Raw genomic sequence first — 72089 nt, 5'->3', positions numbered from 1 at the left:
GGATTGAGATCCGGGCTCTTCGCTGGCCATGGCAGAACACTGACATTGCTGTCTTGCAGGAAATCATGCACGGAACGAGCAGTATGGCTGGTGGCATTGTCATATCAGGATGAGCCTGCAGGAAGGGTACCACTTGAGGGAGGAGGATGTCTTCCATGTAACGCACAGCGTTGAAATTGCCTGCAATGACAACAAGCTCAGTCCGATGATGCTAAGACACACCGCCCCAGACCATGACGGACCCTCCACCTCCAAATCAATCCCACTCCAGAGTATAGGCCTCGGTGTAACGCTCATTCCTTCGACAATAAACGCGAGTCCGACCATCACCCCTGGTGAGACAAAACCGCCAGTCATCAGTGATGAGCACTTTTTGCCAGTCCTGTCTGGTCCAGCGAAGGTGGGTTTGTGCCCATAGGTGACGTTGTTGCCGGTGATGTCTGGTAAGGACCTGCCTTACTACAGGCCTACAAGCCCTCAGTCCAGCCTCTCTAAGCCTGTTGCGGACAGTCTGAGCACTGATGGAGGGATTTTGCATTCCTGGTGTAACTCGGGCAGTTGTTGTTGCCATCCTGTACCTGTCCCACAGGTGTGATATTCGGATGTACCGATCCTGTGCAGGTGTTGTTACACGTGGTCTGCCACTGCGAGGACGATCAGCTGTCCTTCCTGTCTCCCTGTAGCGCTGTTTTAGGCATCTCACAGTACGGACATTGCAATTTATTGCCCTGGCCACATCTGCAGTCCTCATGCCTCCATGCAGCATGCATAAGGCACGTTCACGCAGATGAGCAAGGACCCTGGGCATCTTTCTTTTGGTGTTTTTCAGAGTCAGTTGAAAGGTCTCTTTAGTATCCTAAGTTTTTATAGCTGTGACCTTAATTGCCTACTGTCTGTAAGCTGTTAGTGTCCTAACGACCGTTCCACAGGTGCATGTTCATTAATTTTTCATGGTTCACTGAACAAGCATGGAAAACATTGTTTAAACCCTTTACAATAAAGATCTGTAAAGTTATTTGGATTTTTACAAAACTATCTTTAAAATACAGTGTCCTGAAGTTTGTGTATATACAAATGTTTATATATATGTATATATATACATATATATGTATGTATATATATATATATATATATACACACACACAAATACACAACATTATCAGGGTGACTAAAATGATCTAATTAACAATTATGTAATAAACATAATAAACATAACATAAAACACCAAATCTACATAACTAAAAACAACACTAACAACATTACTATAAAATATAATCTTTGATAAATTTAAAATGTGATGCATCACGCAGTGACTTCTGGGAATGCCCTTTTATTGCTTTTCATCAAAATTATAAGGTGATTCATACTTTTAACTTAAAGCATAATTTTAACAATATTTTACCATAAAAGCACATGAATTCTTAAATATAATATACTTTTTCACATTATAGGCTAAGGTAACTTATAGCTAACAAATTAACAGATTTTTACTGTAACATTTTACAGTCTTTCAACAGTTTATAATTGTGAAGTGTTTAATTTACACACAAATATTATATCTTGGTAACACTTGTTAACATTTAAAAAAAAAAAAAAATAGTTAACATGAACTTACAATGAACAACATGTTGCAGCATTTATTCATCTTGGTTAATGTAATTTCTACATACACTAATGTATTTTAACATTAAAAGTTGCATGTTTACATTAGTTAATGCATTATAAACTAACAACGAACAATGCTATATTTGGGTCAATGGCTGCTATTTTTATTTTATTTATTTTTTTCAGATCTATTAAATTATTAAAAAATACATACAAATTGCAATTCACACAAAACAGTTACTGAAATGCACTCCTTTATGATGAGTTCAAATTCACATGATATTTTTTCTGGGGCTTAAAGTCAAAATCATGCGGTGTAACTGTCCAGAGGCAGTAAAAACGGTCTCATTAAAAGCTGAAATTCTTGAAAAAATAAATGTTGGCATGAATAATCTTTTATTATTATTTCTTACAAAATAGGCAGTGAAACAATTGTGTTTTAAAGGTTCAGAGGTGCCTTTAAGAGCACGCACATTGGGGGCAGAATCCAATCGCATAGGCCCTATACTCACTCCAAATTACTGAGCCCTTGAAGTGGGTACTATGAAGGAAATATGGCATTTCTGTATGAATGTACCCTTCGCTATCATTCTTGTGGAAGGGCTGTCCGAGAAAAATATTCATTTTCTCACTTTCGTTTTGAACGAGCTATCGAGTGGCATCTCCTCCCGCAACAGTGCCCTTCAAGAAAGCAAAAAATGCAGTTTTGAATTCGTCCTGGAACATAGAAGTGCCGTTACCTTAGACGAGTAACAGGACAGATAAAAAGTCCACTCCATGTATTGTGTTGTAAGTTTATCAAAAGAATACTCGATTGCTACCGCATTTCCGACATTGCGCACCTGCAGTGTAGACAGATTTATTAATTATAATGGGATTATAAACGGTCGCGTCGCTTTCAGTGATAGACATTACATTTTTGTTTTATAGAATATTGACATAGACTGTAGGAGCTGTCAGGTTCAGCCAAAGCCAGTTTGGTTTTGTTGAAACTAATAAGCAATTAGACTAATCACTTTCAGAAAAATACCATTAGGCTTCCACAATACCACCGCACCTTATATGCATATTACACAGCCTACGTAGGGCACCATCTCCCTAGGGGGCACCATCATACCCTAGGGGGCAACAAATACTCCACCAGCTGCCCTTCCTTGCATGTTATACATTATTCAAGGACCCTGTAGCATACGTGGAACACAGTCAGTCTTTTTTATCCTTACGCCTCTGTCCCTGCTAAGGTCTGTGCACGTCACTGGGGAGCACCCTTATATAGAATAGACCGATTTGTCTGGGCGACTCATATGGCTGGAGTCTTCATCTTCAGCAATTGATTTTTTATATCTGAGTTACTATAACAATGTTAAACTGGCATCGTTACAATATGGACAACTCAGTTACTGTTAATCGTAGTACAAGATGTGAAATACCTGTACAGTCATGTAATACTAACTCTTGTCCTGCCTCTGTGAACAGCACTTTAGCATGACAGTTTCTGAGCACCTGGGGAAGCACAAAATGTACATGTTATCTAGAGATACATCTGAAAGGTTTATTAAAGCATTAAAGGTGCACTCAGTAACTTTTGTCTTTGTGTCATTTTGGACCACACTGACACCTAGCGGCTTGGATGCATCATCATTTAAAATCAATAGTTTTTGGTTTCAGATGCCATTGTAGAAATGTAGTATTCACAGTCAGCCATGATTACTTTAATCAATGAGTGAAAGTGTCAAATAACAGGACGGTTACTGAGATTAAGTGAGTAGTATTCAGCTGGTCATGTGATTCTAAAATGGCAGCCCCCATGTGCGGACCCTCTCCATGTAGAATAAAACAGCTTTTATAAGGTTACTGATATGACTGGAGTCTTCATTTTAATGTGAGTGCTCATGATTTCCTACATATATTGCAAAATTACAATTCATGACTATAGGAGTTAAACTTTTTAATGAGGAAAAAATTACTGAGTGCACCTTTGAATTAATAATGAAAACATGTGTCAAATCAAAGTCATCTGGTATAACCAACATGTCAGTAACCTTTTTTTTTCTTTTTTTTTTTTTTTTTTTTTTTCGGTTGACAAAAAACATAAAACAGAGAGGACCCCTCTCTGTTTGTGAAGTTTTTAAAAAAATCTGATATTTTTATGAAAAGACAGTTTGTTCAGGTCATTTGATGTAACGCTGAGACAATTTATTGATATTTGTGACTCAAAAATTCATGACATTTGTAAAAAAAAAATATAGTTTTTACCTTAAAAAATGTGTTTGAAAATGTGTTTTTTTAAAATGAATGATTAAGTTATGTACACTCATATAATTAAGGTGTGAGGAAAGTATTTTAATACCTTTTACTTTATGGTTACACCACATGAAATTTCAATAAATGTTTTTGAAGAAAATGCTATAAATGTTTTTTCAAAAATGTATTAAAACCAAACTGGACACAGAGATTACATTTCTACAAACTTGACACGTGTTTTAAACAATAATAATAAAAAAAAAGTATATATTTTTATCACCTTGGACAACCTTATTTGTCAATGACCAATTATAAATGAACATTAACCAAGATTAATGAATGCTGTAAAAATATATTGTTCATTGTTAGTTCATGATACCTAATGCATTAACTAATGTCAACAACAGAACCTTATTGTAAAGTGTTTCTCATATCTTATTCCTAACTTGGAGTTATAAATTATTTTCTGTATGTTCAAATACTGCCTCTGTAGAGAACAAGTTTGCTGTGACAACTTTTTTTTGGAAATAAGAGGAAAACACACAGGTCAAAGGTAGGGGGGAACAAAGTATGCCCTTAAATACACACTCCTTGATTTACGTAATGCAACTCAGCATTCCAGTGTTGGTGAATGGTGCATATTTGTCTCTGTTAGGAAGCTCTGGACTTGTTGGTTAATTATTTAAAAATTAATGCAACTTACAATAGTATGAAAACTGTGGATAAAAAAAATATGAATCTAAACACTAATATATAATCAATAATCTTATTGGTTTAGATAAATTGAATGACTTGCAAACACTTTCTTTAGGTCTGATAACAAATTATTGAGTCCAAAGACATGCTCTGGATTGAACTTTTCAACATTTGCGCTTAGCGAAGGCTTAATTAAGAACCACTGATGCAAAGGTCTTTGTAAAGAATTTGTCATCAATTTGGGGTATTGATTCAGGGAAGTGTGCATGTTTCGGAGTGCATCTCAAATGAGTAAACATTTGCATTACAGCTGCTGAATACTGCAGTGCACCGTCCCTTTATATTTGGACAGGTGGAGATTTTTGGGCTATATAACAGCGAGTAAATCATTACAGGGGCAGACAGAGTCCAACGGGGACACTTGTGAACCCTCTCACTCCAACACTGTGAGCAGAGACATTCGTGACATTAGCACAATGATGGGGGACAGGTTCTTGATGGTTTTTACATTAGTTTGGCTTTGCTGTTCTGGGGGACATGGACAAAAGGACACTAGTATTCCGTGCGATGATAAACGTGTGGAAAATGTTGTGAATCTAACTCTTTCCAAACATAATGAGCTGTTAACCGAAGGCACTCTACTGGCTCTCTATGAAATCCAAGAGGCTACAAAGGTAGGGTGTAGCATGTATACATACAGTACATGGTTTATATGTAGGGCTGTCAATTTAACACGTTTATTTAGTTAGATCATTTTTTTTATATAAAACGCAATAAAAAAATACGGTTGTTAAATTGAATTGAAATTGAAAAAGATGTTATATATTTAATGTGCTAATTTAGTGTGATTCATTATTACAAAAAAAGTAACAAAAAAATTATTAAAGCAATTAATCATGCCCCTGGATCTGTACGTAAATTCTGAAATAAAAGTAAGTATTGTCCTACCATCTGAGTAATTCCAGGTTGAAGTACATGTAATTTTGTGTTTTTACGAGCTACGTCAGTAGGGGGCAGTCAGTGCGCCTCAAAAGCATCACAGCCACAGAATGAGAGCTGCTCACAGGAAGACGCATTCTTAACCGCTGAAGCACAATACCTGTAGAGCTCAACAGTCTGGTTCTGGAAGTAAAAATCCCTTAAATTTATCCCAAAGACTAATTGATTTTCAACGATAATTTTTGTAGACCTTTAAAGACAGTTCATCGATGGTATGTGCTTCCGTTGAAGCCGTCTGTCTGCGTCATCTCAACTTCATTGTTTAAAGTTTGTTTGATAGCAGAATTCATGGTAAACAACTACATTACCCATGGTACAGCAGAGAAAGATCCACCAATCAGAGAACCATGGCCAGCGAAACTCGCAAAACGTGCCTCGGAGCGACTGCGTGCTCCCATGACACTCTGTGAATGACGTAATCGAGTCAGTCTCCCATCACCCTTAAACTACTTATATATTTATACATATTGGAATATTTTGCAATAAATGTAAAATATATTGTTTATATACTTACAATCAACAACCTAAAATCAATAGTAATATAGTAATATTCCCATCGTTTTTTATTCAACGACATCATTCGCAATGCTTTATGGGATTGTAGTTTGTGCCCTCATGGAAGACGGTAAGTACAACAGCCTTGTACCTTTGTCTTTATGTCCGATTTTCAAATACTTTTTTGCCTCAAAACAAAGTTCATTATGTTGTGATTTGGTTCATGGCTCACAAATCTTTTATGAAGGGTTTTATTAAAAGTCTATGGAACTTCTGGAACACAGACGGCTGAAAACGTGTCCGTGCACTGTTGCGCTCTATAGAATGTAGGGATCTCGAGATGCAATTTTCAAAGTTTTAACTAATTTTAACCTGACACATCATCTTAAAAGCTCGCGTTTAAAGCGTTGAACACCAGTGCATCCATCTGACGCATATGTACATAAACCATAAATTAAAGATAGCGCAGACAGAATGCAAGAACACGTCCTGTGAGAAGATTGACCAACTCAGTTGCTGTGGACTGTAGACCAATGATAGACTTATGTGTAATGATATATATTAGGTACAATATATTAACTTCTGAAGCCACTTTTGTATTGTCTAATCAGTGTTTTACTCATCTGCCTCAATAACGCAGTATATTGTGTGTGTAATTTTCGTAGTTGAACTACTTCTGATCTTGACACAATATCTTAAATATGTGGTGCTAATGGAGCAAGATGCAATACAACGGCCAAATATGTCTTCATGTGTACACAGACCAACAGTTAAAAAATATATAATCTTTGTTCAAAATACCAGAATGCATTCTGTGTGAACTGTCTAAGTCTTCCAAGGACAGATAAACTTTATTGCAAAATGGATCACTATGGACTGTAGGCCAGTGATAGGCTTATGTTCAATGATATGTAAATAAAACAAACAAAATATTGATTTCTAAAGCCGCTTATAATGTCTCTTCAATGATTCGCTCATATGCGACAATTCTCAGCAACTATTGTATATGTGATTAATGTGATTACAAATTTTAAGTGATTAACAACTATTAAAACAATTAAAGTTTTACCACAAATCTTTTTGCTCTTTTACACCAGTACACCACCATTGTGCAGTACGTTTGAAGGTCTACACAACTTTAAGTTTTCACAGTATAATACTGTCATTCTCACAGGCTCAGAATGAATCAGGTGAAGTTTTGTTTGTGCGGTTCACAAGCAGAGAGACAGACTGTCCTGTAGGGGGAGACAAAGTGTGGCAACAATGTGACTACCTACAGCAAGCGGATAAGGTAAGACCTGATGAGGTAATTTAAAAAAATAATTCACCTGAAAATGAAAATTCTGTCATCATTTATTCACCTTCAAGTCTTTACAAACCCATATGGCTTTCTTTCTTCTGTGGAACACAAAGGAAGAATTTTTGGGGGGACCTTTATGCAGCTCTTTTCCATATAACAACAGTTTACAGTGACAGCATGGACCAAACATTACCGTAAAAGTAGTCCATACAACTTGTGCATTATATTCCAAGTCTTCTAAAGCCATACCATAGCTGTTTTGGGTGATCAGAACCACAACGCAAGGCAGGAGCTGACTGTACTTTATCTCGCTTATTACCAGGCTACTTTCCAAATAAATAAATGGACATGAAGTATTGATTTGAGTGTATTATGTGAGAAGAAAAATAGTGCAGAGTGATAAAAAAGACACGAAATTAGCAAGTCTGATCTAATGAAAGAAAAAAATTACTGTGGTGACATTTTTGCAAAATTATATTAAAGGAGCAATATGTCACATTGACATCAAGCGTTTAAAATGGGTGCTGCAGTCCAAATTCAAAATATTGGAGAAAGTTGTCTCCCGCGCCCCCTCCTCCCCAGATTCCAAGTTCACGCGGGTTGCCAGGTTGAGGACATGCAACAGGAACGAGCAAACTGACAATGGCAAGCGACGAGCCTTACACTGTAAGTTGATCAGCTAATGTATACGTTTGCAATGTTTTTATTGTTTGCAAATTATAAACCAGCTCATTTGGATTTTTTATAACTCTGTCAATGTTAGCTAGATGTATTGCTGGCTTCCATGGCTGCAGCGTGCTGTGTTTGCCTGATAACTTGTTTCAAATCTGGCAACCCGGGGTGTCTAGATACTATTGGGAAATGGGCAGTGGGCGGGATCACAGGCCAAAACACATACAGAAATTCCGGTCTGGAACGGACATTTCAATGTAGAATATACTGGCTGCAGCATTGTTGTCGGAGAAGCCAGTATTCCAACTTAGCATGTTTCCTAAATCTCTGATAACATATTCTGATAATTGTGTGCTTTAGTACAGTAAATATACTACACATTGAACCTTTAAGTGGTTCATAACACGTATCGCTGCATTTCCGAGATGAAATGTCCACTGTGGGGCGCTAAAAGCAAGTTAAATGTTCTCCCAAACAGATGAGGTTTTATAAGGTTAATGCTCTATCGAGTATTAAATCAACAAAACTGACCTCCCAACCCTAAACCTTAAACAGATTGTGTCATAAAAATGCGAGATAAAAAACGCAAGTGCTGAAGCCCCTAAGTCATTTTGTGGTGCTTTTATGACACGTTCAGCTCAAATGTGGACTCGCATGCTCTTTAGGTCCTTTGCATTTCAAGTGCATCCTTTAAGCTACCGTGCAATTTGATCACACTTGAAGAAGCTTATAAATGTAGTTGGTTATGTAATGCAAACATTAAAGGTATTGCCTTACAAGTCATGCGCTATAGTAAAAGTGTTTAGATGTCATAAGATAGCATTGTGTGAGGAACAGGGCGAAAAATACGTGTTAATGTACTGCCAATTTACTCGTGATTTGTGTGAAAGGGAATAAAAGCAATTGTTATTGTAGCGCCTCTAGTGGTCATTTCACCAGAAAAAAAAAAAAACGTTGTAGGTATAGTAACGTGATTCTAAGAGACCAGGTTGAAACTAGCACAGTTATGTAGAAAATTGCTTGTCTGGGATAAACAGTCAATTATACACTTTAGCGCTCATTATACAAAATATAAGTATAATATTTAGTATTAGTATTAAAGTTAGTTTTCTTGTCAGGAACTATCTGTAGCGGAACAATAGTGCTTAGTGAATTTGCTTAATAAAATAAAAGTTTTAATGAAATTTGTGTTTCTGCTATTTTTATTATATAGAAATCATTTATTAACAATATAAGCCTATCATACCTTAAAGGTGCACTCCTATAGTCAATAATTGTAATTTTGAATATATGTAGGAAATCATGAGCACTCACATTAAAAAGAAGACTTAAGTCATATAAATAACCTTATAAAAGCTGTTTTATTCTACATGGAGAGGGTCCGCACATGGGGGCTGCCATGTTAGAATCACATGACCAGCTGAATACTACTCGCTTAATCTCAGTAACCGTCCTGTTATTTGACACTTTCACTCACTGATTCAAGTAATCATGGCTGACTGTGAGTACTACATTTCTACAATGGCATCTGAAACCAAAAACTATTGATTTTAAATGATGCAGCATCCAAACCGCTAGGTGTCATTGTAAGTCCAAGATGACACAAAGACAAAAGTTACTGAGTGCACCTTTAATGCTTTAATAAACCTTTCAGATGTATCTCTAGATAACATGTACATTTTGTGCTTCCCCAGGTGCTCAGAAACTGTCATGCTAAAGTGCTGTTCACAGAGGCAGGACAAGAGTTAGTATTACATGACTGTACAGGTATTTCACATCTTGTACTATGATTAACAGTAACTGAGTTGTCCATATTGTAACGATGCCAGTTTAACATTGTTATAGTAACTCAGATATAAAAAATCAATTGCTGAAGATGAAGACTCCAGCCATATGAGTCGCCCAGACAAATCGGTCTATTCTATATAAGGGTGCTCCCCAGTGACGTGCACAGACCTTAGCAGGGACAGAGGTGGAAGGATAAAAAAGAGCACTGTTTTTTTTTTTCTTTTTTTTTTTTAAATGAGTATTAATTCTAAATACTTAACTAATTTCTTTGCTTTTTGAGTATTTAACCATTTTCTTGGATAGATATACTGTACATAATTTTGTAAATTTTTCCTTTATCACAATTAATAGACTATTCTGTTATATTTCTCACAATAAGCACCATGGTTGTTTGTTTGTTTATTTTCAGACATGAACATGAAAATGAACATGATTAATCATTCAGTACCATGGCATTACCCTGGTAACGTGGCGCACGGTGCGAAGGCGCGATGAGAAAGTGCGGGCGCAGGGCGATTGACTGTGTTCCGCGAATGCTACAGGGTCCTTGAATAATGTATAACATGCAAGGAAGGGCAGCTGGTGGAGTATTTGTTGCCCCCTAGGGTATGATGGTGCCCCCTAGGGAGATGGTGCCCTACGTAGGCTGTGTAATATGCATATAAAGTGCGGTGGTATTGTGGAAGCCTAATGGTATTTTTCTGAAAGTGATTAGTCTAATTGCTTATTAGTTTCAACAAAACCAAACTGGCTTTGGCTGAACCTGACAGCTCCTTCAGTTTATGTCAATATAATTATAATTATCTTTATTTATCACACATTATACATTTGCACATATACAGTGAAATTCTTCTTTTTCACATATCCCAGCTAGGCTAGGGTCAGGGTCAGCCATGATACGGCACCCCTGGAGCAGATAGGGTCAAGGGTCTTGCTCAAGGGCCCAACAGTGGCATCTTGGCGGGGCTGGGGCTTGAACCCCCGACTTTCTGATCAGTAACCCAGAGCCTTAACCGCTGAGCTACCACTGCCCCTATTATAGGGGCACTGTACAATATTATTGTTTAATATTCTATAAAACAAAAATTTAATGTCTATCACCGAAAGCGACGCGACCGTTTATAATCCCATTATAATTAATAAATCTGTCTACACTGCAGGTGCGCAATGTCGGAAATGCGGTAGCAATCGAGTATTCTTTTGATAAACTTACAACACAATACATGGAGTGGACTTTTTATCTGACCTATTACTCGTCTAAGGTAACGGCACTTCTATGTTCCAGGACGAATTCAAAACTTGAATTTTTTGCTTTCTTGAAGGGCACTGTTGCGGGAGGAGATGCCACTCGATAGCTCGTTCAAAACGAAAGTGAGAAAATGAATATTTTTCTCGGACAGCCCTTCCACAAGAATGATAGCGAAGGGTACATTCATACAGAAATGCCATATTTCCTTCATAGTACCCACTTCAAGGGCTCAGTAATTTGGAGTGAGTATAGGGCATAGGGAGGAACACTTGCGATTGGATTCTGCCCCCAGTGTGCGTGCTCTTAAAGGCACCTCTGCTTATTTTCCTTTAATATGCCCATGATTTACAAAGAAATCTCATAATAACACATAATTACTGTTATTGTGAGATTATTATGAGATTTTAATTTGTTATATTTAACTATTTTAATTTAATTATTACAATTTCTCCCCTATTTCTGGATGACCAAAAGGGCACCTTTAGATTTGTGAATGAAAGGGGCTGGGGGCTTGTGCTCCTGCTGCCCCCGTTCTGTGCACGTCACAGGTGCTTCCCTCTCATAAGGGCTGCCATGCTGAGGTCACATGACCAGCTGTGTAATGCAATAATCATGTTGCATGTTGCATTACTTTTTTCCCACTTTTTCTAAATGTATGACTCTATTTCTAGCACCAACAACAAAAAAATCATTGTAGTTACTGAATATTTGCTTGGTTATGTCTATTTGATGGAAGAATTTTTTTTAGATTATATGTACAATAATATCACACAAAGATCTTTGAACAAGTGTTACGCTCTTCCTCATCATTCCCCGACAGCTGAGCCATCTATTGTCTCTGAGAAGGCACATTGTCTGGGCTGCCCTGAAAACATTGATATTTATAAAGAGGAACTGAGAGAACCGCTCATTCATTCTCTGGCCAGAGCCAACAGCATGACCAATCACATGCATTTATTCATCTTTATGAGCTTGTCATCAGCAACAAAACAGGTAAGAGTTTTCAAACCAGTATCCTTGTGTAATACAAATGTGATAGTAGGTCAACTGATAGAGCATTGCACCAGCAACAACAAGGACACTGGTTCAATTCCCATGATCAAACTGATTGCACTGTAATTCACTTTGGATAAAAGCATCTGCCAAATGTGAATGTTTAAGAACCCTATCTAATCCATTTGAATGAATTGTATTAAATTAGGCCATTGGTCATTGGTTATAACTTTTGATGCCAAGTATCCCACATATTATTATATGTGCATGTAACCCCCTTCCTAAAATGTAGAGGTAGCTGTATATTTTCATGTATGTAAGTGAAAAATAATAGGGGGAATTTACCCAATTAAGCCCACCCAAATCTTAGTTTTACATGATTTCTCCAACATTTGTTCTTAATAAGCCTACTGTGCTTTAAAAATGTAAATCACATTTTACTGAATAACCACTTACATTTGTATACATTTTTATTTTTTTATTTAGACCTCAAACATTATAACCAGTTAATGAAATGTTTAATTTCTGAATCCAGCAAACTTTAATCATATTTGGACACTCCTCATAATTTTTGTCTGCCTATTCATTTTCTCCCTGCAATGAAAATAGATTCAGTATGTAGAGCTGACAATTAATTCAGTTTAATATGAGGTTCAAAGGATTATTTGTTCAGTAGGCTTATTAGGAACAATAGGGGTCAATGGAAAAATAAACCTAAATAAGTTACGGTAGAGTCAAGGTGAACACATAAAAAAAATGTCATGAATAAAAAAACACTATACTTTACAATCGGAAGGTTTAGATGTGTAACCCTTTTTTTTTTTTTCTTTTTTTTTTACGACGATGACTATGATAATGATAACATTTCTTCTTCACTGAAGTAAGAACAATACAATTATGCATTTCTTTTGGCATTTTATGCTAATTTGATTTTATTTACATGTACATTTCTAACTTTTACCATTCATTTGCATATAAAAATAAGTAAATATTTGAACAAAATAATAATAATACAAAATTCAGAACCTTCACTTCTATAAGTTGAAACATGAAGAAAATATGAGAATGTGACATAAATTGGAGGCAGATTGCTGCCATCTGGTAAACAAAATATAAACAACATGACTTGAAAACCATGTCATGCCAGTAATAGCCAGTAGATGGCTGTAGCCACCTACTGTGTAGTCTGATGGCTTGTAACCTAATTTGATATTTTATCACAAGATATGCATTTGGAAATAAATTTAGACATTATCAAACTATTTTTTGTCAAAGTTTAGCATTTTAAAATTGTTTTGAAATGTCTGTTTTTGCATTTAATGTCATTATGCTTGCAATCAAACGTGACCATGGTGTTACATAGAGAAGACACAGAATAAGCATTTTTCTACCAAGAAATTATTTCAAACATAAAAATTGAATAACTCAAAGTAAATGCATAATAATTTCATAATACTGTAATAAAATGAACATCAAGAAACAGAAATGAACTGAAAAATATTGAAAATTTAATTAAAGTGTAAAACAGAAGAATGTGTGTGTGTGTGTGTGTGTGTGTAAACATGTTTATACTACATTGTGGGGACCAAATGTCCCCACAAGGATAGTAAAATCTGAGATCACCTACATTGTGGGGCCCAGCCAGCGGTCCCCATGAGGGAAATGGCTTATTAAACATACTAAATTATGTTTTTTTGAAAATTAAAAAATGCAAAAAGGTTTCTGTGAGGGTTAGGTTTAGGGGTAGGGTTAGGGGATAGAAATTATCATTAGATCTGTATAAAATCCATAAAATGCATGGAAGTCTATGGAGAGTCCCCACAATGATATAAAAAACATGTTTGTGTGTGTGTGTGTGTGTGTTCGTTCTGCATTGTGAGTCACATGGTCCCAGATAACTGGGTGAACTGGCTCCAAATAAAAAGTAGAATAATTCTAACAAATATGTGCATTTCCTCTGCAACAACATTTTCTCTTTCTTTCTGTCTTTTTAATATCTCAAAATAAAACAGTAAGTGGGCTTATATGGTATGTGGGCTAAATAGTGTCACTTCCCCTAAGCATATTATTATAAAGACCAAATGCAAAATGATATAAAGCTAAAAGAAATAATTGAAATATAAGTGTTATCTTTGTATTAAGTTAACAGCGTATCTTCTTTATACCCCTATAAGCGTACTGTAAGGGCCTAAAGAAACCCATTTTAACTACTGTTTATTTGTTATAGTGCTTTTTACAATGAATATCATTCCAAAGCAGCTTTATAGAAAATATTCCTTGACAACCCCCAGTGAGCACGCTAAAGGAGACAGTTGCAAGAAGAAATGCCCTAAGAAGATACAACACAAGTACAAACTATTAAAACTATGAAAGTATGTATGTTCCAAGGGAGCAGAGATGAACACTTAATAAATAAGAAATAAATGATAAATATTGTTGCTCAAAACTATATGCAGATTTGTTTTAATTTCTGTTCTTACTATTATTTCTTACTAGGGCTGTCAGTAGAATACAAAAATTTTGATTCATTTAATGTTTTTTTCCCAACGCAGCCTTTAGAAAGAAGAATGAAACAGTAATAATGTCAAAATTGGTAAATGTTAACTTATTTATTTGCTTGTTTTTGTTTTTATTTGTTTGCTTTTTATTTATATTTGGACCCTTGCAGTTCCCTGGACCCCAGTTTGAAAACCCCTGCTTCGGATTATCAGGGTTAAGGTTTGGGTCAAGGTCATGTTGTTCTTTTCTGTGTGCAGGTGGTTGCTGGATTCAGGTATAAACTGCAGTTTGACATGGAGAAGAGCAACTGCACCAAGTCAGAATTCAAAGCCGTTACTGAAGAGTGCCATGCAGTTCAGGAGGAAAGGGTAAGAATCTGAATCACTGGCTGGATCGCTACACATAACGGATGTCTTTTGTGTCCCTCAATAATATATAAATAATGACTTTAACAACAAATGACTGAGAGCATTGATAATATAGTGTTAATATAGTTATTTTTCTTATCGCATTAACAAAAATCCAATTAATTTATTTTGAAATATTTTATTTTTGCTTTATTAACATCTGCGCATATTTTGATTAAAATATGGATATAAAAGATAATATTTATTCGTAATTCTCTCCATGTACAGTGGGGTCCAAAAGTCCGAGACCACTTGAAGAAAATGCTTCCATTTTGCAATTAATATAATATTGTAATATAAGATTTCTTTGAAATGCAAATTATATTATCAGCACAACAATTTAAATGAAAAGTAAAAAAAACAAAAACAAACATGACTTTTAGAAATATCTTAGTGTTTTACATGTCCCCCTTTTGGTTTAATGACTGTATGTAATTCATCTGGCCTTATTATCATGTTATTCAGCGTGATTTGAGAAGTTTCCAAAGAGCATCAATAATGTTACCATCATAACTACCCAAATTAAAATAATGTAATATTCTATATAAAGAAAGAAACCGTTATAATAGCATCATCATGAACTCTGCTGGACCCGCTGGCGATATATCGCGAAAAACGTTTATGCTTAAAACATTAAAGTCTCCGTATACATAAGTCAGGCATATGAGGTATCATTTGAAAGCCTAGAATCTGAACTTTTCGGAGGTACCAATCACTTCTACATTTATGTTACTTAAAACAACAAAATAAGGCCTCAAAACATTCACATTAAAAATTAGCGCCCCCTAGAGGTAAGGGGGTAGAAATATTTATATAAAGTCCCTCACATAGCAGCAAAATGGACACGTCATATATCAAATGAAAGCTCTCATTCTCAGGAATGTGATGGTACAGTATTTTGTTGCCCTAATACCACAGTTCGAAAGATTTTCAAAAGAATCACAAATCGAAATACAGTTTCTGTAAGTAATCAAATACAAACGTCTCTTTTATGCTCCGATAACTGCTGCTGTAAGCCCCAAATAGCTCAAAACTTTATATCTGCTTTTACGTAGGCAGTTTTCTAAAAAAAATTGTAATTCTTTACTTGTCTGTGAGCTTGCTGTGAATAATCCAGTGTTATAACTTACATGTCCAGAACAAAATATACCATCCAGCAGGAAAAGCATGCTAAACAAATCATCAGAAAAATATACTGTCGACTATTGATGATCAAATGTTATATATCATCGCAAAGGGAATGATCTTTCTAATGACACTTAGATTGAGCTTTTAGTCCACTCAGAGGCTGAATGTCTATGGACGAGCACATCTGTGAGGGCTAAAACGAGTTAGAGCGCCACCTACATTTCAGATCTGTATATTGTGATGGAATGTGACAGAGAAAAAAATATTTTTTTATAGTGCTTGCTGACAAAGTGAAGTAGAGTCAACAGAACCAGAATTACATGTTTACAAAATTAGGACAACAACAACAACAAAAAAATTTTTTTTTTTTACACACCTGGAGTCGAGTCAAGCTCGAATCCAGGGCGTGCTGAGTGACTCCAGTCAGGCTTCCTAAGCAACCAGTTGGCTCAGTTGCTAGGGTGGGTAGAGTCACGTTGGGTTAACCTCCTCGTGGTCGCTATAATGTGGTTCTCGCTCTCGGTGGGGTGCGTGGTGAGTTGTGCGTGGATGCTGTGGAGAATAGCGTGAAGCCTCCACACGCGCAAGGTCTCCGTGGTAACGCGCTCAACAGGCCACGTGATAATATGCGCAGATTGACGGTCTCAGACGAGGAGGCAACTGAGATTCGTCCTCCTCCACCCGGATTGAGGCGAGTCACTACGCCACCATGAGGACTTAGAGCGCATTGGGAATTGGGCATTCCAAATTGTGGAGAAAAATGGAGGAAAAAAATAAATGAAAAAGATTTTTTTATAGAAAAAACTTAATCATAATATTATAAACACATACAATATTATTTATGAATAATTGGAGTCTTTTCAATTTGGGGGGATTTCTGAAAAAGTTAGACTTGGTGAGCTAGTAAAATTGAGTGTGAAAAAATTGCAGGCAGCAGCCCATAAATGCACCAGAGTTTAAGGGTTAATGAACTGAACTCTTCAAAGACAAGTTAGAGTCTAAAAGAAAGTTTAAAATCTGTTTTATATGTAAAATGTACTCTTTTTTTGTTTTTTTTGTTTTTAAGTATCGGTTAAATAAACTGTAAGTGTCTGCCAAATGTAAATGCAAATGTAAATGTTCCATGTAAAAATGCACTTTACTCTCAGATTAACAATTTAAATAAATTATTTACATTATTAATATTTGAATTATTATTATTCTATTATTTATAGTGACTAATAAGGAAAGTACACTCACAAAAAAGGGGTTACCTCAAGGATCTTTTTTACTTGACTTAACCCATAAAAATTACTTTCGTTTGTGTAAGCTAATTGGTCAGGTAGATTAAATACAATTTTGAATTCAATAAAACCAGTTAATTTAGATGTTACCACATAATGCACATTTTTAAAGTTACCTCAAAAACATTTTTACAGTGTATGCTTATTATCTTTATACTGTACTTATAGCCTCATATATCTATCTAAACTTGATGTTTTTTAGGAATTCATGCAGTGTAACTCTACTGTGGATGTGGCCCCTTGGAGGCACGAGAGTCCAGAAGTGCACACCGAATGTGCACCTGGTGCCCGTATTGTGAGCCAGCCCTTCAGTTACATTTATTAAATTATACAGACAATTATACAGACATTTTCAAAATATCAAGTGTATAGATTTCCAGTGAACTAATTCATGTATTATTTCTATGGTAATGCAACATTTTTATTTCAGGGAGGACCAAGAATTAAGCGGCCACCAGGCTGGTCTCCCCTGAGGCACATGCCCTCAAAACCACCGAGTCCAAAACCAATTGAAAAACCCAAAGAATCATCAGAGGAGTCCAAGGAGATCATGAAAGTAACCCAGCGCACACCTTTAAATTGCCCGTCCAAACCCTGGAAAGAGTTCAAGCCCATCGTTGACAGCCCTTCTTCACTGAACAATACAGCGTCTACACAGCCAAACTCAACCACAGCAGATGCCCAACTGAGTGATCTGGATTTGTTTAATTGAGCAGCTGGTGTGTGTTGTTTTTGGGGATTTGTGTTCAAATGCTTATCTTAAAATATAAAAGAAAGGAAAATGAGGGAAAGAAGAGAAATAGTACCAGTATCATTCTAATAACTTGTATGGTGGTTTGAATAAAGTGTCATTTATTCACTGTACATTGTCTCACATGTCAAAATAAAGAGGAAAATACAAAACTCATTGTTTGTGGAATCATTGGAATGTTATTAAACTTCATTACATTACATAGCTGTAAATATTTCTTTAGAGAATGGGAATAAATAGAAGATAATGCCACATTTAACAAGACAGAAACTGCAAAATGAGGTTAAAATGCGGTTAGAATATTAATTTAATTACTCAAACCATAAAATGATCATCAAACAACAGCTCTCTTTCCTTTGCTTTAGTTTCTTACTTTTTACATATACTAATATTTATTATTTTAGTTTAAGTTGGCACAATGGACTCTATTAACTATGAAAGCCGGATCCCACCACAGAATAAAAAATAATAAAGAAAAGGTACTGACTTTATATCTCACAATTGTGACTTTATAACTCACATATAGTAAACAGGGTTGGGAGGGTTACTTTTGAACTGTACTCCACTACAGATTACAGAATACATGTTGTAAAATGTCATTTGTAATGTATTCCGTTAGATTACTCAAGGTCAGTAACATATTCTAAATACTTTGGATTACTTCTTCAGCACTGGTAGATTTTTTCACTTGTTTTGACTATAAAAACTCTGCCAGTACAGTAAGACAAAATACACATGTTAAAAATACATTCTCTGAAAAACCGAAATATCTTATGCAGTGTTGTTTCTAAAACAAGATCGATCAAATTGATCTTGTTTAAAGGATTTTAAGATATGTTTACAGGAAAACAATACAAAAATTATTATCAAGAATATGATTTATGCCCTAATATCAAAGGTCTTACTAGAAAAAAAGAAATTATGATCCAACGTGAATTTTCTTGATAAAAAAAATATGATTGTGTCTGGTAACATGTGCATGGAAAATGGCTAGAAATAGCATTTTAGCTTAGCGTAAAGCTGACAATTTACACAAGGTTTATTTCTATTTCTTCTGCTCCAAACTTACTTCAAATGTACTTCTCTGTCTGCTCGTATGAATGTAACACATCATAAGAAAGTGTTTCACCGCTGTTCAAATGCACTTTGGATCTCATCATTTATATGTATACATTTTTCCATCTGAAAGGACTAAATATTAAATGAAACAAATGACAATAAAATACAAAGTAATCTCTTCAGAAATCAAAATACTTTTTGAATGTAACTGTATTCTAATTACCAATTATTTAAATTGTAACTGTAGTGGAATACAGTTACTTATATTTTGTATTTTAAATACGTGATCCCGTTACATGTATTCCGTTATTCCCCAACACTGATAGTAAAGTTGCTTTTGATATAAAGTCAAAATTGCGAGAAATATGATTTTATCAAATTTTTATCGCACAATATAACTTTATATTAGGGACTTTATCTTACAACTGCCACTTTATATCTTTCCATTTATATCTACCAAATTCTTGCAATTGCATGCATCTTTATTTCTCGCAACTGCGATTCTATATCACGTAATTACGACTTTATATCATGCAATTGTGACTTTATATCACCAATGCGACTTTACCTCGCAATTATGACTTTATGTCACGCAATTATGACTTTATATCACCAATGCATTTATATAGCAATTGCTACTTTATATTTCGCAATTACTACTTTATAGCATGAAACTGCAACTTTATTTTGCAATAGCGATTTTGTATCTTACAGTTGTGATAATATCACACAATTGTGACTTTATATCACATAATTACAACTTTATCTCGCAATTGCGACTTTATATCACGCAGTTACTACTGTATATCTCGCAGTTGCAACTATATCACACAATACCGACAATATTACGCAAATACGAATTTATATCTCACAATTGTGACTTTATATCTCACAATTGCTAATTTATAGCATGAAATTGCAACTTTATCTTGCAATTCTGACTTTATATCTCACAATTGAGACAATATCACACAATTGCGACTTTACAGTACATCACTGAATTGCAACTTTATCTCGCAATTGCGACTTTATATCATGCAACTGCTACGGTATATCTCGCAATTGCGACTTTATATCACACAATTGCGACAATATTATGCAAATACGAACTTATATCTCACAATTGTGACTTTATATCACACAATTGCGGATTTATATCATGCAATTGAAACTTTATCTAGTAATTGTGAATTTTTTATCACACAAATTTAACTTTTTCGCCATTGTGACTTTATCTTGTAATTGCAATTTTATATCACACGATAGTGACTTAATTTCTCACAATTGCAAACTTTATCTCACAATTGCGACTATATATCATGCAACTGCTACTGTATATCTCGCAATTGTGACTTTATATCTTGCAATTCCGACTTTATAGCACGCAGTCGCGAATTTATATCTTGCAATTGTGACTTTATATCAAGCAATTGTGACTTTATCATGCAGTTGAAACTATATCTCACAATAGTGGCTTTATTTCTTGCAAATGTAGTTGTATATTGCAATTGCTATTTTATGTAATGTAATTGCAACTTTATCTCGCAAATGTGACTGTATATCATGTAATTGTGACTTTATATCATATAAATGAAACTTTATATCTCCCAATCGCGACTTTATATCTCCCAATTGCAACATTAATTCTCCCAATTATGAATTTACATCTTGCAATTGCAACTTTATATCTCACACTTTTGACTTTGTTTCTTGCAATTTTGACTTTATTTCTTGCAATTGTGACTTTATATCACAAGAATGTGAGAAGCCAGAATTGTGAAATATAATGTCAGAATTATCTTTTATTATTTTTCTATTCTTTGGTGGGATCAAGGCACCATACCTTAACTACAGACATTTTTAACTGTAACTACATAATTTTTCTAAATCTTACAGAAATGTACTTTAAATACCCTTTGGTCTCTAGATATGACTCTGTGCTTCATTTAATGTTAGGATGAGGTATGTGCTCAAATGTAATAATTAGGGTTAGGGGTTTTGCATTTTCTCAACATTCTACTGAGAACATACTTTTGGGAAGTTAGCATGTCCTGCGGTGTGACCTGGTATACTCCATATAAATCATTTTAAACAGCATTTAGCTTCTTTCTTTTTTTCTATTATGCATGCTGTTTTTTATTTTATTATTATTATTTTTTACCTCATATTATAGAGAGACTTGATGGAATATTTGTACTTAAAAATTCATTAGGAAAATGTGATTAAAAATGATGAAAAACTTATGCAAAATGGTGACCAGATACAGGGCCTAACATATACACTTTCTCTTATACATTCATTTACATTTTGAACTAAAATCTTGATGTTGACTGAAAAAAGTCCATTGACACATTACTGTATTCGTCAGTTGATTTACAAAAAGAGATACTTACGTCTAGTCCTAAAGTGGATTTAGTTTCATAGATGATTACCTTTTTTTTTTTTTTTTTTTAAGAGTGGTGTTCCAGTAATGAAAATATGGTCTCCGGAAATAAAACTGGTAGGTAATTATAGTCTGAAATGAGGTCAGGTGTACATGAATGGTGTGATGTTTGAGGTTCATGGGCCACCGGTATGAATCATCATGATGACGTTCTTTGGTGGACGAAGCAACTGTGGTGGCAGACAGCTCATAGTTGACTTGACTTTGCAGGTTCTGTGGGGTCATGACCTATGTCATCTACAACATGTTCACTTTGATGCATTTTGAATGAATTTGTGTGATTGCACAGAGAGCTTATAACGGGTTGAGATGGCTCTCATGTGGTTACTTGAGAAAAGTCGGTCACGATAGAGGTTTGTTTCAAAGCAGTCCTGATTCTCGATACAATGGTTAGAGATCGGATCTTTCTACTAACTGTTACCTGCTCCGTCTTAATGTTACTAGTTAGTTGTGATGATTTTCTAGAGATCCGCTCACCAGAAGATGATATGAAGGCTCAAGAGGAGAAAGAACTGGTAAGGCATTTTACAAGCATTCAGTGTCTTAAATTATCTTTTTTTTATTTTTTTTATGGAAAATCTATATTCAGTGACTGATTGAAATCCAACCAAAGAGCACCTTCTGTGATTTTCTATAACAATTGAACAAGGCCCTATAAAAAGGTCTGCTCCAAAATCTTTCAGCTGTCAATTTATTTTAGAAATTAAATAATAATGTTTTAAAATATAAAATTTTTCTCCAATAAAAAATATATTTTGACAGATGGAAGCCCTTCAAGAAGTCCTTGAAAAACTGAGAAACAAGCAAATTCCCACTGTCGAGAAGAAGTTTGGTTGGGTGCCCTCGGTAAGTCAGCTGTTAAGCTGTTAATAATTTAAATCATTGATAACACATAAAGTGTCCAAACATTTGTACACATTTTACATGTATATATAATTACAATAGCAATAACAATCTTATTGTTACTTGTTAATTTGTAATTGTGTCATTCCTGTTATACAGTTATTTTGGAACTTTTAAAAAATGAATATCCTTGTGTTGTACTTCTGAATATACTTGTAGGTAATTCTATAAAAGCGTAGGCCCATAACAGACTTTCAACAAGCTCAGGCAATGTGTATTAATTATAACTTGATTCTCTACACAATGGCAAGAAAAAAGAAAAGAAAGAAATACAAAGTTAAAGTTAGTCATTGCGCAGTGAGCTTACATGAGGTTATCAGCTTTATTTAAACATTTTTAATTTGATCAAACATGATGGAATGTGTTAGAGTAAGACTAACAAACTAACAGTGTTGGGGAGTAGTTAACTAGTAAGCTTTTCCAGTAGCGAGCTACATTTTCCAATGAGCAGCACTATATCGTCACAAAACGCTACATTTGCCACATTGTATTGTGAACGCTGCAATGGAGCCGATGTAATCAAAGACACTCACCTAAACCATCCTCTCCATCTCATGTAGTGCTTAAACCAACTCATTTAAGTCAATAAACTAAAATAAGTCAAAAAATGTAAATTAACCATTGTATTTAGCGTAGGGAACATTTTAGTGAGTAGGTTTTTTTTTAACTGTTCATGTAAATGAACTAGTTCACATATTTGATTCACTGATTCACTTGAGCCCTGCGTAGCCTAAAGAAACCTTGGCATCTTTTTGAAGCTAAATTATATTTATTCAATTACTACTGTTTATCATTCATATCATTTCGATTCAGTTATATAAAACAGGTTTTTTTTTTCTAGTTTATTAGTGTATTTATGTTATCACCCTATTTGTTTAACACTTAGGAAAGTTAACCATGGTTTTACTACAGTAATATAGTAACTATGCGATTGCCATATATTTAAAACTATTTATTTTTTAAAGCAAAAGTATGCAATTTCTGCATCACTAGCACCCCTGAAACAAACTGCAAAAATAAACATTATTTTCTAAACAGCTTTCCAAATACATCCCTCATTAGCAGTTCTTCAAACAGTCAGATAGTCCTGCCCCCAACTGACACCATTGGTTATGTTGTTGGGGCGGGTCTAAACCGGTCACTCAAAACAAACACAGGAATTTTTATAGCACCACAGTGACACAGTGTTTCCAGTTTTCAAGAAATTTAACCCATGAATGGCTTACTTATAGTTGTCTCTGAATATTAAGCGGGGACTGGAGAAAATATTTTGATACTGAAAAAGTTACATACTTCAGCTTTAAATAGCTGCAGTGTAGATCAGATTTTCCGCTAAGAAATATTGGTGTCGGCCAATGTGTCCGGGAATGACAAAGTTTGCCGGACAAACTGGAAAAAATCTGGTCATTTTATTTCAGTGTTTATTTTGCACTGTAACCGGATGGACTATGCATTACAGGCTAATGTGATAAAATAATGACACAAAATGAACGAAAAAATGAAAAAAAAAAAAAAAAAAAAAACAAAAAAAAAAAAACTACATTTACCACATCCTTTCGTTTACAAAGAAATATTGAAATAACAAAAATCGTTAGGCTATGTCTAGGGCTGTATGATATGAATAATATGCTTCTTATCTTACACTCACCTCTGTGTTTCATGTGAGTGTCACGTGTGCTTTCTCTGGATCACGCAAGTGCGGGCGAGTCCAGCAGGCTTCCCGAATTTACAGGAAAGCTAGAGTGAGTCGTGATCACTCGCGCTACTTCATTTATGACCCAGGGAAAACCCTGAAGAGAAAACACATCGCCACAGAATGGGACGACTCCCAAACTAGTCAAGTTATTTTCTGAAAGAAGTGTTTATTTTCATTTTTACATATATATATATATATATATATATATATATATATATATATATATATATATATATATATATTAGGGGTGTAAAAAAAGATCGTATTGTATCGTACGATATGACGTTCACTTTACAATACAATATGTATCCTGTGGGGTTTTTTTTCACCAGTAATTAACATTGAAAGTCACTTCAGCTTGTTCACAGGGGGCTTTCAGACAACAAGGCATGATTTTCTATAAAGCTGCTTTGAAACTATGTTTATTGTGAAAAGTGCTATACAAATCTAAATGACTAGAGTGTAGACAAACTTATTTTCTCAAGAAAAACATGAAAATTGTCAGTTCATATTAGTTTTTCTCAACAATCAAACAAAATAAATGCAGTGCTGTTGTTTAAGTTACTTAGAGCTCTGCTTTTTGATGTCAATGTCAGACACTTTTGTGGCATTTATGATTTAAAAGACATTTACGCTGAATCCTTGAATAAGTTTGAGCGAAACATTTGTGGGTGCTTGTATCATATTGTAGCTACCGTGAAATTTGTGTATTGATACATGTCTAATATACACTATATTGCCAAATGTATTCTCTCACCCATCCAAATAATTGAATTCAGGTGTTCCAATCACTTCCATGGCCACAGGTGTATAAAATGAAGCACCTAGGCATGCAGACTGCTTCTACAAACATTTGTGAAAGAATGGGCCGCTCTCAGGAGCTCAGTGAATTCCAGCGTGGTACTGTGATAGGATGCCACCTGTGCAACAAGTCCAGTCGTGAAATTTCCTCGCTACTAAATATTCCACAGTCAACTGTCAGTGGTATTATAACAAAGTGGAAGCGATTGGGAATGACAGCAACTCAGCCACGAAGTGGTAGGCCACGTAAAATGACAGAGCGGGGTCAGCGGATGCTGAGGCGCATAGTGCGCAGAGGTCGCCAACTTTCTGCAGAGTCAATCGCTACAGACCTCCAAAGTTCATGTGGCCTTCAGATTAGCTCAAGAACAGTGCGTAGAGAGCTTCATGGAATGGGTTTCCATGGCCGAGCAGCTGCATCCAAGCCATACATCACCAAGTGCAATGCAAAGCGTCGGATGCAGTGGTGTAAAGCACGCCGCCACTGGACTCTAGAGCAGTGGAGACACGTTCTCTGGAGTGACGAATCATGCTTTTCCATCTGGCAAATCCTATGGATGAGTCTGGGTTTGGTGGTTGCCAGGAGAACGGTACTTGTCTGACTGCATTGTGCCAACTGTGAAGTTTGGTGGAGGGGGGATTATGGTGTGGGGTTGTTTTTCAGGAGCTGGGCTTGGCCCCTTAGTTCCAGTGAAAGGAACTCTGAATGCTTCAGCATATCAAGAGATTTTGGACAATTCCATGCTCCCAACTTTGTGGGAACAGTTTGGGGATGGCCCCTTCCTGTTCCAACATGACTGCGCACCAGTGCACAAAGCAAGGTCCATAAAGACATGGATGAGCGAGTGTGGTGTGGAAGAACTTGACTGGCCTGCACAGAGTCCTGACCTCAACCTGATAGAGCAGCTTTGGGATGAATTAGAGCGAAGACTGCGAGCCAGGCCTTCTCGTCCAACATCAGTGTCTGACCTCACAAATGCGCTTCTGGAAGAATGGTCAAAAATTCCCTTAAACACACTCCTAAACCTTGTGGAAAGGCTTCCCAGAAGAGTTGAAGCTGTTATAGCTGCAAAGGGTGGGCCGATGTCATATTAAACCCTATGGATTAAGAATGGGATGTCACTTAAGTTCATATGCGTCTAAAGGCAGATGAGCGAATACTTTTGGCAATATAGTGTATATATATATATACTGTATACTCATGTAGCTTATTATTGTCTTTGTTCCATTGCTTTGGAAATATTTTGAATTTCTTGAGGAAATTTTATTATAATCATAATAAAATTTTAGTGTTTTTTTTTTGCTATTTTTACTATTAGTTCCAAATAAAGATAACATATTATAAGAGGGAGTATTTAATTCACTGACAGGATTATCCAAAAAATAGGCATAACAATATGGTTATTTAACATATAAACCAATTTTAATTGATTTAAAAAAAAAATGCTATACTGTGATGTCGTGATAAAATTATTCATACGTGATGTAAGAATTTGGTCATATCGGCCACCCCTTGTGTCATATCATTTCTCACTTTGGCTAATTTCCTTGACTCTTTATTTTTATTTCCTCAGATATTTCATAGCATAAAAGCTCCTCTAGAAGACACAAGGCCATTTTAATGTGATTCTGAAGTGAGAAGCTTCTCGCTACAGGCACGTGTGGCTGCTTTCAGGGCCGTATTAACGCACGGGCTTATCTGGGCTGAAGCCCCAGGGCCCGCAGCAGCGGAGGGGCCTCGAACTCCCAGCCGCGGCATTCCCCCACGTATTCTCCCCCGTCGATGTTCTCGGGAAGGCACGCATGAAAACGTGTGTTTATTATATATATATATATATATATATATATATATATATATATATATATATATATATATATATATATATACATTTAAATTTAACTTATGCAATTAAACTTTGTGAAAATACTGCATGTTATTGCACCTCTGCTAGTTTTTGATGCTCTTGCAGATGCTGGACAACTGTGTCCCATAATCATATCAAATGTCTTTGTGTGTGTGTGTGTGTGTGTGTATGTGTGTGTGTGTGCCTTTTTCTCGTGATATCAAAACAATTACATTTATATTTCTAAGTAGGAAAACAATTTCACTATACACAGAAAAACACATTATAGTACACGAAAAAAACAAATAACCATTCATTCTTACATAGGCTATATATGGTAATACAAGATAATGTGTTAACGTGAACATTACTACACTCATATAAGCAATACAATGCTTCATAAATTCACAGTATGCCCCCTCTTCAGACACTACTACACCACTGCCCTGGTGTAGATAGTTTTTGTTAGTAGCTTAGCTTAAAGTGTAGCTAACTACTTCTTTTATCCTTTTTTTTTTTTTTTTTTTAAAGAGCAAATTGACTAGTTTAACTGCTTTAAATTATGAGTAGTTAAAATAAACCATTATGCGTTGGGAAATCCGATTCATTTTAGTGAGTCACTTCTTTTGAACAGTTCATGTAAATGAACTAGTTGACATAAATGATTCACTGATTCACTTGAGCCCTGCACAGTGAGGACAAAGGAAAAACTTATATATTGATTGTCAATTTCAACAATATACCCAAGAAAACATGTTTGGTTGTAAACGTTTGAATTAGAGTAAGAAAAAATGTAAGTAACAACACCTGGAATGTTCCTTCATAAATCACCAGACTATTATTTTTTTCTGATGAAAGAAAAATAATAACATTTCCATCTTTAAAAATGGGAGTTTAATATTTTATCTTATTAATACATATATTGGGAAAATGTACTGCATATAGGAAAGACACAATTACGAGATGATCCACAAAACAATGACACATTACTGTATACATACTGTATTAAAAAGTACAGTAAAGTACAATATAGTGTGACAAAACCTTTAAAAGAATTTGAGTCTATGGATATAATAGTGAATTTATAGGATTAATTGAATTTAAAGGTTTGTGCTGTTTGTAGTGTGATGCAGGTGAGCAGTGTGCAGTTCGGAAAGGCGCTCGCTTCGGGAAGCTCTGCAGCTGTCCAGGAGGAACCACCTGCAGTTTCTCCATCCTCAAGTGTTTGTAAAAGCATGTGTCATTCTTCCGTTATAATTCTGTCATAATCCTGCATACAGATGATTGTTAAAGCTATTCTTGTCTCCTATTGCAGTGGTAAAACCTTTTTTTTTTTTTCTTTATTTTATTTTTTTTATTATTTATAACAGACAAATCAAATAAATGCATGCAATTTTGTATATATCTCTGTTTTTTATTCTCTGATTCTTAAAAAGCCAAATGCTGTACTGTGTATCATTCAAAACAAAAAGCCACTAGATGGAGCAAAACTTCAGTCATGTGGCTCTTTTAGGAAACATTGAATAAACTGCTGTTACACAAAATATTTCAATTTGGTTAGCATTAGAAGTATGGAAAGGTTAGGATGAGGGTGAGAATGAGCTGACATATAGGTAGTATTATGTGTATTGTGTGTTTTATTTAATGCAACTTTTGCCACTTTTTGTGTTTAAAAGTATAATACTGTAGTTTAGTAGAATGAAGTCATTACCCCATACATAATTGTATTTGAAAAAGTTTTAAGAAGCAATTAAATTTTGTTCATTCAGCTTCAGTAGTTTTCATTGAGCCAACATAATTTAGTTAATTTAGGTCAAATCAATGTACTATCGTAGTTTTAAGCCAACTTCATTATGTTAGTCAAACTCAATTTAATAATGTTGAACTTAATTAATGTTGATCCAACTTAATTTTTATTAATCATTAGGATGCCAGGTGAGCAAGTGTAAGGACAGTGAAACTGCTGGACTGTCAAATTAATTGCAACTGCTTATGGAGTTAAACAGCACTCACTTAAATGTGAAAGTCCATCATCAACTGGTCTGATTTTTTCAGAAATCCCCACAAATAAAAAAAGACTCAAATTATTCATAAATAATATTGTATGTGTTTATAATCTTATGATAAACAGAATGATTTAAAAAACAAATTAATATATATATATATATATATATATATATATATATATATATATATATATATATATATTAACTTTGTAAACATGTCATTCTGGTTCTGTATACTCTACCTCACTTTGAAAAGTCTTGATGGCATAAAGCACTAGAAAAATTATGTTTCCTCTCTATCACATTCCATCACAATATACAGATCTGAAATGTAGGTGGCGCTCTAACGCATTTTAGCCCTCACAAATGTGCTCATCCATAGACATTCGATCTAATTTTCAGTTCACGCACCACCCTTGTTGTTTCATTGAATATCTCGGCCTCTGAGTGGACTAGAATCTCAATCGAGGAGTCATTAGAAAGCTGAGATCCTATCCTTTGTGATGATATATAACATTTTATCAGTAGTCGAAAACATATTTTCCTGATGATTTGTTTAGCATGCTTTTCCTGCTGGATTTTGTTCTGGACATCTAAAATATAACATTAGATTATTCAGCCAATCAAGCTTTTTTTTTTTTTTTTAACTGCCTAAAGGTAAAAGTAGATATACATTTTTTTTTTTTTTTTTAGCTATTTGGGGCTTACAGCAGCAGTAAACAGCACATAAAAGAGATGTTTGTATTTTATGACATACAGAAATCATATTTCACTTTGTGATTATTTTGAAAATCTTTCGGACTGCGGTATTAGGGCAACAAAATAAATTGTACAGTCACATTCCTGAGAGTGAGAGCTTTCATTTGAAAGATGATGTCCATTTAAGTGCTATGTGAGGGACTTTATTTTCAAATAAATATTTCTACCCCATTACCTCTAGGGGGCGCTAATTATCCACGCGAATGATTTGAGGCCATATTTTGTTATTTTAAGTCATATAAATGCAGAAGTGATGGTTATCTCTATAAAGTTCAGATTCTAAGCTTTGAAATCATACCTCATATGCCTGATTTATATATACAGAGACTTTAACATTTTAAGCGTAAACTTTTTTCGTGATATACCGCCAGCTGGTCTATAGAGTTTTTAATTTCAACATTTGTTCACCCCATCCAGTCCCATGCAAAGCATGCTGGGAAATGGAAATCACAGTTTCATCAATGCTACAAAAAGTATTTATGAAGTCCCAACTCAAATGGATTAAGTAAACGTATTTTTTTTTTTTTACAAATTTAATTGGATAGAATGCAATGAAATCAAGTTGTGACAAAATGTTCTATTGTGTTGCTTTAGTTCATTTTAATGAAGTAAACTGAACAATCTGAAAAAATCCTTTGAATGCACAAGACCCCAAATTGCAATGGAAATTTTATTTTCTCACTTTTTTTAAACTGACTATTTTTAGTAAGTAGCAATTTATTGCGGGGGTGAAAATTATTAATAATTTTGAAATCAACCTCCTTTATTTTGTTATAAAGGTTTGTTAATTACTTTCCACATCTTTTGTATAGTTTTTGCTATACTGTACACTTTTTCCAATTACTTTGTAACCCTAAGGCAGGAAGAACTTTTGCTGCCTCTTTATCAATTGATTGGAACCAGACTACGTCAATCACGCAAGTATCCGCCCCTCAAATATAAAGGTTGGTGTTTCCGCTGAGCAGCATGTAGTACCGTTGATTCATTCTATCGAATCGGTTCGTTCAAACAGTTCATTTCAACAGTTCATTTCAACAGTTCTTTTCAGTAAACCAACTCATTTGATTCATCACTCAAAAGTGTTCCCAGGAGTTCACATGTGACCTTTTATGTCTCACTCTTTTGCAGTTAAATAAATATGTGGCTGTTACTGTAATATTCTCGATGAAGCTATGTGAAAAAGTGTTTTATTGGTTGGCTATGTGTTTCAATTTAATTCTATTAAATGAATGCTGAGAACTTTGCTTGCTTGATTAATTTGAAAAGTGTGGTTTTATAGTTCCAATCTTCAGTTTTACTCTCAGAAATAGGGTTGTCAACTGTCCCGTATTTTTACAGCGAAAAAGCTCGAGGGCCACCGAAATCGCTCGAGCCGGGATTCACGAATCGTTTCGATTGAATCACTAAAAGGAATCGGTTCAAAGAACAACTCATGCGCGAATCGGGGATCACGAATTTGTGCAAACTTTGCAACATGGCGGCAGACCGCATTGACGAGTTGGCAATCATGGAAAACTCGAACCGAACCTCTTGTTCCGGTTTCTGTAGCGATAAATACTCTCTGCTCGTAATTGTTGGACAGCCCGGTCCGGATGGATTTGTGGATTTTCTGGTGTCAGAGATTGAAAGAGGTAAAGTGTTCCTGTAATTATGGGATGATGATTGAATGAGAGCTTCCCTCGCCCATCACTCTCTGGGTGTACGTCATGAAGAGAAACAATGCTGCAAACAAAACAACAACTTTATTACTATCGTCATCAGTCTGTATAGCGTGTGCTGCTTGAGGAAGGAGTTTTAAAAAGCAGTTGAACAAATATGCTGGAATATAAAGATGAGCTGAGGTGTACTGGCTTTCTCAAGTTTCTATTGCTAGTTTAGACCTATTTCACTCAAACTCAATCTACATCAGCCTTCAAGACTGTATATAAAAGCATGAGTCATGCATGGATAGATGGTTTGCTGTATTCTCAGCCTCTTGAGAACTGTCACATGAAATGAATGACACCATAACAACTTTAGTGAATTGTGTCCCTTTTGTTCAGTTGACGTCTTTCCATTTTGTCGACTAGATAGGGACTGAAATGAGGTTAATGCACACAAAACACTCATATACATGTATTTATTGTTGAACTGGAGTTCTCGGCATTCAACCATAGCAGAAATCTTGTTAAAGGCCTAAAATCCATGTTTTGAAGGAAGTTCTCCAAAGTTTTTACTGTGCTCTCAGCAGAAGATGGTTAATGTCAGAGAGACCACATACTAAATAACAGCTTGTGTAATTGCGCTGTGGCATGCTGAGTATACTGTTTATGACAGTTTATAGAAAAAGCATTCAGTCTTGCCTTCTATTGCAAACATGTTTTCCCTTTTGGCTATTGAAAATGTAACATTTTAATTTAATTCTGCTTAAATGAACGAAATGACTTGAATAAAGATTCGTTCATTTTGCTGAACAAGACTTAAAGATTCAAGTCAGTAAAATGATCCGATCTTCCCATCACTATGGTCAACCGCGTTACCTTTGTGAGTATACTCTTCTTACCGCGAGCGAATACGAACGCGTTTGACGCATTCCCACTAAAACTTCTTTGTGATACTCTTTTAGTACAGTCAATAGTAGGCGCATGCGTCAGCCGAGGACCGCGTACGTGGGTCAAGAAAATCTATGTGGTGCGAAGTAAAGCAGCACGGCTGTGCTGATGATGCAATTTGCGTAACACATACTGTGCGCGGAGCGATCTGCGACGTGGACACTTAAGTATACTTTGGCCTTTAGAGTACCTGGTGTTTCAGGCATGTTTATAGTTAGGCCTAAATGTCCACAAAATCTTCATTTATTTGGGTTATTATTGGTATTTTGGTTGAAAAATTATATGTGATTTTATTTATTTTGGACCACAGTAAGGAAAGACTATGCATTTTTTTACATTCTATAAATCGTCCTATTAATCGGTTATCTGCCGTTTTCCACCACCTTAACTTAGGGCTGGGTATCGCCAGCCACCTCACAATATGATACGTGTTGCGATACACGTGTCACATTTCGATATATCATGATATCATCATGATTAGATTTCGATTTCGCTTTTAATTTCAAATAATTTGGGAATATTTCAGTTATAATGTCCATTTTGGTTACATACAGGATGAAAGAATTGATCTTTTAGCTAATGCTGTTATTCATTATACAGGGGACCTTCTAACTTGTTAAATAACGGCCATATCAGTTTTACAAATTTTATTCTATCATTAGTTTTTCCTCATTTGGTGGCATTTTAGCTTTTTTTTTTAAATACTGTCCATGTATTACATCAATAAATATGATGTACTAAAATTGCATATATACAGTATATTGTTACATGTTTGTTGTTTACATGCCTAATTTTGCCTAACTATTTACTTAGATATGTAGAACAAGTGCTAAAACGGTACTGTCTCTTTAAGACCAGCGGCAGGGACTTTGACAGTAGGGTTTGTTTGGTCGAATGGCTTCTTTATAGCATCCATGCTATGTGTGATTAGAATTAAATGTTTCTTTTGTTGTTTTTGAGAAATATCTGAGTGTAGAGAACAGAAAGAATATTAAAAAAGACATTATTAAAGAACAAATGGTTTGCTTGAATCTCGTCTTTGGACTCGCATCATACAGAAAGAGTCAAAACATTTACTCAGCACGCAGTGAAAAGATCTCGGTGTTGAACTTCTTTGCCACTACACCACTCAAACACTGGTGAGTGTAATATAAAAAATGTACCAGCCAGAGGCTAATCTCAGACATTTTTTGTCACATATATGGAAAGTATTTACGCACTTACGATTGTAGAAGATTGCAGAAAGAGTGATCTTGGCATTTTAAGAATTGACACTGGGATTGTACAAATGAAGATTAAGGAGATCCTTTTGCCCGGCCTTAGATCCAAATGCATGAGAGCATGTCTGCGAGAGAAAACGTGAATCCTGCATGATCAGTTTCGGTCTCTTTCGTGCCTCATAGCATCTCTGACTGCACTGAAAATATCACGATACATGGATCTAAGGCCTTGTTCAGACTGCCACTAAAAATCAGATTTTTTGCATATCCAGATGAGTTTTTGATAGTCTGGACAGCAAAAAAACACATGAAATCTGTTTTTTCAGAATCTGATTCAAACCACATCGGGAGGTGGTTTCAAATGCTGCTCAAATCGGATTTCAAATGGTCTTTTGCGTCACTTTTAACGCGACACACAACGATGACTTCAAAAATCGGTGACTGCAGCACGGAACATCACAATATGCTGATTTTTTTCTTGTGTGATGGAGGAGTTCTGCACCGCGACTGGACAGGGTGCTTATTTGGAGAGCGATATGACGCACCTCCATTTTTTCCCGCATCTGTTTTGAAAGCATCGTCATGTGGGTATGCCTACGTCGTTACCAAAGCAACCCATGCAGATAGGTTGGTTATGTCTGAACGCGCAAATCTGATTTGATCACTTGCAATTAATAGTGCGGACAGTCTGCCTGAAAATATCTGATTTGAGAAAAAATCCGATTTGCCTGCAGTCTGAACATAGCCTTAGTATCGATAAAATATCATGAGAAGAAGTATTGTGATATATATCGGTATTTGATTGTATCGACACAGCCCTGCATTAGTTATTGGTATCGGCAAAATCACTATCAGTCGACCTCTATTACGGTTATTTCTAGGGGTGTGACGATACACTTAGCTCACGAGACGAGACGATACTGGGTTCACGAGAACGAGACGATATTTTAACACTATATACACTAAAGGTCAAAAGTTTTGAAACACTCATTCTTTATTATAATTTTTTTTCTTCACATTTTAGAATAATAGTAAAATCATCAAAACTATGGAATAACATAAATGGAACAATGGGAATTATGTTGTGACTAAACAAAATCCAAAATAAATCAAAACTGTGTTATATTTTAGCATCTTCAAAGTAGTCACCCTTTGCCTAGAATTTGCAGACATGTACTCTTGACATTTTCTCAACCAACTTCTTGAGGTATCACCCTGGGATGCTTTTTAAACAGTATTGGTATGAGATCTCGTCACACCCCTAGTTATTACCCATCATAAAGGGGTTTAAAAGTTGTGCTGCACAGGGTTCTTGGCCCCTGGAATCCCAAAGCACATAAAAAAAAAAAAAAAAAAAAAAAAACTCTTCGCTCTGCAGTGCATAAATAATGCAGCTCGTTTACTTCAGCATAGCTAGCCCAACATGACTTCCCTTTTCAGACTGTGTACTTGAAATATCTCTGAGCATGTTATCTTCAAATCTGAGGCACTGACAAAATGCACACATTTAAGAAGGATATGCACGGAGGATTGGGGGGTACACCTAAAAAAGGTTTATCTTGATATTTTTCAGTCTTGGTATTCATGTAGGCTATGTGCTCTGTAATGGTTTAAAAACTTGTTTTCTTTCCAATCAGAGGAACCATTATTTCAACCAAACAGCCATTGTGGCTTGTAAGTGTTTTATGGAGGAACTGAAAATGTAGCTTAATAATGTAGTTTTCAATATTTTTTTTTAAATGCTCACAAGGAAGAATGATATTTAATCATTTTCATTTATACGTACTAATGTAACAAGTTATAGTAATATACAAACAGCAATATTAATTGGCTGCACAATTAATCAAAAAATCAAGCTTACAGTTACTGCTGGAACAGTTTACCAATTGTGAAATGTCAGTTATAGCAGTTCATGTATTGTTGACTCATTACAGTATAAATGGAAATAATCGTCATTTGTGATTTTTGTCATAATTTCACAACCCTAATGTGTACACAGCCTATATTTTTAACAAATATTTTCTACATATATTTGTTTACATTAATACATGGAAAATGCCACGCAAATATTGCATAAACATTTTTGATCACTGGATCAGAGATTTGAATTGTTTCACCGAAATTGTTTGAACTGATTGATGGAAATTAATCGAGCTTACCAAATCTGGTGCCATTTTTGGAATAAAAATGTTGCTTAATTTTATAATGAGCGCAAGACTAAATTGTGTTTTGGCTATTCTAAATATTGCCCAACCCTATAGGCAAATTCATGGAGTATATGTTTTACTGACTTGTTTTTTCAGTCAGCTGTCTCTTTAGACAACCATAAGCAATAATTTTGCCAATGAACAGCACAGTTATATAACTTTATTTGTGTTTGCAGACGCTCCTTCCTCATTGTGCTGTTTTAGCAGTCCAAAGTTCATCTTTCATGTGCGCATCTTAAATTACAGCAGAATATCTTCTGTTTTCCTTTTGATTTTCAGTCTCTTTATCTGTGACTATACTCAAGGGCCCTGTGACTGATATTACAGCACACATCCTCTTCGTGAGGTTGTCATAATTTCCTTTTCTTCCTGGTCAGACACAGGGCTGCTTCCACTGCTTTAATCTGACAGAAGAAATATTTGTTCCATTGTAAATGCTTTAAACACCTACAGATAGGAAGTTGCACTGTGATTGAACACCACTTGTACAACGTCATTTTACCATTTATTTTCAAGAAAATTAAATACCACCTTTCCAAAAGCCTGCAATCAGCATGGCCAATGTTTACAGCTTTTTTTTTTAAATGTTAAAAGTGAAAATACAAGTTTTGAGAGAGAAAACACTATTGCTAAAGGGTCAGTCATAACACATTTTATTGCTTAACCAATAAACCAATGTTGATGGCCAGTACAGTATCTAGAGTGTATCTGCAGATTTATGCATAATACAGGTTAACGACAGCCAATGAAATGTTCACAAAATTGCTGAAAAGAACTCTTTTACGCAATATGCATTGAAAATTGAATGTAAAAAAAACGGAAATTGTTTATTTTCCATTAATAAGGCTGTCTGCGGACCCAGAACCAACTTTTATTAAAAGGTTAATGAAATGCCATTTTTTTTTTAAATAATTTTATTATCTTCCCTGAGGTCCACTGATAATGTAATTTAATTTAATTAATTTATTTATTGCACCAAAACAGTCATAATGTAGTAATATATGAAAATTTTCCACCCTGTCTCTGGCCCTCAATCTGAAACTCTCGGTTTTGTCCTCAGCACCTCCTTAATTCTTCAACGTAAAAGCCCATTGTTATGATTGGCTAACATCATGCAGCCCCTCGAATACAGCCATATTTGAAACTCAGTCGGAAGAGAATGAGCAAGCTCCACAACATTATCATCTCAAGCACAGCAGTGCCGTAAACAATCAAACAGTCATGACATTTGAAATGTTAATTAATTAAATGGTTTACTTGTGTTTTTGATTGGGTCCAAGTGGTCCAATCTGCTCAATTCTTCAATAATAGTTCCTTTGCAAAGCTTGAATCGTATTATGACCTGTTCACAAGCAATCCACGATGACATGAGCCAAAAAAACGCACATACTTAGTCCAAACACGGTGAAATGATGCACACACATAGACGCACTGAGGTGCGGAAATGCTTCGAAACAGTCAAAGACATCCATCTAGTTAATTTTTACATACACCAACAATAAAAAATAGCGCAGATGTGGGAAAGAATGCATCCATGACACGTTTGTGCTCAAAACAAGAGGCAGCAGCCAAATGAAAGAGAATGGCATCTCCTCTTCAGAGTTGTAACTTGACACCGCGTCTTTAAAAAGCGGCGAGATACATGACAGCGGTCATTGATGTCTGTCTAGTGCATGTTTATTGAAACAGGTTCACAGGATGGGCAAGGAGGAGGTGGGAACTGGCTGAGCAGTCAATATAAACTTTTAATGACACAAATGAACAAAACACAACATAAAACTGCTTTCCAGCATAACATAAAACACAAGACTGCTGCATCCGTCTCTCTCTCGAACTGATGTCCATGGTTCCTCATTATCCCTCTCCCAGCTGATTGGGCTGATTCAGCACTGGGCGTCCATCATTATGGCCCGGCCACGCTCTCCTCCTTGTCACATTTATGTACAAAACTAATTCAAAATAGTCCAGATGGGTCTCCTTTAATTTTCAGGAATAGTTAGCCACACAAGGCCTGTCTGTCTTGCTCTCTCAAACTGAGCGCCAGTGGGCGGGGCCAAGGGTGCGATGACACATTTTGTGGGATGCGCAAATACAAATGAGCAATGTCTCATGACGACACAAGCACAGATTTCATAACTAGATGTTTCAGCAGGGTGGCAAATATAAAGTCTCTTTTTAAACTGGGGAGGAATTTTTGAGTTCTGAAATTTTCAGTATGTTTTTAGAGTACAGTTATCTCTTATGTCAAAATATCAAGGAAAATTTGATTTCATGACCCCTCTAATGGGAAATACATAAAACAGTGTCAGATTGGGTACTGGCTCCAGCACCATGATGATGAGAGGGTTAAATTGCAGCTTAACGGACGACCAAAATAAGAAATCTTAATCTCAATCTGATCATATGTGTTTTATTAGTGATTTGGACTTGTCTTGTAATTCAAACTGTGCTGCTTATTCTTGGCCATCAGTCGACACATTTGACAGTTACATAACTGCTGCCAGTAATCTGGTTTAAATTAATTTAATGATGTAACTCACTGAACGTGTACTGATATTCTGATGTATTTCAGAAACATTTGAGAAACATGAAGTCATTGCTGTAGTAGGGTTCTTCTGTAGCGGTCATCTTGGGGCTCAGTGGTAAAGACGCTGGCTACCACCCCTGGAATTCGCTAGTTCGAATCCCAGGGCGTGCTGAGTGACTCCAGCCAGGTCTCCTAAGCAACCAAATTGGCCTGGTTGCTAGGGAGGGTAGAGTCACATGGTCGTAACCTCCTCGTGATCGCTATAATGTGGTTTGTTCTCAGTGGGGCGCGTGGTGAGTTGAGCGTGGTTGCCGCGGTGGATGGCGTGAAGCCTCCACGTGCTATGTCTCCGTGGCAACGCGCTCAACAAGCCACGTGATAAGGTGCGCGGGTGGCAACTGGGATTCGTCCTCTGCCACCCGGACTGAGGCGAATCACTACGTGACCACGAGGACTTAAAAAGCACATTGGGAATTGGGCATTCCAAATTGGGAGAAAAAGGGGAGAAAATCCAAAATAGAAAAAGAAAAAAAAGGTCATCTTATTTTGGCTCTGGTAAAGAGCTTTTTCAGTTTCTTTTTGGATTGTGCTTAACCCCGTCCTGCTGCCCATCTCTATGGGTTTATTGGTGTCCACAGAACAAAGATGGATTGAACCAGGATTCCAAACCCAGGCAGAAGATAAATTTTTTGGTCAACTATTCTTTTAACCTATTTTCTCATTCTTCTAATAAGAAAAGTGTGGTCATAGTTTCAAACTCCTGAAACCTGAAGTTCACCCAGTTGTTTCTTCGCCATGAGACAGAAACTGTTCTTAGCAGGAAGTTGATTCAGATTCTTTCTATCAGTGTCTGGTGAACAGATTCACACTGTCTCTTGGTTCAGATGGAGTGAATCTGTTTGCTAGAGTCTGATACAAAGTATACTTAATGAATCAGTTTAGCTAATGCTCCAAAGAAATTTTTTGATTTAGTGGGTTGCATGCACTGTACAAAACAAACTTTTTGCCACATCTGCCATTTGTGTGAATTGAGAGTTTAGGCTACCAGCCTTTAACATTTCCTACCAGCCATGAAACTGTATTTTGTGTATTTAGAGATATTTTTATTCCTATGACCATAGAGCTGTTTAGCTGTTATGTCACTTTGCAGACAAACCCTGAAGGCCAATTCACCATGGGTTTACTCAGGAATTTCCTATGTATTTTTAGAACAGGGAGTAAAAACTGAACTATGGTGAAAAATGCTGGGAATAAAATGTTCATGTTTTGTTTTAGAACATAAATTGCACGAAGTCAAACCTCAATCGTGGATTTTGAAGACGTGTCTTTTAAAAATGCAAGTTGCTAACCCATCGCTAAATAGGACAACAACAGTCGTCCATTTCGTGAAGCACGTAGCTCACATGCTTATGGAAGTTGTAGTCCTTAATTAGCATTGTGATAGCAATGTGTGTTTTTAAAAAAACAAAGTGGCTTCAAAGTTTATGTTTGAGGTTTGACTGTGCGTGATTTATGTTCTAAAACAAAACGTAACAGTCTGTTCAAGTAATGTTAACCACAAACCTTATTTTACTCATAAATATAAAACCACCATTAGAAAAACCCATAGAAAAGTCCATCCTCTGTAAATGTCTAATGGTAAATCTTCCACTGAGGTAAAAGCTGTTAGAAGACGTGCAATAATTGTTTTCTATAGTAGATGGTTAGATTTGAATTGGCATATGTCACTTACTTGAGCGAGGATCTGACTGTATTGTTCTCGCAATTCGATTTAAGCCATGTATTATGTTGCAGTTCCTAATAAAGTTACCGGCCAAGTGGTGAGTATTTCTTGCCAAAGACAATTTTACTCTCATTTGGCCTTTGATGAGTGTTACTTGGACCATGAATGTATGTCAGAATTACGATCATAAACTAAAAACTTCCTTTACAACCACACGGTAGTATGATATTGTTGTCTAAGACTCCTAGATTACGTAAACACAGACTGCTGTTTGTTAGCAAAAGGACATAAAGGCAGTATGTTGAGTTGGACAGTGAATGCGGCCCATGAATAATTGACCCTTTGCTTGTATTGATTGCAGTCTGACTGGTCTGGATTTATCTTTTTGTAGGTATACGCTCGTGGGATGTCGACCTGACCACCTGCAACCTAGATGAACAACTCAAGCTCTTTATTTCAAGGCATTCTGCATTCTTCTCAGAGGACCTCAAAGGTAAGAATCAAACAATATACGTAATGTGTACTCGTATGCAGGCCCCCCGTATTTTGTATTTTTTTATTTTTTTTTATTTTAGGGGGAAATCTGCAGAATTCTGTTTAGTAAATGAAAAAGGAAGGGGAAGAGATGTGTAAAAACCTGAGAATTAAGAATCCAATTCTGTGAAAAACTTCGGGTGCAGATTCTATGTTGTCATGCTCATATGTTGAAACTCTGTGTTGCAAGATTTTCCAAAAATCATAATTGTCGATTATTTTCTTTGATATTGTAATTGTGATTCATTTCAAAGAATAGAATTTACATTAAAATACTTATTTTATGTGGGTCATCTGCATGCCATATTCTTTACTTTGGCTATGTTCCTGAATTACTTTATTGCTGTTACTTTACAGTGCCTTAACAGTCAACTTCACTTTGGCCCTCTTAGCAAATTGAAAACCTTTTTTCCCAATTTTTATTAAATTAGCTTTTACATGGCAAGAAAGCAATGGACTTGTCATTTTTAATTAATTGTGGCAGCTATTATTGTAATCTCAATTATTTATTCAACTAATTGTGCAGCCCGCTACTCCATGTTGTATTTTTGCATGGATCAGAAGCTGGGTTTCCATCCACATATTTTAATGCAAATTGTGGAATGCTGAATGACAAATAAAATGACCAATATAAATGTATACGCACGCTTGAGGTGGATACAGTTTTTGTTTTTTGTTTTTTTTTCAGTAGAAAGAATTTACTCAAACTGCGATGGACACATATTTATGTAAAAAATCCAGGGGAAAAAGTTATTATTTCAAAGACGTGCACAAAAACAACAATGGAAACACATTGACTGAATAAACTTTTTTTTTTAATTATATATATATATATATATATATATATATATATATATATATATATATATATGTGTTTTTTTTTTTTTAACCTAAATTAAATTCAGAACTTGGATGGAAACCGGAGTATTGTGAATAGAAAACCAGTATATCCTTGCACAAACTGTGGAAATAACCCTTCCAATTAAAAAAGTGGAGTGGGGTGGGACCAACAGCTGATAGAACAGCTGAAATTCTCCAGCCCCAAATCATCTTTACCACTTGAACTCATGGCACCCAAGAGCATGCTCAGAACCCTGCTAATGTGTCTTTTATATTTCTTTTACAGTCTTAAATCTTTCATCCTAAAAGCAGAGTGATTGGCAGTAAGCATTGTTCGGACACTGAGTTTGAGTGACTGTTGGTTGGAGGCGAATTGCTGATTGGAACTTCTGATTTACTTTCGTCCTTACACATGACTAGAGAGAACAGTTTCAGCCCTGGCTTAACAGATCTTGTCATGACAAGTTAATTCTCATGTTAGCCGACATGAGTTTATATTTCTTTGTTTGTGAAATGCAGTTAACACACAAATGGTCTGTTCAGTACAGCTAGTTTGCAGTCCACTTGACACCTGTATGTAAAATTTGACAGCTTTACTGTGTTTGTCTTACAGTTGCTGACTTACAGTGAGGATTACATTGGCTCAAATTGGCTCTTATATTAGTGACCAGCTGCCGGTGTCATGGCTTTGAGAAAATTGCAACTAATGTTTGTGAAGAAGTGGCTCTGTCTTTGTTGAGAAGCTAGCAGTGTCATGTTTTTATTTTGACCTTTTTATTTAAAAACTTTAGGAAGAACTTGCTGTAAAGGGGTGTTTGTTAGACACAATACGAAGCAGAGTTAATTATGGTTGCACTTTGCCACATTACGGAGAACCTTATAGGACATGGAGCGAATTTATTTGTTATTTTATTTTAAAAACGTTTTATTTTTGGGCTTTTTATCTTTTATTTTAAAGGACAGTTAAGGGTGGCAGGAAACTGAAGGGGGTGTTGGAACTGGACATGACCCAAGTGAGAATTGAACCTGGGTCTCCCTGAGCCAATGGTTCTTACATGTCGTGACTCATGAGCACTACCCCCTTTTCTAAAATAGTAATGCATTCCCTCGCAATACACTGCATTACCTTGCAATACACTTTGCGTTCCCTCTCAAATGTTTGCGTTCGCACACAAACATTTTTGAGTTCCCTCACAGTACTTTGTGTTCCCTCACACTAATTATTTTGTTTCCTTGCAATAGTTTGTGTTCCCTCACAAAAAGTTTGCGTTCCCTCACATTAGTTTGCATTCCTTTGCAATAGTTTGTGTTCCCTCACACAAAGCTTTTATGTTCCCTCACAAAAAGGTTTGTGTTCCCTCGCAATAGTTTGTGTTCCTTTGCAATAGTTTGCGTCCTCAACAAAATGTTTTGTTCCCTCACATTAGTTTGCGTTCCTTTGCAATAGTTTGCGTTTCCTGACAAAAAGCTTTTGTTCCCTCACTGTGACGAGGAGGAGGGCGGGGCTGTGACTATGCACGCCCAGCCCCCAATCGGGCTAATCAGAGGAGGTGACGAGCCCTACCGCTTTCCCTCTCCCGCAGACAGACACATGACCACGCCCCCCCATGCCACATACCCCCACCGCTGACTCCCCCCCCACAACCATCTGCGCCCCCGGTCTGTGGATCACCTCGAATTTAAAGGGCTGAAGAGCCAGATACCAATGGGTGATCCACACGTTAGTATCCTTCATGCGGAGGAGCCACTGCAGAGGAGCATGATCGGAAGAGAGGGTGAAGGCCCACCCCAGCAGGTAGTAGCGGTGGGTAAGAACACCCCACTTAATCGCAAGACACTCCTTCTCGATGGTACTGTACTTTGTCTCCCTGAAGGAGAGCTTGCGACTAATAAACAGTACCGGCAGTTCCTCCCCTCCCACCTCCTGTGAGAGCACCGCCCCCAGCCCCCTGTCAGATGCATCTGTCTACAGAATAAAGGGGAGAGAGAAGTCAGATGCATGTAACAGCGGCCCCCCACAAAGTGCAGACTTTACCTTAAGAAAAGCCTGTCGGCATGACTCTGTCCACTGGACCGGATCAGGAGCCCACTTTTTAGTAAGATCAGTCAGCGGGCTGGTTACGTCAGAATGTTTGGCACAAGCCTCCGGTAGTAGCCAGCCAGCCCCAAAAACTGCCTTACCTCTTTTTTGGTCTTGAGTGTCAGGCATGCTGCGATCGCTGCGGTTTTATTAACCTGTGGACGCATCTGCCAGTGACCCAAGTGGAACCCCAGATATATAACTTCCACCTGCCCAATTGCGCACTTCTTCGGGATGGCAGTGAGTCCCGCCTGCCGCAGCGTACTCAGGACAGTTGCATATACCGCCGCCAGTCATTGCTATAAATGATAATATCATCCAGATATGTGGCGGCATATGTCGTGTGCGGTCTGAGGATCTTGTCCATAAGGCGCTGAAACGTGGCTGGGGCTCCGAACAAACCAAACGGAAGCGTCACAAATTGGTGTAATCAGAATGGTGTGGAAAAAGCCATTTTTTTGCTCGGGGTATTGGAGTTAAAGGGATCTGCCAATAATCCTTTGTTAAATCCAGTGTCAAGTAAAATTGAGCCACACCCAACCGATCGAGTAACTCGTCAATTCGCGGCATTGGAATGAATTCCCGCCGCCTCCTTTCCCATGTCAACCCTGTTACACTCACAAAAAGGTCTGCGTTCCCTCGCAATAGTTTGCGTTCCTTTGCAATAGTTTGCCTTCCCTCCCAAAAAGGTTGGCTTTCCCTCGCAATAGTTTGTTCCCTCACAAAATGTTTTTTGTTCTCTCTCAAAAAGTTTTGTTCCCTTGCAAAAGTTTTGCGTTCCCTCACAAAACGTTTTGTTCCCTCGCTTTAGTTTGTGTTCCTTTGCAATAGTTTGTGTTCCCTCACAAAAAGCTTTTACGTTCCCTCACAAAAAGGTTTGTGTTCCCTCACATTAGTTTGCGTTTCCTCACAAAAAGCATTTGTTCCCTCACAAAAAGGTTTGCATTCCCTCGCAATAGTTTGCCTTCCCTCACAAAAAGGTTTGCATTCCTTTGCAATAGTTTGCGTTCTCTCCAAAAAGATTTGTTCCCTCTCAATAGTTTGCATTCCTTTGCAATAAGCGTCAAATTTGGACACCGCGTTCACTTTCCGATAGTCAACACAGAACCGGACCAAGGTGTCGCTCTTCGGTACCAGAACTACAGGGCTGTCCCAATTGCTGTGCGACTCTTGTATTATGCCCATTTCAAGGATTGGCTCTAATTCTTTCTGAACAATCTCTTTTTTGTGTTCAGGAAGACGACAGGGGCGGCTACGAACCACCACCCCTGTGTTTTTATTTAAGTTTTCATGAAACTATTATTTTGACAGTTCAGCTGATTGCTGCCGCCTCCTTTCCCATGTCAACCCTGTTGCACTCACAAAAAGTTTTTGTTCACGTGCAATAGTTTGCCTTCCCTCCCAAAAAGGTTAGCTTTCCCTCGCAATAATTTGTTCCCTCACAAAATGTTTTTTGTTCTCTCTCAAAAAGTTTTGTTCCCTCGCATTAGTTTGCGTTCCCTCGCATTAGTTTGCGTTCCCTCGCATTAGTTTGCGTTCCCTCACAAAATGTTTTGATCCCTCGCAAAAAGGTTTGCGTCCTCTCGCAATAGTTTGTGTTCTTTTGCAATAGTTTGAGTCCCCTCGCAAAAAGCTTTTACGTTCCCTCACAAAAAGGTTTGCGTTCCATCGCAATAGATTGCCTTCCCTCCCAAAAATGTTTGCTTTCCCTCGCAATAGTTTGCCTTCCCTCCCAAAAATGCTTTCCTTATGAAAATTAACCATGATTTTACTACAGTAACCATAGCTGAACTATGCTATATGTGTTAAAACCACAGTTACTCGATATTAAGCTCTTGTTTATAAAATTGTCACTCTTGCACAGTTTTCTGTGATTATTTGCGAGTAATCACGGTACATGGTATATTAAAACAAACATTAAAATATATTAATAAATATATTTACTTTATACTTTGTCTCAAAGAACTTGCAAGAAATTGGTTTGTCATCATTTATTTGAATTTCAGTATTGTGTATAGAGTTAATTAGACACATTTTTACAAGTATAAATCTTTAATACAATTATATGTTTACATACCATAAAACCTTCTGCCGTTTTCTAGTGGTCTTTTTTGTAATAATAGTATCAAATAGGCAGATTCAATTTATATCAAGCTTTATTGGGAAGATAAACTAAGTGTACATTGCCAATGCATTATTATATACTATGCATACAGATACAAAAAAATTTGAATCTGCTGAAGTTTAAAATCTCAACTATTATTATCACTGGCTGCCATTCAGTCTCTGTCAAGAACACGCTGGGTCTCTCTCGTGTGGTTTCGCTTTTGACAGTGGTTCAGATGATAGTGAGCGAGCGTTGTCGTGCGACACGAAGAGACACGGCAGCTTTCCCATTGCCCATATCTCTTCCACACCTCGCTCACCACTGAGTGATCACCGGGTGAAATCTTTATTCTCCGTACAGTAAGTCCGCTTCCAGGACATGCATTGTGCGTAATGAATAATCGTGCACTGCTCCACACAATCAGTTTCTGTGCTAGAATGTGCAGCCGAGTCGAGCGTGTACCTCCTGAAAATGTATATATGGCAATTTTAGCTACAGATAGTGGGGAAAAACATTTGTGAAGTTTCAGGAAGTGAGAAAAAACGGATAATCCATTAATTGCGTTAATTTATTTTAACGCATTAAACAGTCAACTATTAATTGCAGAAATTAACATTAAATTTCCCAGCTCTAAAATTAGATTTTTGTCATTGCACCCACCTTACTTGGACTCTTAACTGCATGTAAAATAGTTCCTCTAAACTGAACTTTCCCTTTGGCTCTAACTGTTCTTTTCGTGAGAGTCACTTCATAGACGGGCCTTTGAGTATCTGTAAACCTCCCGGCACTGAAAACAACACAGCCTTTCACTGCACCACAAATTTACTAAAACATTTGTCTTTGTGTTGTTTCAGAATTAATAATTTTTTGTGCTCTTTAGATCACAGGGAGCCCAAGCTTTGTGTGTTTTGGTTTGCCTTGTACAATGAGGGCTCTGTGATCAGCCATTAGTGAGGAGCAGTGGAGGGTACGACAGAAGAAGTCCTTTATTCAACACTGTACCAGTGATTTTAAACTCATGCTTTTGATAAGATCATGCTCTTTTTGTCCTAGATTAATTGGCTGTGTAATATGTATACTTTCTGTGCTGACAGAGTGTTGGAGTAGTTATAATAACTGAAACACTTTTTATGCTGCATGAGTAGAAAAGCATCTACTTTTGTTTGGGTGAGCATAATGGATGGAGATAGGGGCTGATCTTTCTCCGTCAGGAAAAGCTGTCAATAGCAAAAACCCCGTCCCCCCGTCACTACCACCAGATTGTTCCAACTGGTCATTCCTGTTCTGCAGTACTTTTCTCTGAAATCTGTAACTTTTGATAAGTGAATTTGCTTGTGTTGTAGGCCTACTTAAAGGAAACATCTGTAAAAGGGTATACAGACTTTTATAAATATGGTCTGGTCAAGCTCTGGCACTTAAACTTTATTAATTATAATTTGATCATTTACATAATGGCAAAAAAAAAAAAAAAAAAAAAACAAATAAACCAGGATACCTAACAGGATGGAAATAAAGAGCTAAAGTTAGCACTGAAAAAATGAAGGACGTGTTGAATATTTCTTAATAAATTACCTTTTTTCATGTTAGAAGGCAGTGGATAGTATAATGGCAATGTTTTCTCTGAAGTAGGGAAGCTGTTTAAAATCCACCCCATGTTCTCTTAATTGTGATGTGATTTAAAATATTGGTAACAATTTACAATATGGTTCTATTCATTAACATATTAGTATCATTCTGGGTCAACTCTATCAGATGTCCTTTTTTTGAAGGAAATACATAAATGTACATAGATAATACATTTCTGAAATCCACAAACTTAGTATAAGGGTAGGCCTGTCGCAATTATCAAAAAAATCATCTGATCGCGGTTATTTGATCTTACCGCCATATCTCAAATAATTAGATTATTGTGCACTTTAAATTCACAATTTAAATTAAATTCACATTTTACTGTCCAAATTGGAAAATGAACTGTGCATTTGAGTGTCTCATTCAACTGAACTCGCTAAGCCGCACCGTGGACCGCACTGAGTACAGCTCATGAAGAGCGCATCATCTTCTGAATCGGACTTGCAACGCTGTGATTCACGCGCTGTCTGCGGAGGTTCACGACAAACGCTTGTTACGGCACTCATCTGTGACAGGTCCACTGTATAACTTATGAAATGTGATCACAACAATCATAATGGGAATGTGTAACCTCATAGAGATCGAATAGTCATGAGTCATAACATTAGAAAAGTCTCAAATTGAGACTTTTTAGCCATCTCACATCACTCTGTAAGAATTATTTCTATATCTATACACTGTGTTAGATCGTATTTGGGCTTGTTTTAATCACAGTGCTGTTCTGTAAGTAACAATATGCTATTTCCCACATTTTGTTTGTTTCATAAGTAATAAGCGAGAATAATTACCCCAAGTAACATACATACATGCATTTTCGTTTATTGTCTCATGAAACAAACAGAATATGGGAAATGGCATGTCGTTAAAACCAGCCCCAAAGCAATGTAACGGTGCAGAGATGCTGAAATAATACTCACAGAACGACATGAGCTTGGCTTTCACTCACACAGACACACTATGTATGTGTACGCACACTGTCGCTTGAGAAGGAAATAAGCTGCAGGCAGTCAGATTTTCACAGCCACAAGCAAATAGACTGTAAAACAAGTTATATGCGAAAATATCGGCAGTAATACCATTATCGGCGCGATAATAATATTTTGATTTTCCCTGTTATCGGCCGATAATATATCGGTGGCCGATATATTGTGCAACCCTATACACATAGGTTCAAAGCAGCTTTACAGAAAATTATGCTGTAATGTATGTAATGTCTCATATCTTAAAGTCCTCAGTGAGAAGTTTCATTGAAAAACGTGCCTTAAAATTATTGTCTTCAGGCCCCCAGTGAGTAAGCCAAAGGCGACTGTGACAAGGAACCCAAAACTCTATTAAATATTAGTTAATAGAGAAAAAAGCCTTGGGAGAAACAAGGCTCAGCTGGGGGAGCCAATTCCCCTCTGGCTATACAGCATGAATATAATGCCAATATTAGTAATCCGTGTGTAAATACAAGTCTTGTCTTATGTGACTAAATGAGCTAAGGTTGGTGGGAAATTTTTTAAACAAAGATTTTGAATTAACTGTATGATTTATGATTAAGTGTCTTTGAAGTCTATCCGGAATTGACTGCTGAAGTGCACATGGATGCAGTGTCCTTTTTTATTTGGCTGATAAAGGCTTAAGTTGGCATTCATTTATTGTCAATGTATTCAATTTTAAGAAAAGTGATGCAAGCAGTGGTCAGAGAAGTGTTACTCGCTGTTTGATTGAATTATGGTTGATAGCAGTTTATTTGCTGTGTATGATGCAAGTAGAGGTCAGTGAGGTGTGCCTCGTAGTCCGGCTGCAAGCTTGTGGCAGTTCATTTTTCAGTGAAGTCCATCCTGAATCTGAGGTGCCGGCATTGGCCAGTGTAGTGTCCCTTGTTGTACAGCTGGAGTTGGCACTCGGCAGCATTTCATCCTCTGCGAGGTTCATTTTAATAGATTGACGTAATATAGACAATGATCATCAAAGCGCTGTCTGGTTGGCACAGGCTGCAGTTAGTAGTCATTGCTCAGTGACACATAGCGGTGGGAGTGGGACATTATTAATGGATCATTAATTATCATTAAAATGTTTTTTATTTTTTGTATTTATTGTAATTTTAGATTCCGTACAAAAAGAAAATGTAGATAGAGAACATTCAAGTGTTTCTTAAGATTGGATGTGGAGTCTTTTTCAGTGGATATAATTTTTGTAAGTTAAAGATCGCATTGCTTAGTTATTTTCCTAGTTTTTCTTTGAAAGTCAAGTTGTTTTTGTATGTGGTAAAATGGGAGAGTAATCAGACAAAAAAAGAGTTATGTCTCTACCTGAATGACTCCACTGCTGCCACAGTGCTGTTTAGAATGGTGAGGGGTGTTCCTACTAAAGTCCACAATCATCTCCACCATTTTGAGCGTGTTCAGCTCAAGGTTGTTTTGACTGCACCAGACAGCCAGCTGTTCAACCTCCCTTCTGTATGCAGACTCATCGTCATCTCTGATGAGGCCGATGACAGTGGTGTCGTCTGCAAACTTCAGGAGCTTGACAGAGGGGTCCTTGGCGATGCATTCATTGGTGTAGAGGGAGAAGAGTAGTGGGGAGAGCACACATCCCTGGGGGCACTTGTGCTGATTGTACAGGTGCTAGAAGTGAGTTTCCCCTGTCTCACAAGCTGCTGCCTGTCCGTCAGAAAGCTGGTAATCCACTGACAGATAGATATGGGAACAGAGAGTTGGTGTAATTTATTCTGGAGTATAGCAGGGATAATGGTGTTGAAAGCCACCTGAAGTCCACAAAAAAGGATCCTTGCATATGTCCCTGGTCTGTCCAGATGTTGCAGGATATGATGCAATCCCATGTTGACTGCATCATCCACAGACCTGTTTGCTCTAAGCAAATTGAAGGGGATCTAGAAAGGGTCCAGTGATGTCCTTCAGGTGGGCCAACACCAGTCTCTCAAATTATTTCATGACCTCAGATGTCAGGGCGACAGGTCTGTGGTCATTAAGTCCTGTGATTTTTGGTTTCTTTGGGACAGGAATAATGAATGAGCATTTGAAGCAGCATGGGACTTCACACTGCTCCATTGATATATTGAAGATCTGTGTGAAGATGGGGGCCAGCTGGTTAGCACAGGATCGAAGACACGCTGGTGAGACGCCATCTGGGCCTGAAGCTTTCCTCGTCTTTTGTTTGCGAAAGACCCAGCTCACATCATCTTCACAGATCTTAAGTGCAGGTTGAGTAGCAGGAGGGGGGAGGAGGGGGGTTGCAGGAGGTGTTGGTGTTTGTGTGAAGTGAAGGTCAGAGTGGGTGTGGGGTGTGAGATTGGGCCTTTCAAATCTGCAGTAGAACACATTCAGGTCATCAGCCAGTTGTTGGTCCACCACAGGGTTGGGGGTATTAGTCCTGTAATTTTGTTTCATGCCACTCCACACTGATGCAAGTTCATTAGCTGAAGACTTGTTTCTCAGAGTATCATCTTTTAGCCACTCTGATTTCCTTGTTCAGTGTGTTCCTGGCCTGATTGTACAAGACTTTATCCCCACCCCTGTAAGCATCCTCTTTGGCCTGACAAAGCTGCATGAGCTCTGCTGTAAACCACGGTTTGTCATTGTTGAACTTTAAATAAGTCCTATTAGGAATGCACATATCCTCACAGAAACTGATATATCATGTAACAGTATCTGTGAGCTCATCCAGGTCTGTGGCTGCAGCCACAAAAACACTCCAATCCGTGCAATCGAATCAGGCTTGTAGTTTCCGCTCTGCTTCATTGGTCCATCTCTTAACAGTGCTTTCTACTGGCTTGGTTGATTTTAATTTCTGCCTGTAGGTTGGAAGAAGATGAACCAGACAGTGATCAGAGATCCCAAAGCTGCTCTAGGGACAGAGCGATATGCATCCTTTATTGTTGTGTAGCAATGATCCAGTATGTTCCAGTATTTGGGCAGTTCACGTGTGAGATTTGCTTTGTTAAAATCCCCAAGAATAATAATAACTGAGTCCGGATATTGTTGTTCTGTGTCTGATTTGGTCAGCCAGCTGTTGCAGCGCTGCATTCAAACACGCGTTTGTCGCGATATACACACTCACCAGAAAAAAACGAGGAAAACTCCCGCGGCGAGTTGAACGGCTTACGGTTAATAAAGAGCGCTTCCAAATTAGGACAGCACATCCTCTTTAACGTTGTTACATCTGTACACCAACTTTCATTGATGTAAAAGCATGTTCTACCGCCTCTCGTTTTCCCCGTTAACTCCACGATGCGATCTGCTCTGAACAGCTAATAGCCCGGCAGCTGTATCGTGCTGTCCAGAATGGCTTCACTCAGCCAGGTTTCTGTGAAGCACAAGGCAGCAGAGTTTGAAAAGTCCTTGTTTGTGCAGGTGAGGAGATGTAGTTTGTCCGTTTTGTTAGGAAGAGAGCGGAGATTCACTAGATGAATACTCGGCAGCGCTGTTCGAATGCCGCGCCGACGGAGCCTGACCAGCGCGCCTGTTTGTCTCCCTCGCCTGCTCATAGCGTGTTTAAACAACACAGCTGTGCCTCCGACTAAAATGTCCAGCAAAACGTCAGAATATTCAAAAACCGGGAAAAGGTTGTCTGGTAATAGGGGCTACAATAGGGGCTAGCCCCTTGGGACTTGGCCCCTAATAATCACCAGTTATTATTTGTCATAATCATGCAGATATACCTGGGTGTCATGAAACTGACAGTACATGACAAATTCCCATGACAAACTCTGATTTCCATTTTCTTCTCCATAATTAAAGATCAGAGAATTTTCAAACATGTTATTAGCCTGGATTGGGGATCAGTGGCTGAAAAACAATAGGGCAGAATCAACTATTTTTATATATATATATATATATATATATATATATATATATATATATATATATATATATAAGTAGGGGGATGTGACCCTCTTACTGTAAAACAGAGGCAGCTTTGTTCTGTTTGTCTATGTAGATAAAGAGGGCAGCTGGTCCCACAAGTATGTTCTGAAGCCCAGTGCTATGTAGAGCTCAGATTAAACCCCCACCACTATTTACACACACTACGAACAACATGTCAAGCTTGGTGTGTTGTGCATGCTTGTGAAAGAGTCTGTTCTTTGTACCATTATAAAGATTTGGTGGTGGGGGCTGCATGTTTTTTTTTGTTTTTTTCTATGTTGTTACATGGTTAAGCCCCCAATACTATTATGTCCTGAAGATTTTCTTTCATATGTAAGCAAAATTTACATTATAACTAAATTATACCTATATGAATCATAACCGAATGAAATCGCATCTTAATAAAATTGAATTGAGAGCATGTGAATTGGAATCAGATCAAACCGGGAAATCTGTATCAATGCCCAGCCCTAGTGTGCACAATCCATTGACAAGACTGTCAGTAGATTTTGGATCTGACCCTAGGTAGAATGACCACTTCTGTTAATCAGCCATTCGGCTCTCAAAATACCCAAATATCAGCTATGTCAGCAATAAAATTGGGCTGTTATCTCCATCTGCCATATATTTCCATATATTTGTCGCACTCATGGACTGTCTCTGTAGAGCTCAGTTGTTGTCTGTGTCACAGTAGTTTGCCTTCTGTTTAGATGCCGGGCAGGGGAATATCTGCTACAGCAGAAAAAAGTGGCGGTGAAGGCCAGCAACTAAAGTTTTTTTTTTTTTTTTTTTTTTTTAACAAATACATTCTTTTGGCACAGTGCAATAATACTTTGTCATGTTTTCTGCACTTACTGTGGGGTAGATGGTACAAAATTGCACTACACCGCTCTTATATGGTAGTCTGGATCACTGGATATTGTTTCTCAAATTTTTCTGTAAATGATAGAGGCTTGCAGACATGTTGTCATAGCTGTGCGTTTGCATATTTGAAGAGGTGCTTCCTACCATGTGTTTTCAGCTCTTCATGCTGCAAAGCTGAAAACTGAAATTACCCTTAGCTCAAGTTTGTTCATTGTTTTCAGAAAAGACAGGAACATGTAATGCAGCCAGCCTTAAACATCCTTTTTGTGACCTCTTCAACATCCTGTTCTTCCTAATCCACAGCCTTAAAGTGATATTGTCACCACGAATTATAAAAATGTGAGGAAGTATAACCTTTCTTCTGGAACAATAAATGCAATCAATGCATATATAGTGGCCCCAAAAAGTGTTTAGACACTCAAGTCAAAGGGAAGTTCGTTAAGTTTTAAATTGTAAAACAATTAGCATGCAAATTTCAGTGGGTCTTGCGTGTTTTGTCACCGCAACAAATTTGAATGTGTGAGTGATATGAGAATGAGGCAGGGGGCATGCCCCACACTTTGAAAACCTCTAGCTTAATACAGTGACATTCAGAAATTTTTAAGTGTGACTTGAGTCCAAATAATTCTAGGGACCACTGTATGCTGCGGCGGTGGTTGCCTTCGGGCCATGAGTTCTGATTATCTCCAGGGGTGTCGGACTGGGGGTAATGCTGTAAGGCGGGCTCAATGTCAAAGGTGGCGTTTCGCCGAGCTTGCCAGGTTGTGTATCCAGCGCACAACGGTACAGGTTCGGGAAAAATGACAAATTGCGGGTACAGTACAAATCTGTTAAAAAGCACAATGGACAAAGCAGTGCCCAAAGAAAGAACTTTCCATGGTTCGAGGTCATGGAACGGTGTGCTGGGACATCGTCCCGCTGTTAGTGGAGAGACCACTTGGGACACTCAGCCAGTTACAGTCAGTGAGTTGTCAATGCTTATCTTATCTTGCAAGCTAGCTAATGTTTACAAACAATATGAACTCGATATTCTAGATAGCATGATACCTTGCTTGTGAACTGGGCAGTGTATGTGACATTGGCACCAGGTCGGTGTGTTAAGGGCGGGTTTTAGGGCAACGCTGCGGGGCTATTGGCTCCATGGTGGGAAAGGAGATCGATTTTGGTCTCGCGGCTCAAGGCTATTGGCCCCTGCTGGCCGGTTGATAGCCCTGGCTCGAAAAAAAGCGGCTCATGATATTATCATAAAACATTATATATAGTAATAAAATGCTATTGGTAGGAATAAATAGACGCAATACTCAGTTTTCCATACGTAAAAATGGGGAAATCCTCTGTAATCTGCCTTCCCGTAATCTAGTCCTCCCGACCTCACCCTACCCCCACCCTAAACAAAAGCTAAAGTGGTCTGGTTCTCCAGTCCAGTTTTGTATCAAAAATTTCAGCTAGCAGTGCAAACTGAGTACTTGTAATGTATATTAATTGTTCTGTTAATGTATCTACAGAAAGCCGAAATCAGACGATCTAAAGAGAATGGAACAGAGAAAGAGCGAGAGATAGCAGATAATTTACAATTTCTTGAAGAAAAGTCAGCCATAGGTGTCAATGTAGCCATAGGTTAGTACTTGACTAAATATTTATTAGATATCCATGTAAACAGGGTGCAAAATTAACACTCAACATGCGCCAAATGCGAACGAAAAATGCCTTTGGCGAATAAACAAAACAGAAATACCAACCAGTTGGCCAGTAAAATTATTAGCAACTTAACATGCTTTACATTGAACTGTAAGAACAATAATCTGACCCTTGCTAAATAAAGTGACGTGCATGATCCAAATCATACTGTTTGTTAAAGAAAACTTCTTCCCAGACTTGCGCATCTTCAAGCAGCCTTTACCTCTGTGGAAAATTTGCCATTTGGTGTTTTCTATGATGTCTAAAGTTTTTTTTTTTTTTTTTTTTTTTTGCTCTCTCTTCTCCAGAGCATGTGGAATATTCCTCATATTAAGCCACTAAAAGAATATGTGAGAAAATAAATCATGATGATGTATTTTATTTTTTTGAGAGGTGCAGTTACACCTGTGTTGTTTGTCACTGATGTGCAAGTTAAATAATTCCAGTCATAGGGACAAAAATACATTTGACTAAAAATAATGCAAAATGTAGTTCCATGGCTAGTAAGAATTTGTTTTATAAATATATTTATAATAAATTAATTATAAATATCATAATTAGTTTAATAATATTATAAGTTAATTTTGGAACCTTGTGTTAAAGTGATAGTTCACCCAAAAATTTAATTTCCCTCATCATTTACTCACCCTCATGCCATCCCAAATCTGTATGACTTTTTTCTGCTGAACACAAAGATTTTTAGAAGAATATTTCACACAAAATACACAAAATAGGTCCACACAATGCAGGTGAATGGGTACCAAAAGTTTGAAGCTCATAAACAGCATAAAAGTGATCCATATTACTCTAGTGGGTAAATCTACATCTAAAGAAGCAATACAATAGGTGTGGGTCAGAAACAGATTGATATTTAACTCTGTTTTTACCATAAATTCTCCTCTCTGCCCAGTAGGTGGCGATATGCAAGAATAATGTGAATCGCCAAAAACAAAAGAAGAACAATGTGAAAGTGGAGAGTGATAGTAAAAAAGGACTTAAATATTGATCTGTTTCTCACCCACACCTAATATATTGCTTCTGAAGGTATGGATTTAACCACTGGAGTCTTATGGATTACTTCTGTGCCATCCCAAATATCCTTTTGGACATACCAAGGCCCTTAATGTCCTTTTGGAGCCTCAAAATTTTGTTACCCATTCACTTGCATTGTGAGGACCTACAGAGCTGAAATGTTATTCTAAAAAGCTTTGTGTTCAGTAGAAGAAAGTCATACACATTTGGGATGGCATAAGGGTGAGTAAATGATGAGAGAATTTTCATTTTTGTGTGAACTATCCCTTTAATGTCAGTTAGCAACTTGCTAAGACTACCTGAGAGCAGTAATGTCATAGGAAAGATTGAACAACCTGGCAATCCTCTCATTTCAGACATCTTATGGTGATTTAGTAACAAAAGAACTCGTAAATTTATACATGTATAATTTATTAAGGGACCCTAAACTAGTTCTTTGCCTGGGTCCCAACATTTGTTGCTACGACCCTGATTGTCTCACTGGATAAACCAGTGATGGGCCAAATTTAACTCCAGGTGCCACACTGTCCTGTGTGCCTTAATCCAATAAATGGATCAGAGTTTCCCAGCGAGCATCAATGTGGCAACATTCTCTGTACTTCCCTTTTCAACCTATCTGCAGCACATAGAATTTACTAATTATATTTTTGCATTTGTGCCATTATTATTGGGAGATGAAGGAGCCTGTCCAGGGTCCCCTGTTTGTAACTTTGTTCCTTTTCTGTTTTGACTCCTTTTTAGGTTTATTATTTTTTAGAATGACCACACTGATCTTCTCTATTCACAGGTCAGAAGACACTGCAGCACATTGGAGATGTACTCGAGACCCAGGTGATAGTGAACCCATCTCATGCTTTAGTTTATTCAGAGGTGAGTCTCCAAGCGTGCTCTCTAGTTTGCAGCACACTGAAGAAGATCAAGATATATATACTTAAGCACTCTTTAGATGGGATTAGGTTTTGTAAAGATGCTCTCGTTGTTATTCTTAACATGGAATGTCTGATTTCATGTACTGATTTGGAAGAGATTATGATCTCTATTTATTTCTAAGGTGGCAGTGCTAATTGTGTGGATGTGGGCGTTACAAAAGATCATCTGATCTGGATGCGCAACACATTGACCTAACACTTGTGTCTTAATGTATACTTATATATAGACTTTTATGATGTAAATATAACATTGTATATAATTGACGGATGGAATTAAGGTGAGGGTCAAACATGATGCTGCTACTTTCAGTGGCTCTGTATTTTATTTTGAATGGGATATCAGCAGTACTTGAACTGCCAACTATGCAATTTTACCTAGAAAGATAAAAAATGTTACCTTAATAACAAGGTTTTGTTAAAAAAAGGAAAAGGAAAACTAGTCCCATCTGAATAGGGCTTTAGACAGTATGTCTAATTTTCATCTTTATCTGAAGGCAGATTTACATTTGATTTTATAATGCAAAAAACTGTTATATGATATACTGTACATTCATCCATCCACAATGTTAAGTATAGGTCTCATATACTTCAATTTACACATGTATACTCTATCCCAGAACTGTTCTTTACCCTCTGTAGTTCTTTCCTAACAAATGTCTGAAAGGTATTAGACTTGTGTTTACTCAACGTTTCAACATGTAAATACAGGGAAGTGTTGACACATTCCTTGCAGAAAGTTTCCTCTGACATTCCTTCTTAAAATTCAGTTGTAGTTACGGTCTTAAATCGAGGGCTAAATACTGTTTATACCGTTTAACATGATCTCATTAACAATATTTGTAGAGTGTAACAATTGTAGTACTTTTTCATGCTTCCCTTTTTTTCCATAGATTTGTCATCTCATATCTGATACGTCTCTTCACAAGTTGCTAATTCTCGCTGGACAGTGTGTTGAAGAGACAGGAGACCTTGTGTTACAAACAGGGTCTTTTTCACTGAGTGACTTTATACACATATTTGAAGATAAAGAGGTCAGTCCGTTGTTTGTTGTCTTATTTTATTTCTGCTGAATTTGTTTGCCCTTTTGAATACTCAAAAATACATTAATGTTTGTTACATGCTCTGAAGATTTAACATTATCATACATTTTCTTTTCCTGAAATAGATTGGAGATCTTCTGAGCTCTGCAGACCCTACTCAAAAAGCTAAGCTAACTCTGAGCTGCTCCAAAACTGGGATGTGGAAAAATTCTCAGTTAGAAAAGCATAATTTGCAAGATTTTATCGAAATTAAAACCAACCCTTTGTTAGTTCTGCCAGAGATGGAGGGCCTTCGAGAGTTCATAGAGTATCTTTCAGAGTCTCTCGAACCTCAGTCACCATTCAATCTGCTTGTGCCGCCCAGTACAGTGGGCTTCCTGAAACTGTCCCATCCCTGCTGCTATGTGTTTCCTGGAGGAAGAGGTGACAGTGCCTTCTTTGCTGTGAATGGTTTCAATGTCTTAGTCAATGGGGGGTCAGATTCACGTTCCTGTTTCTGGAAACTGGTGAGACATCTAGACCGAGTTGACTCAGTATTGCTCACCCATGTTGGTGTGGATAATCTACCTGGTATAAACAGCCTACTTCACAGAAAAGTGGCTGAACAGGAAGAGGAGGAGTCCGCTGGATCGCAGATCAGTGAAGATTGGCAGAAGAATCTGATATCTCCAGAAATAGGGGTTGTATTCCTCAACGCTTCAAAAAGACTCAAAACATTTCAGAGCGACCCCAGGGTCCTTCGAAGTTGTGATCAGGTTGCACTAACATTACAGCATTTAGAAAGGTTGTCGATTTCTCCAGAACAGCTCAGTCGCTCAACTGGCCCAGCTATTGAGCCAGCAATTCTATTCCAGAAGATGGGAGTAGGTCGACTAGAGCTTTATGTACTCAATCCAGTCAAAGGAAGCAAAGAACTAGAGGCTTTCTTGAAAACCTGGCCTAGTGCAAAAAGCTCAGAAATCCCTCTAACCTGCATGGTTTCCATATGTGCTCTGTTGGTATGGCATCCGTCTAACCCTCGAGAAAAGATCATTCGGGTTCTGTTTCCTGGGTGTACACCAGAATCCAAGATCTTTGAAGGGTTGGAGAAGCTAAAACACCTAGACTTCCTCAAGCACCCTGTGGTTAGTTTAATGGACCTTGAGGCATCAAAATTGGGTAAACAGCCAAAGCATGCGGAGAGCAAAGAAAGTCTTAAGAGTATTTCCAAAGAACCTAGACCTGTTAGTGCCTCGTTCAAAGACAAGGTAAGCAAAGTAGATTTGAAAAAGCAAGACACTAAAACGAAGACCAAACTCACTAATGATACTGTTCCAAAAGAAGGGAAAGAGGTTGAGGAAAAAGCAAAGCCAAAAGATGATGACAAACAAAGACCTCCTAAGCCTGAAAAGCAAGTGACAAAGAAAGAACCTGCTAAAGACGAGAAGGAAGTTAAGAAAAAAGAGGACAGGCCATCAACTAGTGTTTTAAAGAAAGAAGAGAATGTTGAAAAAAAGAAAGAACCCTTGAAAAAAGATCTTGGTGCAAAGCCCAAGAAAGATATTAAACCTGAATTTAAAAAGGAGATTAAGAAAGAAGTCAAACCAGAAGACAAAAAAACAACTAAAACTCTTGGTAAGGATGTTAAGAAAGCCACTGGAAATTTGCCAGGCAATGCAGAGTCTAGAAAGTCAATGGGGAAGAATGGTTCACTAAAGAAAGATTTGATAGTCCCTAAAAAGGATGCTGTTATTAAAGGGAAGCCAAAGTCAGACAAAAAGGAGCCTGACAATGTGAAATCCTCACGTGAAAGAGTTGCAGATCGGTCAAAGACATCTACACCTGATGATATTACTGCAGGATTGGAAAAGTTGAGGATGGAGAATGAGCCAATGCAGGATATTGAAGGCAACCATTTGAATTCAAGAACTGAAGGTGATTCACAGGTGAATGGCTCTAAGATAGGGATTGACGAAAGTCCAGAGAAGTTTCGGAGTATGGATGAGCTTCCTGGTTCAAATAATGCTGTTGGATCTCCCTCACCGCTTGCAAAGACTCCAAGGAGTGAGAAAAGTGTCAATTTCGATCTCTTGCCAACAGAGCTTGATGAATGCCTAAAAGAGGATGTCTGTGCTAGCTCTGATGAAAAAACTCTGGAGTTAGTTTCTCCTACAGACTCTGGAAAGAACAGTGCAGGACATACCCCTTTCCCTCATTCCCCTGATTATGCTGCTCAGATCTCTGGTGACGATGATGGTGTAAGTAGCAGGATGTCTGGTCTTAGTGTGGACAATCAGATGGGATCCCACAAGAACTCTATGGGAGGTTGCTCTAAAATCAACTTGGAAAACAGCTCCATATCCTCACAAGACAGACAATCAAGCTTTCTCTCGTCAGTGTCTCTTAAAAATACTATGCCTGATGCCTCTCCAAGTATTACGTCCTTTCCTGCGGAAGTTGGCTCTCCACACTCCACTGAAGTAGATGATTCTTTTTCGGTTTCCTTTGAACAAGTGCCTGTTTGTCACTCACCAAAAGAGGACATGGGTAATGTGGCATTCGCTAATGGACATTTATCAGACCGTGACTCAAAAACGAATATGTCGCTACCCTTAAAAACAACACACAATAGTCATCACACATATGATGGATCAGAGAACAACCTCTTTGGACCACAGACTGATATGCTTCCACATGATGTTGATCTATGCCTGGTCTCACCTTGTGAGTTCAAGCATCACAAATCTCCAGATAACCAACATGGACAGTCTCCTGAGATCGCAGACCCAAGTCCTGACCTTTCTCAGGAGCCAGTTGGACTACCCCATCAATGCAATAATAGTGATCATCAGTCATTGGAAGGTCAAGAGACCACAACCTCCTCTGTTAGTGCCTCTCTGATCTCTGTTTCTGATTCTGATGTCCCACCAGCAACTGTAGAGTGTCCTTCCATTAGCGAAGACTTGGAATCTGATGAGGACATTGTTGAGATGTTTCCACCACACCATGCTCATGACCATCCCAGCAATCATTCGTTCCACCGTGACTCCCAGCATGCCTCTGCAGACCCTCCACCTGCTCCAATGAAGGATTTACCTCCACTGCCACCTCAGCCTGGTGCCTGCATGGCCGATCCAGAGGCTGATGGTCAAAGCAGATCTTCCAAAAATGTAACGGCAAAGGCCAAGAAAACAGCAACTGCATCAATGAAGATGGGATCTGCAAATATCACAACACTGAGCGGGAAGACAAAGGCTACTCTACAAGTATCCACCAGTGGAACCATTCGTGCAACAACTAGTTTGGACACAAGGCCTGCATCCCGCAGTACCATCAGTGGATCTAGACCAGCACCTTTAAAGTCCACTTCCAGTGAGTCCTTGTGCGTTCTTCCAGAAATGTGTGGAAATGTATGAGTGAATTAATTGATCATTACTTTGTTGCAAAGCCAAATTAAAGCTATTTTTATTGCATCTATTATTTGACTAAAAATATTGTTATCAAACAACTTTCCTGATTTCTCCCCCTGCGTGCCTTGAAACAAACAGAAAGTTACACCCAAATAGCCACGCCATTGGTTGAGTCAATCTTGTTGTGTGTGGGTGGTCGGGCAGCTCTAGCAAACATGGCAATATTTTTTAGCACCACAGAGACACCATGTTAAGGCCAAAGTAAAATTTTCTGTATGCTGCTACGTCTCGTGCTCGGTGCGTGTTATACAAATTGCATTATCAGCACAGTGTGCACGGACTGTCTCTGTGCAGCCTAGTTTTTCTAGACACATGAACTGTCTGCATCCGGGCATGTCATCTACATGCGCCTGGACTGTCTCTGTGCAGCCTAGTTTTTCTAGACACACGAACTGTCCGCATCCGTGCGTGTCTGTCTGCATGCGCCTGGAGTTGACGGTACTAAAGTAAATCACAAAGCAGACATTCCGTACAGGCTCGTGATCAAAACAGTGTTCCTCGAAAGATTAGAGAGCTTGACTGTGCGTGACATAATGACACCTTGAAAAGTGAAGTATACCCTAGCCATTACAGTTTTGAAGGTTACTTGTAGTTGTCTCTGCATATTATGCTGGGAAATATTTTAACATCAAACAGGTTACCCACTTCAGCTTTAAAGAATATTGATTAAGAAAATAATATAATTGAACCATTAATTTTGAGTTTCAGAACTAAAATATCACTAAGCAATTTTAATGTGTATAATTGTACCTGGAGTAAAATGTGAGAATTGGTATTGAAGTGCTCCAATGTGCACTTATAATATGGTGGCACTTATCCACGGTGTGACCAGACTTTGAGTCCAACTTGGGTATTTTTCCAATCTTACCCACCACTTTTCTCTCTGTTGTTTCTTGTAGGTTCTGCTATATCAAGTTCAGTATCAGTCTATTTGGACCTGGCATATTTGCCCTCTGGTGCAGCAGCTCCCACTGTCGATGTGGAGTTTTTCCGGCGCCTACGCTCATCCTGCTATATAATTAGTGGAGATGAGCCACACAATGAAACCGTCATGAGATCTATTCTAGACTCACTTTTAGAGGGGAAAGCATCCTGGCCAGATGTGCAGGTTAGTGTTGTGAGGTTGTGCAGTTCTTCACTATGCCCTAACAGAGCCTTCTGAAAAATCTCTAGGAATCTCTATCATGAGGTTTTGCCACTTTTAACATGCTCCAGTCTCAGCAGAGCTTGGCAGTCATTTAAGTTTGACTGTTTACACACTTTGACCTTTTAATCAGTAATTTAACAGCGATTTACCCTGAACTCACAGGTGACCCTGATCCCCACCTTTGATTCGCTGACTATGCATGACTGGTACCAGGAGACCCATGAGCGCCATAAAGATCTGGGAATCACAGTACTGGGCAGCAACAGCACTGTGGCCATGCAGGACGAGACCTTCCCAGCATGTAAAGTGGAGTTTTAAACCCACCCCTGCCTTTCACTAGAGCACTTCGGTTCACCTGCAAAACAATTTGCTAAAGGTTTTCTCTCAATTTCTTCACTGTGAGAAATGTTATCTTGAGCAGCAGAATGAAGAATTTGTATTTATCAGTGGTTTGGAACACAGAAGACTTGAATGCTAACTAACTAGAGTGGAAGTCACAGTGTTTGAATTTTTATCAGTAATTCATTAGGAATAGTTCACCCAAAAATGAAAATTCTGTCATCATTCACTCTCTTGTCTTCCCAAACATGTATGACTGCGACCAGTACATTCTTCAAAGTTTGGAACGATATGAGGGTAAATAATAGGGGTGAACTATTCCTTCAATATCCTTATGTGCTGCTTCTTAAAATAGGGATTTTGTATGACGTGGAGAGACAATATTGCCGTGTATTTTTGTATGGCTATTTTTAGTCATTTTACATTTGCCTGTGTTATTGTAATATAATTTGTTGCATCTTGTAGATGTTCAGACATGTTGGCCAAGTTTCATCTGAACAATTTACCATTTCTTGTGTTTCTACATTATTACTTGCATATACATTTTCCCCTTTTTTTTTTATGTCCTTTGGAAAGAATGATCAAGTTAGACATCCATGTTAACACTCAGTGGGTTTGTAAGTGGCAGATATATCACAGCGTGAATTATTATTTTAAAACATTTTCTCTTGTCACCGTGGTTTAACAGAAAGATCATCCCTTTTAATATTTCTCCAAGATCAGGACAGTAATTATAAATGTAACACCCTTATATTAGCTAAATCGATCATCGTATGCAGGCAATTTCTGAATTGGGTAACAGTGTATCTGGAATTAAAAGGATATTTTCATTGGGTAAGCGGGACCAACCATTATCATTTCTGTTAAATTAGGGAAATTAAATTTATGGATTGTACAACAATATTTAACCACCTTCTTCACCAAAGAATGTACAGGCATACAGGCTAGATAAACATTTCTATATGTTTGCTTGTATAGTAATTTATCATTATAGTTAAGGCACATTTATTTGGCTTAAATCAATTATTTAAACATTTCAATGTAAAATGTGGTTCCAAACCGAAAAGCATGAGAAATTGCTCTATTTCAGAGTAGCAAATGCAATCAGACACTGTATAGGAAGATATATAAAGGTTGTTTTTGAAAATATACTGTATGTTGTTAAAGCCAGGTTACTTTGTAATTCTGCATCTATTAAGATTACAAAATAGGGTTATTTGGCATAGATAGACTTAACACTTAATCTTTGTATTTTTCCATTTATATGCCTCCTTTGTTAAAAACGTGTAATAAATACACAAAGATGAATACCTTATTGTTCTACCATCAATCGACAAACACTAAAGCAGCAGACACTTGATTTGAATGGTGAATATTTTTGCTTTTTGTTGTTCACCTGTTAGCCTATTTTTTTTTTTTTTTTTTTTTTTAAGTGTGTACATTATCATAGCAATTGCTGCCATGCACTCCAAAAAATACAATGTTTTTTGTGGTTGGCAGGTGAAGCCATGCTCAGCTAAATGTTTTCTTGTTTGTGTGGACATTTATGAAACGGAACAGATAAATTACTTATTCAAAAGTTGCACTTTTTCATGTCTGAGCCCATAAAATTATTTTCCGTGGTACAAGTAGTATGCTTTAGAAGAATTTGTTTTGTTTACGTGTATTTTTGGTTTTCATTATAAGAAGAAACCAGCCAAAAAAGAAAATGACATATCTTAGCATGCTTGTGTTAAATGTCACTAACATGAATAAATGTGTCAGTACTAAATTCTGAAAATGTTGGGTATTTTCTTGTCAAATAAAGTTGATAAATTAAGTATAAACACAGTTTGGTCTTTAGTTCTTCTTGTTGTGATATAATGGCTTATAAGTGGGATCAAGGGTGAAAGTCCTTTGAAAAACCATACATTTTGAAGTCTGATGTAAAATACTCTATAATAAGTCTGTAATTGAGTTTTGCTCAGATTTAAGGTCCTTTTCTGAATATGTGCCAGAGCATGAAGTAATTCTCTACTTCAAAACATAATTGATTGTTAATTCCCTTATATTACAAATAGAGTAATAATAATAAAAACGAAGTTTGTACAAGCATGTTTTTCAAAGTCGTTAACCCTTATGTTGTGTTCCGGTCATTTTGACACAGACAACTTTTTTTTAATTTTTTTTTTTACTTCATCCAATTTGAATACGATTCTTTGATTTTGTTCACATATGGTATCTGAAAACACACACACACAAAATGTGGACCATTTTCTTTATATTTTATTGGTTTTATTTCACTTTGTTACACATGTTGTGTTTCTGGTCAAAAATGACCGGCCATCGGAAATGAATGGATTAGACTACAGAATACAGAAATATTAAGTGTTCAGGAACATCCCAATTCTTTAGATGAGCTCATATGTGGATGTGTGTTTACAAATACACACACACAATGTGTATTGAGCGACCTTTTGTGCATTGTCTTTCCATGTACACTCTTTGAGGAATATTTCAAGATTACTCATATTATGTTGTGTTTGGGCTCGTTTGAATCGGGATAGTCTGCTGTATGTTACGATATGTCACTGTCTATGTTATATGTATGTTTTAGGAAGTAGTAAGAAAAAACATGTCAAAAAGACACTCCTGTTTATTATATTTATGTGTGTCAATGGGAATTTCATACACTAATACTCACTGCAGTTTGGCCTCTGAGTGAAACAAATTTGCTAATTGCATTTTACTAATTGAGACCTTTCTAACGATAAATAACACATAGCTATATCAACTTTGTTTTTACAAACTATAAATATAATTGTTGAGATAACAAATTTGTCATCAAATTTAAAAGAATTAATTAAGAATTGGTACGATCAGCTATATGCATTTTAAAGTCCAGATTCTAAGCTTTAAAATGACACCTATTTTGTTTAGATCAAGAAAGTAATTATTGATTTTACATTGTTATTATTAATTTCTACCGCTATAAGCTCAGTTCAATAAATCATTCTTTCAATAAATAATAATAACAAAAAACATGTTCATAAAAGAAGAACAAAACCTTTCATAATTACTAAAAAAGAAGTTGACAAAAAGATCTAATGCAATATCTAGGGATAATATATGCAATATGATAGATTTATTAACAATCATAGTAGGCCGGACATTTTTGACAGGGAACACAAAAAGTGCATTAAATGAAATTAATGAAAGTATACTTGATTTATGTCACAATCCTTCTACTAATGGAACCTACAAGCTTAGCATAAAACAGCATAACGGGCGATCACATAGATATTCAGTGTGAGGTGCACCGGCGAGGAGACAAAAGGCCGTTTTTTTTAATGGATATCTATGTAAGAGATGCTTCATTACGCTGAATAAACAACTTTTGTGAGGAAACAGCTCATCACTTAATTAATTGACAACCTGTACACTAATCTTCAACATATTTTACACTAAACAATTATTTTGGAATAAACTATGTGTGGAGTTTACAACGATAAATTTGCTGTTTTCAAAGAGAAGACATGAAAAATTTTGCTACAGGTAGGTGTCAGTTTACGGTTCTCCCCATTCATTTGCATGGTATCCGCAAACGGTGACTTACTGTCGTAATGCGCGTAAGTTGACAGTTACGCTCTCTCCTATGATAGAGCCGCGGAGATTGTTCTCATTTTAAAAGAATCTCTGTTTATGTAATAATTGTGTTTGACTATACTTGAGAAACGAGTGAATTGACTGACTGCCATCTGCTGGTCAGATATGGAACTGAGCGCATTTACTGTCTCTGTCATCTTAAGTTTCTTCAATATGCGAGAAACACTTCAGTGACTCGATCTTGTGTTTTTCGCTTTATCCTCGTAAGTATAATGTTTTAACCCTTGTGCGTCAATAAAAAAAAGTTACTCAGGACAAAAATGTATGCGTCAATAAACTGGCAAAATAATATATATTTTATTATTTTCCACCTTCAGTTAGTTTTTTTTATTTTTATTTTTTTAGTTTTTTTTAAGGATTTTAACACTTTAAATGTCAGTTTGGTTATATAATGCCACTGTTGTTGTTTTTTTTTTTTTTTTTGAATAAGAAGAAAAAAAGAATTATTTTCCATATTTAAAATGCTAAGGGGAATTTTTTGTTTTGTTTTTTGGATTATCACACTCACAGGGATATGTCAGTGATTTGCAACAACATTGATTTTGATGCATTATTATTTTTTGTCAGATTTAAAATAAAACTCACTCAGGACTTTAGAGGACAAAAATGTCCACATCAAAAAACTGCCTTAAAAATATTATATATTAATATTATTCTCCACTTTCACTGATTTTTTAACCAACATCAGTCTTGAACATAACTACCAAATATTCATTCATTTTCAGGATTTTAACCCTTTAAATGCCAGTTTGTTTACATAATACCACTGTTGTTTTTAACATACACATTTCTCAATACACACATACAAAACACACTCTGACATCCATACCAACACACCCACCCAATTTTAGCCGCATCATTTATTTAATTGGCCTGCAGTGCTCTATAATACAGCAAACAGAAAATAGGAAAAAAGCATGTATTTGCTCCATAGGCTAAACATGAGGAAAATGGCGCCATCTGGTGGAAAATATTAAACATTTATATTTTGAAGCCAGGGCTCTGGAATGAAAGTGTAATATCATAGAATTCATGATTTTATGCTTTAATGGCACTGGTATGAAATATTGCCATTTCAATGGGGACATTGAATTGTAACTATTTTGTGTACACAGTATATTATAGATGTATTATAGGAACTGAGGTTGAAATATCAAAATTCCTCCCAAAATACACACCTTTGGCAAATGTTGGCATTAACACAGCCGAAATGATTGAAAAAATAAAAATGAAAAAGACAAAAATGTCCCTAAGGTCGCACAAGTGTTAATTCTGTGTTTTTGTTGATTTGAGGTCTTGTGTGCTTGTATTAATTAATCATGTGCAATTAACCGTCAGAGGCATTTTTTGAAGTTGTGTTGCAATATACAGTTCTGGAAAAAAAATAAGAGACCACTGCAAAAGTATCAGTTTATCTGGATTTACTATTTATAGGTGTTTGAGTAAAATGAACATTTTTGTTTTATTCGATAAAGTACAAATAAAATTTCAAGTAAAAAATATTGTCATTTAGAGCATTTATTTGCAGAAAATGACAAATGGTCAAAATAACAAAAAAGATGTAGTGTCTTCAGACATTGAATAATGCAAAGAAAACAAGTTCATATTCATATTAAAAAAAAAAATCTATAAATCAATATTTGCTGGAATAACCCTGATTTTCAATCACAGCTTTCATGCGTCTTGGCATGCTCTCTACCAGTCTTTCACATTGCTGTTGGGTGACTTTATGCCACTTCTGGCGCAAAAATTCAAGCAGCTCAGCTTTGTCTGATGGCTTGTGGCCATCCATTTTCCTCTTGATCACATTCCAGAGGTTTTCAATGGGGTTCAGGTCTGGAGATTGGGCTGGCCATGACAGGGTCTTTATCCGGTGATCCTACATCCACACCTTGATTGACCTGGCTATGTGGCATGGAGCATTTCCTGCTGGAAAAACCAATCCTCAGAGTTGGGGAACATTGTCAGAGCAGAAGGAAGCAAGTTTTCTTCCAGGATAACCTTGTACGTGGCTTGATTCATGTGTCCTTGATAAAGACGAATCTGCCCGTTCCAGCCTTGCTGAAGCACCCCCAGATTATCACTGATCCTCCACCAAATTTCACAGTAGGTGCAGGACACTGTGGCTTGAAGGCCTCTCCAGGTCTCCGTCTAACCATTAGACAACCAGGTGGAGGATTGGTGATAATCTGGGGGTTATGTAATCTGTGTTCCATAATCTATGTTATGTAATTTGTGGTAGTTTTTCTATAAAAAAAAACAAGAGCGTTAAAAGACGCAAGCATGGGAAGCAAGCCGGCGCACTGGTCAAGTTCCGACAGCATCCATCTAGAGAATCTCCGCTCTCTTCCTAACAAAATGGGCAAATTATTCTCCTCACCCTCAAAAATAAGGACTTTGCAAATTCTACTGCATTGTGCTTCACGGAAACCTGGCTGAGTGAAATCATTCTGGACAGCGCATTAGATTTACCGGGCTTCTAGCTGTTCAGAGCGTATCGCACTGTGGAGTTAACGGGGAAAACGAGAGGCGGTGGAACGTGTTTTTACATCAATGAATGTTAGTGTACAGATGTAACAACACTGAAGAAGATGTGAAGAGGCGCTCTTCATAAACTGTAAGCCTTTCTACTCGCTGTGGGAGTTTTCCTTGTGTATTCTTGTGTGTGTTTATATTCCTCCACACGCGTGTGTGAGCACTGCAACAGCTGGCTGATCAGATCACAGACACGGAACAACATTACCCGGACTCACTTATTATTATTCTTGGGGATTTTAACAAGGCAAATCTCACATGTGAACTGTCCAAATACAGACAGCACATTACATCTCCCACCAGAGACAGAAATATACTGGATCATTGCAACACAACAATAAAGGATGCATATCGCTCTGTCCCTCGAGCAGCTTTGGGACTCTCTGATCACTGTCTGACTCATCTTCTTCCTATCTACAGGCAGAAACTAAAATAAGCTAAACCTGTAGTAAGGACTGTAAAGAGATGGACCAATGAAGCAGAGCTGGAACTACAAGCCTGCTTTGACTGCACTGATTGGACTGTTTTTGAGGCTGCAGCCACAAAACTGGATGACCTCACAGATACTGTAACATCATATATCAGTTTCTGTGAGGATATGTGCATTCCTACTTGGACTTATTTAACATACAACAATGACAAACCATGGTTTACAGCAAAACTCAGGCAGCTTCATCAGGCCAAAGAGGATGCTTACAGAAGTGGGGATAACATTTTGTATAATCAGGCCATAAACAGACTGACAAAGAAGATCAGAGTAGCTAAAAGAAGCTATTCTGAAAAACTGAAAAAAAAAGAAAAAACTGTTTTCAGCTAACAACTCTGCATCAGTGTGGAGAGGCCTACAAGACACAATCCCCCAAAACTGTTGGGAATCAACAATTGGCTGACAACCTAAATGTGTTTTACTGTAGATTTGAAAAGCCCAGTCTCATACCCCACACCCACTCTGACCTTCACAGCACACAAACATTTACACCTCCTGCAACCCCCCTCCTCACCTCTCCTGCTACTCTACCTGCACTTAAGATCTGTGAAGAGGATGTGTGTATTCCGGAAACAGAAGAAAAGAAAGCACAGATGGTGTTTCACCCACTTGTCTAAAATCCTATGCTGACCAGCTGGCCCCCACCTTCACACAGATCTTCAACAGATCACTGGAGCAGTGTGAAGTTCTCTGCTGCTTCAAACACTCCACAATCATCCCCGTCCCAAAGAAACCCAAGATCAAAGGACTTAATGACTGTGGTCATGAAGTCATTTGAGAGACTGGTGTTGGCCCAACTGAAGGACATCACTGAACCCTTTCTGCATCCCCTGCAGTTTGCCTATCGAGCAAACAGGTCTGTGGATGATGCAGTCAATATGGGACTGCATTACATACTTCAACATCTTGTAGACAGACCAGGGACTTATGCAAGGATACTATTTGTTGACTTCAGTTCAGCTTTTAACACCATCAACCCCACTGTCCTATGGACTAAATTAACCCAGCTCTCTGTTCCTGCCTCTATCTGTCAATGGATCACCAGCTTTCTGACAGACAGGCAGCAGCTAGTGAGAATGGGGAAATTCACCTCCAGCATATGTATTAACAGCACTGGTGCCCCCCAGGGATGTGTACTCTCCCCACTACTCTTCTCCCTGTACACAAATGACTGCTAAGTCACCTCTGTTAAGCTCTTGAAGTTTGCAGACAAAACTACAGTAATCGGCCTCATCCAAAATGCCGATGAGTCTGCACACAAAGGGAAGTTGAACAGCTGGCCATCTGGTGCAGTCAAAACAACCTAGAGCTGAACACGCTTAAAACAGTGGAGATGACAGTGGACTTTAGGAGGAACACCCCAACATTGACCCCGCTCACCATTCTAAACAGCACTGTGCTAGCAGTGAAGTCACTCAGGTTCCTGAGTACAACAATCTCACAGGACCTGAAGTGGGAGACCCACATAGGCTCAATTTTGAAAAAGGCCCAGCAGGGATTTTACTTCCTTTGCCACAGACGCTGCTGATACAGTTTTACTCAGCAGTCATTGAGTCTGTTCTCTGCACTTCTATAACTGTCTGCTTTGGTTCAGCTACCAAGTCAGACATCAGAAGACTTCAAAGGATAGTTCGGACTGCTGAGAGGATTATTGGCGTTCCCCTACCCACCCTGCTTGAACTGTACATATCCAGAGTGACGAAAAGGGCTGGTAAAATCACTCTTGACCCCATTTACCCAACACACTTCCTTTTCGAACTGTTGCCCTCTGGCCGACGCTACAGAGCACTGAGCACCAGAATAGCCAGGCACAGGAACAGTTTTTTAACTCAGGCCATCCACCTAATGAACAACTACCCCCAAATACTTTCCTTTTGTCAGTACAACCATGTGCAATATTCAATCCATCCATTCCTACTTACAGTATATCCATTTCTCATTTATATTCTTTAACATATCTTACCTCTTTTTCAGTACATTACATCACCTGCACATAACTGTATATCTGTATATAATATATTCGAACAACATTATTGCTCTATTGTATATAGAGCTGAAACGATTAGTTGATGTTATCAACAATGTCGACAATAAAAAAATTGTCGACAAAAATTTTCGTTGTCAAATAGTCGTTTGCTCTCATTTAACGTAACATGAAATCACATAAAACTCTAATGATGGCGCGCGAGAGGAGCACTGCAGTTCACGCCTGACTGAGGAGAGGAAGAATTACACAACTCACAGTCCAGATGCACTCTAAACTTTCCAAACAGCTTAAGGTGATGTAGATCATAAAGTATGAGGGAATTATAATGCAAAAATACCAAATAAATAAATACAGAAGCACTCTCATTGTGGAATAAGCGGAGCCGGAGTACTTTAAAGGAAACACCCCAGCGTTACATCTTAAATGCAGTTATATTTAATGTGTTATAGCTTAATTAAATTTCAAATAATAAGGAAGCAGGTCATGGAAACTGGCATTTCTCTGTTTGGTCAGCACCTCTTCTATGAGTTGCGCGAATGTCCTGATCTAAGGGGGAGAGATTGAAACTGCACCCGGCTGAGGCACACTCTGTCGCGGGGACACTCATCCACTCATCCCCCCTTAATGCAGCTAGATTATAACGTGATGGCTCACGACTTATTGAATCATAATATATGTCACTGTGCATTTCTTACCGTGAAGAAAATTGGCAATACGTAGCTTTATTAATAAGAGAGAGTTTTTTTTTTTGTGAGTTAAAGATGGATTGAAGTGAACATAAAGGTGAGAGAGGGTAGACTGCAACAAAATACGTTTTTGATTTGTTTTTGTTTTGGCTTGTTTTTCAATATAAATATCTAAAACTCCTTTAAAACAACTTACATTTCCTTTAGCAGCTATACTGCAGAAGAAAAAATTGTTATCTGAGAATGTTGAATATAATATTAAAAATACAAGATATTTAGACTTGCTTTTAAAGAATAATTCTTGAATATAAGTATATTTTGCC

At 37.3% G+C, this 72089-nt stretch overlaps 3 protein-coding genes across 3 annotated transcripts; all 3 read left to right on the top strand.

The window, feature by feature from the left end:
- The first annotated feature begins 4942 nt into the window (after positions 1-4942).
- Positions 4943-18265, top strand: LOC127438516 (kininogen-like). The gene is made up of 7 exons (XM_051694157.1): positions 4943-5219; positions 7214-7330; positions 9706-9778; positions 11869-12041; positions 14798-14908; positions 17561-17653; positions 17789-18265. The coding sequence occupies exons 1-7, from the start codon at positions 5022-5024 to the stop codon at positions 18068-18070; spliced, it is 1047 nt and encodes a 348-aa protein (XP_051550117.1). The 5' UTR covers positions 4943-5021; the 3' UTR covers positions 18071-18265.
- A 3663-nt stretch (positions 18266-21928) lies between these two features.
- LOC127438312 (cocaine- and amphetamine-regulated transcript protein-like) lies at positions 21929-28858 on the top strand. Its single transcript, XM_051693819.1, has 3 exons — positions 21929-22126; positions 22374-22457; positions 27979-28858. Exons 1-3 carry the CDS (start codon positions 21998-22000, stop codon positions 28084-28086), a joined length of 321 nt encoding a protein of 106 aa, XP_051549779.1. The 5' UTR covers positions 21929-21997; the 3' UTR covers positions 28087-28858.
- A 2239-nt stretch (positions 28859-31097) lies between these two features.
- On the top strand, positions 31098-64247 carry LOC127438433 (microtubule-associated protein 1B-like). Its single transcript, XM_051694017.1, has 7 exons — positions 31098-31251; positions 40280-40381; positions 56310-56392; positions 57342-57482; positions 57617-60842; positions 61840-62048; positions 62250-64247. Exons 1-7 carry the CDS (start codon positions 31128-31130, stop codon positions 62403-62405), a joined length of 4041 nt encoding a protein of 1346 aa, XP_051549977.1. The 5' UTR covers positions 31098-31127; the 3' UTR covers positions 62406-64247.
- Positions 64248-72089: the final 7842 nt, after the last annotated feature.

This window comes from Myxocyprinus asiaticus, chromosome 49, assembly GCF_019703515.2.
Source record: "Myxocyprinus asiaticus isolate MX2 ecotype Aquarium Trade chromosome 49, UBuf_Myxa_2, whole genome shotgun sequence".
NCBI lineage: Eukaryota > Metazoa > Chordata > Actinopteri > Cypriniformes > Catostomidae > Myxocyprinus > Myxocyprinus asiaticus.
This window is presented reverse-complemented; position numbering and strand designations above follow the sequence as displayed.

Excerpts from the sequence above, each read along its gene's own strand:
- LOC127438312 (XM_051693819.1), top strand. The coding sequence starts at position 21,998 with ATGGTTAGAGATCGGATCTTTCTACTAACTGTTACCTGCTCCGTCTTA. Across the intron at positions 22,127-22,373 it reads CTCAAGAGGAGAAAGAACTG|ATGGAAGCCCTTCAAGAAGT; the intron begins GTAAGGCATTTT and ends ATATTTTGACAG. Across the intron at positions 22,458-27,978 it reads AGTTTGGTTGGGTGCCCTCG|TGTGATGCAGGTGAGCAGTG; the intron begins GTAAGTCAGCTG and ends TGCTGTTTGTAG.
- LOC127438433 (XM_051694017.1), top strand. The coding sequence starts at position 31,128 with ATGGAAAACTCGAACCGAACCTCTTGTTCCGGTTTCTGTAGCGATAAA. Across the intron at positions 57,483-57,616 it reads ACATATTTGAAGATAAAGAG|ATTGGAGATCTTCTGAGCTC; the intron begins GTCAGTCCGTTG and ends TTCCTGAAATAG. Across the intron at positions 62,049-62,249 it reads CATCCTGGCCAGATGTGCAG|GTGACCCTGATCCCCACCTT; the intron begins GTTAGTGTTGTG and ends CTGAACTCACAG.
- LOC127438516 (XM_051694157.1), top strand. The coding sequence starts at position 5,022 with ATGATGGGGGACAGGTTCTTGATGGTTTTTACATTAGTTTGGCTTTGC. Across the intron at positions 5,220-7,213 it reads AAATCCAAGAGGCTACAAAG|GCTCAGAATGAATCAGGTGA; the intron begins GTAGGGTGTAGC and ends TCATTCTCACAG. Across the intron at positions 17,654-17,788 it reads GTGCACCTGGTGCCCGTATT|GGAGGACCAAGAATTAAGCG; the intron begins GTGAGCCAGCCC and ends TTTTTATTTCAG.